This window comes from Cuculus canorus, chromosome 1 (genome assembly GCF_017976375.1).
Source record: "Cuculus canorus isolate bCucCan1 chromosome 1, bCucCan1.pri, whole genome shotgun sequence".
Taxonomy (NCBI): Eukaryota; Metazoa; Chordata; class Aves; order Cuculiformes; family Cuculidae; genus Cuculus; species Cuculus canorus.
Window position 1 is genome coordinate 32,161,976 of NC_071401.1, and position 72,089 is coordinate 32,234,064.

The 72,089-nt window shown below is 41.0% G+C and overlaps 1 protein-coding gene across 1 annotated transcript; it reads right to left on the minus strand.

Annotated features, from left to right (window-relative positions):
• Nucleotides 1–17,503: 17,503 nt before the first annotated feature.
• On the minus strand, nucleotides 17,504–43,458 carry TNFSF11 (TNF superfamily member 11). Its single transcript, XM_054055991.1, has 5 exons — nucleotides 43,180–43,458; nucleotides 34,023–34,190; nucleotides 27,577–27,622; nucleotides 27,396–27,494; nucleotides 17,504–19,850 (listed from the first exon to the last, which is right to left on the minus strand). The coding sequence occupies exons 1-5, from the start codon at nucleotides 43,435–43,437 to the stop codon at nucleotides 19,429–19,431; spliced, it is 993 nt and encodes a 330-aa protein (XP_053911966.1). The 5' UTR covers nucleotides 43,438–43,458; the 3' UTR covers nucleotides 17,504–19,428.
• Between the last annotated feature and the right edge of the window lie 28,631 nt (nucleotides 43,459–72,089).

Here is a 72,089-nt window from a genome sequence, read left to right on the forward strand (position 1 = left end):
TTTTCCATTAAAATATTGCACATTAAAGGTTACAGGAAAGGCCACACTGCAGCAATAGTTTGATTTGTACTGCTTTTCTCTATAGAGCATGTAAGTCCTGTCTTAATTTTGTCAGATGATATGCCAGACAAGAAGAAGGTAAGAAATTAAGAATGAAAACAGCACAAATAAACAGTGCCATCTTTTGGGCACCGCTTACACTCCACATTTATTAAATTCCAGATACATGTCATGTACAAATGTTATACAGGAATGCACATACACACTTATGCGTGTGGCAGGTGACCAGGGTATTAGCTTTCTTGTCTCTTGCGAGGTAGTGATAGGGAATAAAATCCTGAAAGCCTGCATCACAATCTCCTCAGCTGACCACTTTTCTGCTGTGGCATCCCAGACTCCTGCAGCCTGGGATGCAGAGTGATGCCTGTTTCTAAGGCTGTCTGTGGAACCTCCCAGGTGAAGGTAAGTCCTGTCAAGAAGTAGATGGATAACTGAGTATCCCTTGAGAATCTTTCATACAAGGCGTATGAAAGTAAGTTGGAAATATAGTATTTTCATTTCTGTATGGGGGAAGAACAATTTTTTACTAATGTGAAGTCCAAATGGATTACACATAATATCAGATTATTAACCTGCGGGATATGTTTGCCAGCTGAAGTTGTGTGAGTACTTGTCCCCTAGACTGATACAGGCTTTCCTGCTGTTATCCACACTTCCACTACTACCAGGCTTTACTATTACAACACATTGCAACCGTGAATAGAAGTAGAGACTTAAACCAGCTCCAGACCCATCAAAATGAGTCTTTAAAACCATAAACACCACCATGCTCCAGGCATCGCCTTAACACTTCTGAATGCCACAAAAAATTCCACTGGTTAGGAACAGCCTGTACAAATATATTTAAGAGCAAACACAAGTTTTCAGGTGTATTTACTTACCCAATGCTCATTTGAATAGGTGCTGGGTACTCGAAAATCCTCTGAGAATCTGATCCTGCCTTGAAATGAGGGTGAATGTTCACCACACTCCACTGAAAAGGTACCCATAGAAAGAGTTTATAAAATATTAAGGGCTAATTACAGGATGCTAGGGAAGTGTTCTACTCACCAGAGACACGTGCATTGGAGGAGTCATCACCGTTGTGGTGGATAGCATCATGGCTGGTAGTAAGCAAGTTATCAATACCCTGAACCATAACAAAGGATAAAGCAGTTCTTAAAACATCCAGGAGCCCTCTGGCCAAGAGGAGACTGAATGAAGAGATATGACACCAGTCAATCTCATCCCAGGTAAATGCGAAATAATAATTTGTACTTGACTTTGGTAGAGTGTACATCTTTCACAAAATCAGTCACAGTATTGTTCAAGTTGGAGAAGACCTTTCAGATCATAAACTCCAACTGTAAACTGAAGACTGCCAAGTCCAATACTGAACCATGTCCCTAAGTGACACATCTACATGTCTTTTAAATAACTCCAGGGACAGTGACTCAACAACCTCTCTGAGCAGCCTGTTCCAATTATTGACAAGCCTTTCAGTGAAGAAATTTTTGCTAATATCCAGTGTAAACCTCCCCTGGCACAGCTTGAGGCCATTTCCTCTTCTCCTATCATTTGTTACTTGGAAGCAGAGACAAAAACCTGCCTCGCTACATGTCTTTCTTGTAGTGACGAGCCCAAAAATGAACACAGTGCAGCCTCACCAGCACCGTGTACAGAGGGACAACCACTTCCCTAGTCCTGTTGGCCATGTTATTTCTGATATGAGCCAGGCTGCTATTGGCCTTCTTGGATCAAGGTTGTGTTTAGTCCTGAGTAACATAACCTCTCAAAGACTTAAAATTCAGTGATTCTGCACAAATTGAGTACACTTTACCTTCTTTACACTAAGAAGGTAAAGCTGTGGCAGCTCCTTCCTTGACCTCACTCCTTGAAAATACAACACTAAATCCCACAGTGTTGTGCAGGCACTGTAATGCACAAGATTCCTGCCCCCAGCTCCACCAGAATAAGTGCAGAGAGTAAGGCAGAATATTCAGAGGCAGAAGAAGTCCTGACCCTTGAAAAAGTAAATGTTGCAGGTAGGAACTGCAGAAATATAGACAGGAAGACAAAGCCTGAGCTCAAGATGCAGAGAAAAAAAAGTTCTTCCATGGCACAGATTTTTAAAGATGTTTAAGCTTCTAAATCTTGAGAAATCAGTGGGCTTGGCTGCCTCTGAGGTTTGTAACATCTAGGTTTCTTGGACAGACATGTTTCTGTGCATTTCCTGTCTCTGTGCTTCTGCTCCTTCCTTTGTCCTGCATGGATCCGTGATGGAAAGGCGGTTGTAGTCCATTACATTTTCAGACAAAGATACAATTCCTTAACAGGAAGACCTGCACAGAAAGTGGTATTTTGTGAAAAGAACAAGTATAGTATAAAGCATTATGACTTGGACAGGGGTACAAAGCCAACCCGTTGAATTTTGACCTCTTCAGATTCCCACTGCAGTTCTTTACCTGAGCTGTGATCTGAATGATGCTTCTCTCTTCAGATTAGCTTTCTCCAGCTAACACCGCTCTGCTCTGCATTTTTCATTTTACTTTCCCCAGATGCTGAATTGGTTAATATTTTCTCAAGAATATAGAGAAGTTTGAAGTCTGATGTGCACTCTTTATTTCTGTAAATTGATATGCTCCATACGTTTACTCAGAGGAGTTTGGCAGCAGTAGCCGCAGCCCAGTTGTGCATCTCAGAGAGATCAGCATACAGATATGTCTAGTCTGCTTACCAAGCATATCATTTGCCGCTTTGCAAACAGTGAAAGGCTTGATTAAATTCAGGTTTTGTGTGTTTGCCAACCTGGCTTGAGGTCATAGTCAGTGGAATCAAAATCTCATTAGAACTGAAGTGTACACTCAAGAATAAATCATTGTATTTTTCATCTGCAGGCCCTTCACTGTCTTACATGTATAGTTCCGGTGAGCAGCCTTTTATTCTAATAGGTCCTCAAGAAGACATGTTGTATCCAGTTACTTTCTGGTGACAAGAAGCTGTTGTTTGATACTGTATGGCTTGGATACCTTTTCAGGTTGATCTTGTCTATACTACTGTTACATTGAAGTTACAGGATCAACAAGAGGGAAGTAACAATAGGCATCTGCTACAGACTGCATGATCAAGAAGGAGTGAGTGATATATTCTTTAAACAACTGGATGAAGTCTCCAGATCTCAGACCCTGGTTCTCAAGATGGGTGTTTACCTACTCCAGCATCTGCTAGAAGTGCGGCATGTGGGGCTCAGGCAAAGCCAGGTCATTTCCAGAATGTGTTGAGGGCAATGTTTTACACAGGTGCTCATCAGGACAATTAGGGAGGTGCTCTGCCAATTCAGCTGCTCACAGATAACGAAAAACTAGTCAAGGATCTAACAGCTGATAGCAGCCTTGGCTGTGGGAACTATGGAATAGTAAAGCCTAAGATCTTGACTGAAGTGAGGAAGCCAATTAGTGCAAAAATTATTCTGAATTTCAGGAGAGTGGACTTGATTTTCTCAGGGCAGTGATAGGTAGAATCCCATGGGACGTTGTCCAAAAAGCCCAGGAGAGCTGGCTGAGCACATGAAGAGTCCACCCTGATAGGCAAGACAGAGGACATGGCATTGGTGCAGCAGGAGGCCAGCCTGATCAAACAGGGAAATCCCAAGTGAACTCAAATGCCAAAAGGTTATATACAGAAAAGAAAGCAGACACAGGTTATCAGGGAAGAATATAAAAACATTGCCAGAGTCTGCTGGCAGGAAGTATGCTTGAAACTGATGGGGATGTTAAAGGCAAAATGGAGCAAAACAGCTTGGATAGTCGCGACTTTCTGGACTTCTACATCCTTGAGAAATCCATCCCACATAGAGCTGTTTCTTCACAGTTCGTTATGTCAGCCTTGCACCAATAACACAGAGATAACTGGAATTATTTTAGTGGGAAAACAATATTGTCCTCACAGAAAGGCAATTTTCCATGAGAAAATTTTCAATTTTGCTCAAAAATGTTTTTATTTTCTGTCAAGCAAATTGAGCAGAGAGTAGCCCAGCTGCTGACTGGGAAAGTTCTTTCAGCTGTGTTTCATAGTGGCAAAAGTCAAACTGACCAAAGCCTGCCCGGGGGGAAGCTAAAGGCCACATTCATCCTCTTTGGTCTTCAGTCTGCTCATCTCCCTCATTTACAGGTGTCCAGAAGGGAAAGGTTTGTTCCTCAGCCCTCTCCGTCACTGGCTTCTGCTCAGCACATTTCCAACAAGAAGGGCAGGAGAGCAAGGTGGGCAGCCCCAGCTGTGGCTGCTGGAGCTGTGGGGACCAAGTCCTTACTCCTACACCCAAGTCCTGTGGAAACCACCAGGTCATTTCACCTGGCACCCACTACCAAAAGCCAGAGCAGCCAGAAGCAGCCAGAAGCCCTCCCGCCTCAGGTGGCTTTGGCTCTTGACATCACTTTTACAATTTTCACCTCTACTTAGCATGGCATTTTTTTGGGGTTTTGTTTTGTTTTGGGTGAGGTTTTTTAAATGCAATGGCTTTCCTTCTAAGGAACCACCAGTCTCCAGGCCAGAATGATCACAAGCTGATTCTGCTGAGTCTTTTAGGTCACATATACATTGCTTCAGAAAACAGGCCCATGGACAAGCCCGCAGATGGGCTCACAGCCATTCTACAGAGCAGGACTGTTTGCTGGGAGGTAGTAGCTGCAGCAGCACAAAACAGAGCCACAGCTGATCCTGTCCTCAAACTTCCTCCCTTCTCTTTTATTTAGCAGCACAGCCATACCCTTTGGCACAGTCCAGGCAAACCACTCCAAGACACGTGCTATCACCTGACGCTGTGTGTGTGTGTATGTGTGTCTACCTTGCAGCATCTTATGAGCTCTCCCTGCTCTTTTTCCCACTGACAGGGGTGATGAGAGCTTCTGGTGATGAGAGCTTCTGGGGACCTCAGCAGTAGCCTGTTTTGCCCTACTGTCAGCTACTTGTCCCCTGCTCAGAGAACAGTTTGGCTGTACAGGAAGTCTTCTATGCGGTGGCCACAGAAATCTGGGATTGCCAGTGATATCAAAAGCTGTACTCACCAGGAACAAACAGATCCATCTGGATAGCTTCAATGGGGTAATGAAGTCTCATGGGAGTGTCTAAAAATTTAGTTAAACATTTAATACCAAACTAAGCATGGAGACTCCATAAGCCATTAAGACAGACACCTGCACAAGGAGCATTCTGCCTCCTTTCCGATCTCCTCTTTTACAGCAGATTTGATCCCTATCTAGGGCATCTGCCCTCTTCACTGACTGTTTGGAGAGCTTGGATACAGGCCTCATTTAGATGACTGAAACTGAAGCGCCTTCACTCGGCATCTTTACTCTGATCTGTGTTAAAATTCACCTCCTTTTAGAGGGACGGCACAAGGCCTTTTTACCTCTTCAGTCTCACCAACACCTCTTCGCACATCTTCTCATCTTGTTTATACCTTTACATGGGATTTAAGAAATGGCTCAGAAACCTAATCCTCTTATGACTGGCACTTGAAAGGCCAAAGACTATTGCACCGTACTGATGACAGTACCTTTTATCTAAGATTCTCTGACATCTATAACAGTTAAATGTGTATTAAGCGATGTGTCTTATTACACAGCACAAGAACTTTCTTGGACCCATTGTACTACTGTGATCCCAGGGAAGAAAAATGAACAGTTAGTTTAGAAGTGAAAATTTTCATTTGTGAGCACATATCTATAAATTATATAAGGAGGTACATGTATATATGTGTATTTCATCATAGCCCTACTGCCTAATTTACATTGACACCTGTGAATTTCAGCTCAAAGCTGAAAGCTGAAAGTGGCATTTTGGAGAAATAACCCACAGACAATACAATCATAGAATCGTAGAATGGTTTGAGTTGGAGGGGACCTTAAAGATCACCCAGTTCCAACCCCCTGCCATGGGCAGGGACACCTCCCACCAGACCAGGCTGCCCAAGGCCCCATCCAACCTGGCCACCTCCAGGGATGGGGCAGCCACAGCTCCCCTGGGGAACCTGTGCCAGTGCCTCACCACTCTCATCGTGAAGACATTCCTCCTTATGTCTAGTCTAAATCTGCCTCTCTGCAATTTAAAGCCATTGCCCCTAGTCCTATCACTACATGCCTTTGTAAGAAGTCCCTCCCCAGCTTTCTTGTAGCCCCTTTCAGGTTCTGGAAGGTCGCTATAAGGTCTCCTTAGAGCCTGTCCTCTTATGGAAGGTGCTCCAGCCCTCCAATCACCTTTGTAGCCCTCCCCTGGAGCCTTTCCAACAGTTCCATATCCTTCTTATGTTGAAGGTTCCAGAACTGGACACAGTACTCCAGGTGAGTTCTCACAAGAGAGGAATAGAGGGGCAGGATCACTTCTCTTGACCTGCTGGCCACGCTTCTTTTGATGCAGCCCAGGATATGGTTGGCCTTCTGGGCTGCGAGTGCACATTGCTGGCTCATGTTGAGCTTCTCATTAACCAGCAATCCCAAGTCCTTCTCTGCAGGGCAGCTCTCAATCACATTATTCTCCATCCTGTACAGAACCCAAGGATTGCCTCTACCCAGGTGTAGGACCTTGCAGTACAGTGTTCATGTCTGCACTTTTACTAGGAGAATTTAAATGGGTAACAGATCATCACAGATGACCTGATTTCAATGACTGGAAGGCAGATGACGAATTCTAACGTGCTGAGGTTATACCAGATAACAGCATCATTCAAAATTTTACCAGATACCTGGTTTCCTGCTTCAGATTTTTACTATGTATTTCAAATGAAGGGGAAATTCTAGGTAGTGCAGCTTCCTTGCTGTGTTTATATGAGTGCAGCCTGCCAGTGGTTGATTTCTGGTGCAGTTTTAGTGCTGTGGATGCGGGCTCAGAGTGCAATAAGCAGCACAGGTCCTGGTTAATGCAGATACTTCCTTTTGTTCTGTAACTGAGGCCAAATCAGATAATACAGATGTCTGATTATCTATTGCTTGCTAAGAAGCAGCTGCCAACACACCACACAAAAGAAAGTCACTAAATCTGTGCCTTTTCTGGCACACTGTGTTTGGGGAACTTTGCTTTCTTGTGTGTGGGCAGCCCTTTGTTAATTCTTAGGCATCATCATAATAATTGCAATTAAAGCTAAAACATGTTTTACACAGAGCTGAAGTAACTTGCCTCAGTGGGTAGATTAGACAAGTGAGGGGTTTTTGACTCCTGTATCTATGCACTGGAAAGTTTTCTCTTCTTGCAGCACAGACAGGACAGCACATATCCCTCTAAGGGAGGTGGAGGGTACTCATCCTCTCCTCTTCTTCCCCAGCACTGCTGCCGTGGCTTAGATAACTAAGAAAGAGTATGTGTCCTCCCAGGGTTCCTCCATCTCCCACGGTCAGGGAGCTGTTAGCCTCACTTCTCCAGTGACTGTTCCTGGGAAGACCTTGCCTCCTTCTGTCCAAAATCTAAATACATCCCAGATCCAAGCAGGTTCCTGTTCCCTATCAATCTCTCTTCTTACCATAAAATACACAATCTCTATCCTTAAAGCAAGTACCCAAAATGAGGGCTTTTCGGGGCAGTTTGGATGGCAGATGTGGAACAAGTCATCATGGCAAAAACTATGTCAGTGCCAAATGTACACAGGGCTTCTGCAGGAAGGGGAAGAGGTTGCTGTGAGACAGGGAAGCTAAGAAGAACTGAGGGAGAGTGATAGGGTATGGAGGAGAGGAGGACCTGAGCTGATCAGAGGTGAAGCAATGAGGTGGCAGAGACACTGCAAGGAGCAGGATGTGAGCAAACAGACTGTCCGCGCAGGGGAAGAAAATGCAGCAAAAGTCCCTGGCAAGTTTTTCTCAAACCTGTTGGCCACAGGGTTTCCCCAGAACCCTGAGAAGAGGCAAGATGTATATTACCATCCAAGTCAGAGAGGATTCAAGAGAAGTCTCCACAACGCCAGTCTGGGGCAGGGCGGAAGGCACAATTTGAGAAAGAATGTGCCCCCGTTTTCTCTCTCCCCAACAGCCATCCCAGCATTGCTCATCCTTCCTTACAGACATTAGTCTGGACAATTCTCTTTCCACCCAGCACACAGAAGGATTCACAGGTGAAAAGCTTAGCCTGTCTTTTTCCGAGCCACTGAAGGAATTTCAGAGCTCAGCTATCAGCAAATTTAGTAGCTAAACCCCTGAGCTTCAAAAGTCTCAGTTTATTCATTGCTGTTGTTATTCTGTATTCAGATACTTTTAGCCAGGCATATCATTTATCATCCTAACATATCATATGTTAGGATTTACCATCCTAACAATGGCCCAGATATTGTTTGCTATGACACTGAGTTAGGACACAACGGGAATGTTAAGAACCCTTTCTTCAACAGCAATCAATATTTGCAGGAATCACCACAAAGATGTGAAATTGTCAGAAGAGTTAGTTTCGGTCAAGTGATTCCACAGACTTGGTAGGCATCTGAGGCTGGTTTTTTCCCATTAGGGGATCCAAAGAACCCATTGAGTATTTTAGTTAGCGATGTATAATTTCAAAGAGCAACCTACTTTGCATGGTATTGTGAGCATTATTAATGTTAAAATTATTTTTGATGATTTTTGAAAGTGAAGGTCTAAACTTCCTCTCTGAATCCTGCAAACCCCAGTGATTTTCAAGCTTGGTAGAGTAAACCTCTCTCTTACTTATGCAGTTTATAGGAATGGACCCAGAATAATATGTGTTGAATGTTCCTGCTCACAAAAATTTAAATGACTCAGTAGCAGCTGAAACCACAGCCAGCATCAATGTTTGCACTACCAATTATTTGAAAGGGAAATACATTTCCATTTTCATGAAGCGGAGGAAGATAAAGTGATGTTTTATGAACTTCCTCTTATGTGTCAAGATGGCTTGGTTGATTTTTTGGATAGCATTTAATCATGTTGGGTCTTTCCCAGGAAATGATAATTTACAAGCTTTTGAAACACATACTCCCCCTCTTCACTAGTCAGAAAGTATGACCTAGTTAAAGTTACAGCTTGAAGATTTGACCTAGTTTTACAGGTAGTTTGCAGCCATTATGCTCAGCTCAGCACTGTAAAATTTGGAAAATTCTTCATGAAAAGTCAGCTAGCTAGACTATCACCTTGAATCATAGGTCCTTTTTATATAGTTCGTGAAAAGTTAAGAGAATCATAAAATCATAGAATCACAGAATCATAGAATGGTTTGCATTGGAAGGGACCTTAAAGATCATCTAGTTCTAACTCCCCTGCCATGGGTAGGGACACCTTCCACTAGATCAGGTTGCTCAAAGCTTCAACCATCCTGGCCTTGTACACCTCCAGGGATGGGGCACCCATGACTTCTCTGGGCAACATGTGCCAATGCCTCATCACACTCACAGTAGAAAATTTCTTCCTAATATCCAATCTAAATCTCCCTCTTTCAGCTTAAAACTGTTACCCCTCGTCCTGTCACTGTAGTCCCAGACAAAGAGCTCCTCCACAGCTTTACTGTAGGCCTCCTTTCTCTTCTCTAGGCTAAGCAAGCCCAACTCTCTCAGCCTTTTCTTGTATGGGAGATGCTCCAGCCCTCTGATGATCTTTGTGGCCCTCCTTTGGACTCTAAGAGATCCATGTACTTCCTGTGTTGAGGACTCCAGAATTGAACACAGTACTCCAGGTGAGGTCTCACAAGAGTAGGGTATAAGGGCAGAATCACCTCCCTCGACCTGCTGCTCGCACCTCTTTTGATGCAGCCCAGGATACAGTTGGCTTTCTGGGCTGCAAGCGCACATTGTTAGCCCATGCTGAGCTTCTCATCCACCAGTACTCCCAAGTACTTCTCTTCAGGGCTACTCTCAATCGATTTTCTGCCCAATCTACATCTGTGTTTGGGATTACACCAACCCAGGCGCAGGAATTTACTTTTGGCTTTGTTGTTATTGCCTAATTTAGAAACCTCAGGACAAAAAAATATAGAGGTACTTGATCTCCTAGATTCAGGCCTGCAGAAATACTTCACTGCCCAGTCTCAATGATCAAAAAAGGCCTGGGGGCTCTTCTGTAAATGCCTGCAAAGGATGGTCATCTGAGCGCCACAGTGTAAGACCACATCACCATTGAAGTCATGGCTAGCTTGCCCAGTGGTTGAGGAGCTCAGGCAAAATGAATGGCTGTCCCTGCTGACAAGGGAACAACCTGGGAGAAACATAGAGGGATATAGGAAGAGCACAGCTGCTGGTTTTTTCTTACTCACACAAACAGCATGTAACTATGGAGGACAATATTCCTTGCTTGTCTAGTCTCCCTGTCTCATATCTGAGTCTATAAGCTCCTATAAACATTGAGCAAATGCAATGTTTTATAAAGGGCTTGGACTTATTCATGGCTTTGATGTTATCTTACTACAGCAGTGGACTTACTTCCTCTGGGGTAGAGAGCACCAGCTTGCTTTCTCTCTACATATGTACCTGGATTAGGCAGGAGTTGGTCAGATTGGGGCAGTTCCAACCATGTGCAAAATCAGAAGAATGTGCACCCTTAAAACTAAACACGGTGGTGGTGGATCTTTCTACACAGGAATGTCTGGCAGGTTTTCTGGAAGCAGTCTTCCTCCTAAATGCTTTTATTCTTAGGAGAGCATATCACAGCTCTAGCAAAGGCATCCAAACATTAATGAGTGTGTCCCAACTGCTAACTACCATTTGCAGAGATCTCCATGTGGTCTGCTACTACTTTTCCAAACTTTTCACTGCATTGAATAAGTTTCTGCCTCAAACACTGGAAATAACATTGTTACATCCAAAGAGATGACAAAGAGGAATAATATTAGAGAGAAAAGTTTGTATTGAACAACAAAGGAAGTGCTGCTGTAATTTGAAAAGTTCCTCTATATGGAAAGATACACGTGATCCCATCCATCACATCAGCGGCTTTGCAGCAAGGAGCCAGGTGTCTAACAAACAGCTCACTTCCATAGCAGAAGAAATAACAAAACTGAAATTTGGGAGTGATGCAGAACTTGAGCCTTCAGATGCACATACTTAGTTAATTTTCCTCTTAAAAAATAATTGCTTTACAAACACAAATACAGGGAAGTCATAATGATTATGTGCCATTTCCTTTGCACATAAATGGAAAGGGTAAAGTGAACATGGTATTGCAAGGGTTATTTGCATCACCTAAATCTAGGTCACATGAAGAAATTCAAAGAAATCTTCTGAGTTTACCGATACATTTTTAGTAAGTACCACATTTCCGAGTACACAGGAGTTGGTAATATGAGAAATACCAGTATTTCGTTTAGCCTGGCCTTTTCTCACTTTAAAATTGTGAGAACTTTTGGTGAAAAACTGTGGTGAACTTTTGGGTAATGGTTATACAATGTGAAATAAACATGTAAGACAGGCTTTGGTCTAGCCCAAACCTAGCTGCCTGTTTTCATGGCTGAAGCAGCACAACACTCACTGTCACCTTCAGTCCTATTTTACTCTCTGTGAGAAGCTGACTAGCATGTTCTGGTCTTGATGTTCAACCCAAACTACTGACTCCAAACAAAAGACCACGATGAAAGACAGTTCATCGGTAACCATTGGGCAACATCAGCTATAATTACTCCAAGAGGAGGAGCTGGTATTAAACCCATGGTACATTCTTGGTGTTGGTCCTTATTTCAGTGGCTCTTATAGTCTGTTATTTTTTCCTCCCTCTAATGGCCAAGAGGGAGAGGAGATCCTGCCCTGGCAGCAGGAACTTGCTCCAGCAGACTCTTTGGTAACCAGCCCATTCCCATTGTTGATTCAGACTGTCTCGTGTTGGGAACAAACCCACATTCATACACTTCTCTTTTTTTTTTTTCTGTAAGAACTTAAATTACTTTTCATTGAATGTGTCTCCAGCCCATAATGGTTGTAAAGGCCATCTGTGCTCCCAGGCGTTTGGCTCACAAGTGGAAGATGCTGACTGGAGCCTCCTCTGCTGTCCACCGTTCAGTTTCATGAGCATCATTGATACCTGGGCAAACCCAACAAAATTAAAACAAAAAAAGCCTCCCTACCATTAAGGCAGAATTTCTGCTCAGGTCATATTTTACACACATTGCACAAGCGCATTGTTAAGGCATTGTAAAAGTTTCTGGCAAGTTGTGTCATATCTCTTCTCCCTCATAAAACGATGGCCGCAATAGTTAGGACGGAGTAACTATGAGCCCTTGTTCCTGTTCCTGGCTGGGATACCGACAATAAATGGGTAATTCTAAACATTTGGTGAACAAAGACAGCACTTCCACCACCTATTCATTTGTCATTGGTACTGCCAAAGTGATTCCATACAATCCTTCTAATATAGGCATAGAAATGCTGAAATAAGTTACAATCTTCCTTCACGGCAGACTCACAAGTGATGCAAATATATATCACCAATAAGCAAATATTATTTCCAGGGCTACATTATTCTCAGCAACATGTAGACTGTATACGCTATATTTGAAATTGATACAACTAATGATCTTCTGTTGCTATGTTTTAAAGCAGTTTATACTGCATAGAGTGATAAATACCAGCATACATTAAAATAGCCACCTCCTAAGAAAGGCTAAAAAAGAAACTGCCGCATATAAAACTATTTATAATACTGATCTTATTGATGCCAGCAGGAAAACATCCACTGATTTCAAAGCGAGAAGCTAATCCCTTTCTTACTGGTACAATATTAACCAAGATTAATAAAACTGAATGAATTGTAACAAGCAATTTATGTATTTGTGGGGAATTTTTCGCATTCAGCAAGTCTCACAGCACAGCTGGGCCAATGGAATTCTCAATTATCTTTTTTATGTGAGCTGCTTTGTTTCACAATCTTACACATCAGCAAAATTCTGCAAGTGTACAGATGCCATATACCAGACAACAGGAGTGAACTTGAGGAAATCTGTTTGGATGTTTTCAAATAAATCATGTGAACATTTCTATCTGGCTCATATTTCTGGGGGAAAAAAAGAAAACAAAAAAGAGCTTCTTAAATGAAATGTTCAGCCAGATAAAGCAGAACTAGAACAAAGTGCTACCAATCTACAGGGAGCAGAATGCTGGACATTTTATACTAATTTAGAGTATTACTTTTTATATTTACAATAAGGCTAATGAGGCTTAAATAAAACTGCCTCATCTTATTCATAGTGGTATAATAGGACTGTTAGATTTAGGAGAAAATGTACATTCATATAAGTTGTAATTCAGCTTCAGCTATACATTTACAGGTGACAATAGATTGTAAAACAAGCATCTGCTTCAGGAAATAGTAAACAAATTCAAAATATTGTGTGCTGCCAGGTTATTCTCTAATTTATTACTCTCTATTAACAGTGATAAATCAAAGAATAAAATGGGAGAAGTTCAGACCTGGACCTTTGCTGCCCACATGGGTTTATTTTAGCTTTCTTGCTGATTCTGCTTTGACCTGCTTGGAAGAGCCCCCTCTGTTGAGCCCCAGGGTGTGCAGCACATACACACAGCTTCATGCAATAAAAACAACTTAGTGGGCTGCAACTTGGTAGCATCTTCTGCTTAAGAGGGAGCCTGGCTTACGCTGCAATGCTGCATGCCACTCACTGCCTCGTAACTCCAGCCCTCTTCCAGTTAGCAGGACAGAAATAACCTAACTATCCATTTCCAGAACTGCAGTTGTTTTTCCAGAGCAAAGATCTGGAGTCATGATGAGTGATAAACCCTTAAACCAGATGGACCTTGTTTTGTTTAAGCTGTGTTACTGCGTGTGATATTGTACTGCAGAAAAAATAACTAGTGAAGCTCAGACTGGAAAATGCTGCAGGTAACTGGGGAGCTGGTCAAACTCCTGTGTAATAGAGAAAGCATTATATTGGGGAGAGGTTTATACAAAAAAGAATAGACATCTGCACATGGTTGCTAACTAAAGCAGTGTCATTAGTTACTAGTTCCCAGAGGGCAAAATGTGTCTGTACAGGTTATAACGTTTGCCATACATCGGTTCCCCAGGGATGTCATCAGGGTGGGGAACCCATGTGAAACTGTACCAGGACTACAATAAACTACGGACCAGCAATGAAGATCTGTTCCACTCTGTGCATTCATAGCCAATATCTGTGGTGAACCAATTTTATCCGAGTCAATGGAAGGCTGCAATTCTGGCATCTGGTGGTTGGTTTTTTTATGAGACAGTAAAGAAAAAAATATTCCAAGCATTTAACTCAGTTAGTATAATTAATAGTGAAGGGTAGGTTAAAAGCCTTTGAACTGGTGGAACATGAGATAAAAACACTGTGTACAAGAGAGTATCTGAACTTCCCAAAGAGTTATCGTCCATGTGGTCATGTTTCAGTGCTCCAAAACTTGTGATCTGCTAGAAAGGAACAGAGGGAGGACATTCTGCTTGTGAATCCTCCCCTTATGGAGTCAGGATCTCCAAAGCTGACTGAGAGGCAGTCTTACTCACATCTGGTAGTACAGACTTAGGGACTGAGGGAGTTTGGGACCTATAGGATGAGGCAACAGCTACATGATGGTTATGAAGAGACGATAGCACCTAAAACGTGATCTCAGTGCTCAAAGAAAGATTCTAGCATCCTCTACTAAAAAAGCAACCAGTGATTTCTCATGCAGCGAATGAATCAAGAAGAAGGAGTTTGGAAAAATGAATCTATCATCTTGTGATGCAGCACGTAAGGAGCTGAAAGCAATTGGAGTTGTCTTCTGTCACTGGTAAATATAAATTAATTGGAGTTTGGTGATGTGCAGTCCAAGGAAAAGCAATGAGTTTCACACAAGAGGGCAAGCAGTAGAGAGCACATGGTTTAAACACTGAATAAATGGCAGGAAAATATGGCCTCCCCAAACTTCATAATATGGATTGTGAACAGATAGCAGTAAATCAAAGATACCCAGCCCTCACCTCCACCCTGGCACAAATGCTTCCTTGGAAACCTAACTAGAAATCACAGTACATTCAGATTTCAGGCTAAAAAAAAAGCAGGAAAAAAATAATAATCCAAAGTTGCCTAGAAATATGTGAAATTTGGTTTAAACAAGCTCAAGCTGACACAGGTTTCTCAATTTTTCATGACAGAGCTCTACTTTGGAGCTAGTCACAAATGATGATATCAGGAAAACATATGGGATCTACAGGGTCAGACTCCAGTGTAACGAAAAAAAAACCACAACTGTTGGCAAAGTCCCCAACTTACAATCCCAAATACCAGCAACCAGGAAAAGCAGGACAAGAAACCAACACAGAGAAGGACAAAGAAGAAATTCCCTGCATATATACGTAAGAACACTTTCTGCTTTAGATGCGAGTTTTCTCAAATCACCACAGGAAAATGCTGCATACAGTCATGTTTGTGAAGTTTTGCTGGAAGCTAATTTTGTAACAGCAAAAGTGTAAGTACCAGATAATTGTTTGGAGCCCTCTGAAGCTGTTTACATCAAACCAAAGGGCAGCACGGACTGTTCTATGTGTCCAACCTGCTGATTCCTTATTCCTCAACAACTTTTCTTTGTTCCTATCCAGCTCAGCCCTTGAATCAGTTTCAAAAATCTTTTTTACAAACTTAATTCTTATTTTCCACCCAAAGCCATAGCAAAGCCACCTGAATTTGAGCCAAGTAAGGAGAAGTATAACTAGATCTGACCCAAGGCTGTTGCTCCCACCAGTAAAAAGAGCTCTAAGTCAGTGTGACTGGGGTGAGCAGGAGACACTGGCAGCTGGAAGGAGCCAGAGAAAAGGAAGTGGGATAGACAGAAAAAGAAACACTCACTGGCTGGAAAGAGCTTGGGAAGGCGGGGGGGAGGAGTAGCCAGGTGCCAAAATATGCAACCGTAACCTCATGTATGAAAATTTATTTTTTTAGCCAAGGACACAGTAAGAATATGGATGTTTACATGCACACATATACACTGAATTCCAAATAAACTATTTCCAAGTAAGATTTTTAACTTCAGATTTCAGCAAATGATCATCCTCTATCCACAGACCTAAACTATCTTTTAAAGATTATAAAATAAGAGTCACATGTACCCTTCTTAGCCAAGAAAGCACTACCTCCTTCTCAAGGTAACTCTCTTCATTAATTGATTAGTGTGCTGTTTTCATTAATTGTGTCCTGATGAAGCAATCAAATAAATGAAGCATACAGAAAAGAACAGACGCTTCTAGGGGAAGACATAGGTTTAGAAGGTCAGTGCTAGAGGAGGTGGTTTTATTGCTATCATCTTGGCACACATGCCCAGGATGCCTCAATGACACTACTGAAGCTTTTCAACCTGTGTCTGCTCTGATATGAAGAGCAAAATCAAACTCTACCAAAACAACTCTATGTGGAGTTTCCTGCTTCCTTTAAAACACATGCAAGGGTGAGAAGGGGCAAGGGCCAAGGCAAGACAGGCAGAATAGGACCTCCTATTTACTTTCTATTTGTATTCTGTAGAGAAAATAGCCAGAGCATGGTTCCCAATTACATACACAAACACACACACACCAGGGTAACCTATATAACCACATAAGGACTATCTTATCACATCACTCCCACGTAGTTCATCACCTAATGTCCTCTGGATGCAACTTGTCCCGTGTAAAAAAAAACTTAATCATCATTTAGGCCCCAAAGTCAACATACAAGGGAAATGTAAAGCCCTACATAACATTGTGAAAATCAGGTGCCTACAGCACTCCTAATGAGCACAGATGTTCTACTAAGCTGAGCCTCAGAAGCTCTCTTCTAACATCTGGTAGCTTGGGAGGCAAAGGTAATCAACAAGTGTCTTCACAGAGGCCCAGCGCGCACACACTGCAGGGGCTGTGACCTTCTCTAACACACACTCTTAGTCCACAGCCCCTGTCGCTTCAAATGACATCTAGTGCTGGCAATTCCCCATCTTCACATAATACCATACATAGGGAGAGCATTTGCTAAGGTCGACTACTGTGTGCTAAGTCTAACTTGGTTTTTAAATCCTTCAGACCCCCACGTCCACCTCCCCAAAGGGTGACTTAACCCCACAACAGACACAAACAATAGACATTTTTCTCCCAGCCTGTCAATGGACTCTACAGTGGAAAAAATAAATTCCTTGAGTGTGACCTGGAGCTCTCGAAATCTTGAAAGAGAAGATCCAGATCCTTCAGTCATTTCTGGTTTTGAACAGACAACGATTTGGTGTAAAACAAATAGAAGCCCCCATTTCCAGTTTAATCTCCAATGTAACCCTACTTGAAAGTGGTGGATTAATATTTGGAACCAAATTAAAACTCCATAAAATTCATTTCCTCAAAATAGTCTATTTGACTCAGTTTTCTTGAGTGAGTTACATCGTATCCAACCTGCTCATTCTGAAATTAGAATAAAATTATCAAAGCTGCACAAGAAATACAAGGACACAGGAAAATAAAACAATCACAGAGTTGATTTTTTTTTAGAAATATATTTTGTAAGAAAACAATATTAACATTAAAAAGAAATGTTTGTTATACAGTATAAAATAACTGCTTGAATTCAACTCAGTTCCTTATTAAAAAAAAGCCTGAGGATTTTATGAAGCCTTAATTCCTACAGATCTGTCTTCGACTCCTGTGATTCCTATCGCATTAGAAAGCGAGTTTTCCCCACATCATCCTCAGAGCACCTAGTCAAACACTCCTAAAATCTCCCTCATCCCTTCCGCAACAAGATGGTGTTCCCTCTCCAGATGTGCTCTTAACATCAACCACAGTACAGACAGCTCTCTCCTGTACCAGCCTTCAGATTCCATCCACCCACTTCTTTTGGCCAAGCAACTATACAAGCGACAACCCGTGTTGCAGATAGCCAGGAGTCTCCCCATGCTATTTTGTTGGCTAATACGAACAGTGGCCAGCCACTGACAAATAATGTATAATGGCTGAGTTGTTCTCAGCTGTCTGTTCTCATAAAACCAGTGAGAATATCTCTTAACACTGCCATTCATCTGCCAAATCTGGCAGAAGCATGCAGAGTTTTAAAAGCTAGAAGGGGAGGCAAGGACAGGCAATGCAATGACATAAGCTTCACTTTTTCAGGAAACTAAGCTAAAAAAGTCATTACTCAATTGCAGAATTTACAACTTGCAGATTGTGTTGTAGGAACACATGCCTGTTCAGTAACTATAAATACCCCTAATACATTTCTGTGGCTTATTATGTATTAAGTTGGGGTTTGGGTTTCTTTTTTTTTGTAATGCCAGCTTTGTAATGTCAATTACCCTCCAGGTTTGAAATGCACTCAGTGACCAGCATTCTGGTGTAATTATTAATGGCATTGGTGTGCTTTCCCTCCTCCCAATAATACTGACAAGTTTAAAAGAAATCTATTAAGTTAAAAAGAACAAAGATATATATTACATTTGCTAATTGCAAACAACCTCTTTTAGCTGCAGTTTTTCCCATTGGGATTAAAAAGTGCACCAGTTTAACATGTCTGTACATTAAAAACCATTTAAAACATTAAATATACAAACAGCAAGAGACCTTAAATATTTTGTATCAAATACTATAGGACAATATAATTTACATATTTTTTTTTTTTACACAAAACATTACACCTGAAATATAACTTTAGATATTACAGAATATAAAAATACATACTTTTTGTCTAAAAAAATGTCTGCAGGTTCTGGCACAATGTAATTCTTCAAAGGCACACTGTATTTTGGCAGTCTATATTTGCAATTAACTGTGCAACAATAACAAAAATTACCTGTATTTAACCTTTCAGAACTGCAAAACCAGATCATGTCCCTCCTTCCTGGAATAGCCCTTATCATCAGGTAAAAAACTTAAGTTGAACTGTTTAGGTGTTCTGCAACTCATTTCTGCCAGAGCCTGAACTCTCCAAAACTAATCCGGCAAAGCAAGAACACGCTTAACTAAGCATGTGAGAAGCCACATCAAATGCAACGAGTTTAGTCATACTTTCTCAAATCTTTGCTACTTCAGGGTCAGAATGCTCAACCCCAAACAAAACTGAGCCCTAAATGCAAGTTGGGAGCCGCGTTCTGCCCTGTTTGCATCAAAACTAGTAAGAGCAGCACAGGTTAAAAAGGCACGGCAGAACTTGGAAACAGAAATTCAATAGTATTAACTGCTCTGATTTCAACTAGGCCAATGTAAAAATCATAATGACTCTACTGAAGTCAGTGGAGACATATGAAGTAAAAACCACTATGAGACTGAATCAGGAGAACTATGCAATTTTACCCCTCTGTGCATTTGTGTGACTCCTGCTGGAGTCAGTACAGGGCAAAAACATGTCTTTGGAGAAATGTGTCTTATACACAGATGCAATTGGGTTCCAAATGATTTTCTGTTCTGTCTTCAAGTTGTTTCTGGACCAAACCTAAATGATTTTCAGCACACTAAACATTCAGTCTAAATCCCTTACTTTAAATGCCCCAAAATAAGTTGCTTCTTGTGATGAATCCAGTAGCAGTGGATTTGATACCTGGATACTTATCATTTCACCAGATTTTAATTTAAAAAACCCTCCTACATTTACAGAATAAAAATGAAATTCTGAGTTCCCTGACCAGTATTTGGTGCTTCCTCCCTTCATCAACACATCAGAGCGCCTTATTTTAAGGTTTGTCTTAGTCATATACACCATCAGCTGAAGCCCTCTTTTAGTCAGGTTTCCCGAAGTTTCATGATGTCTAAAACAAATGTTGGCATAAAGGTAGTAGAAACCATCTTGATTAACAACTAGTTTTCCATCACTGAATGTCATATTTGATAAGTTGGCCTGGCCTTTGTCATGATGCCAAGATGTGAGGTTCACTTTCCGAGTTCCTGAAGAGGAGAGGGGAAAAAAAAATAAAATAAATCTATAAACATTTGATAAACCCCAACATTTAGAAAGCAAATTCCAGGTTTTTAGAATTGATAGCAACTACAGTTCTATAGGCTAAAGTGAATATTAGACAATTATGATAAAAATTTGTAAGGGACATCCTTTTTTTATCATGTACTGCCATATTTGGCTTGCTATTTATAACTATGTGCCCTCCCACCAGAACATCTGCTGGACCACAATATAAGACACTTGCTTGGCAAATAGTCTGATTATGGTAAGCAATCACACAACAAGCTCTGTATAGAAATGGCACTCCACCTAGATCTTTATTCAGGTACTAAATACCCAAGAGAAGTCTGAAAACAGAACTTACTAATAAAAAAAAAAGCATATCTTGTTATTAGTCTGCAACCTGTAAGCGTTTGCAGGGAATAACTAAACAAAATCTGAAAACAAGTTAAACTGATAATTCCTCAACCAGAAAGCTCATGTTTTATGTTCTTGTGACTGTAGTAGTATAAAGGTAAACATATTTTCATTTCAGAATATTAAAAAATGGGGAAAAAATCAGTACAAGTGTGCATCTTTAGTACTACACAATAAGCTGCCTAGACTTTAGAGAGCACAAGTATTTATGACATAATAAATGTTTTTATGCAAAACCAGTGTTTAGACTTAACCCAGTACTCGCATATACCAGGAAAAGGGTCAACAATCTCATTTAGTCATATCCTAGATGCTCCGTATTGTGGCTTACAGCACAATCCTAATTCTTTGATAATTGTACAAACACTCGTAGCTGAGCAATTATAGGAGGTAAGCTCAGATTCTCTGTCTAATATTTAGAAGGTCTTGGCAAAAAGAGCTTTAGGAAGATGTGATTCTGGATGCATTGCTCTTTTTTCTTTTCTTCCTCCCCTCCCCCATCTTATTTTTATTTATTTATTTTAAAGTATCTTTGAGTTTTGATCTTGAGACAATAAGCTGATATTCCATGCTGAGAGGAGAACAGACTTTTTCAAGTTGTCTTAAACTGGAGACCCACAAATTAGCAAAACAAAAGATGATGATATTCTGCCTCTCCATAGAACATCATGCATGTGGGAATCAAAATACACATATAAGAGGTACCAAATCCGACTACCAAAAAGGACAGATTATTATATGTAAACAGGCAGCACTGAATTCCTTCTAACAGGTACACTTAAGCCTTTTCAGCTCTGTCTGCACAACACTGACCTAGTAAACAGGAAGCTGTCCCTTATCTTTTAAGATAACTGAATGCTCTCTGAAGAGAACAAAAAGGAGCTGAGAAACTACAGATGTTCTGATTAGTTTGTCAGCTCAGCACTGTCACTGAAGATAACTTCATATATACAAGTTCAAATGTTCTCCAAGAAACTGACTGAAAGGCAGCTCCTGGGTGTGATCATCAAGTAGCTACACCATATGATCTCTTGGAGGTTTCAAGCTGCTAAAGTCTTAGATGACACTTCATTTATATCCTGCTGTTGAAGCTGTGCTAAGATATGGCCTGGCAGGAAGTCAGAAAGGCACGAAGAAAGAGCATTTGAGTCTACCTTTCAAACCTGTTCACATTTGACACTTCAGCTTGGTTTTGGTGGCACAGTCTTAAGAAGCAGCCTGTAACACCAGCCCAAATAGCACTGCTACTACAGCACGTGCATTTTGTAGAGATTTACCACAGTATTTTCTGTTGAGGAGCATGCTTGCAGCATACATCACCACCTCTACAGCCTTACCACCATCCCACTGCAGCACCCACCTCACCTCACAGACTTTCCTGCAAAAAGACGAATGGGCAACAGTGGGAGAAGAAGATCCAGCCAAGACCCGTGGGCATGGCCACATGGAGGAAACAACATTGTCCCAAGAAAGCCACACAGGCCCTGACTCTTCCTGATACGCACAAGCCACTAACTCTGCCGTTTATTCAGTGTAATAATACACAGGGCACAGCACCACAGATGAGCTGTGGTTGACCTGTCCTCCTAACCACTAGTAACTTCCAGTGCACAAGACTTAAGTCCATTTGCACCCTATGAGACACGCACAGCAGTGGGTCCACACAGACACCAAACGACTTTAGACCTTATGCTCCCGGTGTATCTAAATGCCTGTTTGGAATATTCAGTACCTTACTCTCCCAACATCAAGCCAAAACAATCTATTCTCATCAAAATTTCCATGGCACATGGCAGAGCCCACTGCCCTCTCCTCCAAGTATGTTTCAAGGCATGATTCAGAACCACCAGAGCTCACAAGCACGCTGGGGAAGAGCCCCAGCTATATTTGATTAGTTAAAATGATTCCTCTTGGATTTATTTGTGCAGAAAGACATGAGGGGAAGTAGAGACATGGGAATTTGAGAGCTATGAGACTTCCCTACCTGCCAACGGCAAGCAACTTCTGCATGTAAGAGTAATTCTTCAATAGCAGTCTGGAACTAAAAGCTTCTGGTATTCTTCCACAAAGACTTGACCAAAGCACAGGCTGTCAAAGATGGATTATAAATAGTTGCTCCCTTATGGCTCCAGGAGAGCCAGGCAGAAATTATATAAGCAAAAGCTTATGTGCAGTACTTCTGTGCAGTACCTCTAAAAACACTTCGGAAAACCATCAACTAATTGGAAGCAACAACAAGATCTCAAGTATCTTAGCCCAGAATTATTCTCCTACCAGAGATGCTGAGATAGGAGTACCAGAGCATACCCCTGAAGTATTAAGGATGGCTGAGGAAGCTATAGAACTTCTTGTGCGCAGTGTTCAGTCTGACAGAAATACTGCCTCAAGGAGGTTGGACTGCCTTCAAGATGAGGAGGATAGGCAGTTTTTATTTACCTGGCAAATAACTTTAATTGCCAGTCTTAAGTAAGAATTTTGGAGAAATCCATGGTGGGAAGGCATGACTCTCTGCTGAAGGAGGGGGAAGAGAGAAAAATGGGTGGCACAATCACTTGTAACTGAGACGCTGAGGACAGCTCTGAGAAGTTTGTTAACAATGGTTTAGTGCTGAAGGGAATATGTATCATCCTTCCATGGTCAGGTGGAAGGATAGGCCACCAGATGATGGAAATCTATCTGCTTAGAGCAGAGAATTAGCCTAGATAACTTCTGGAAGTCATTCCCAACATAGATTATAATGCTATGATTGTATTAACTGAGGCAGAAAGGTGTTTTGCCGCTGTTCAGAGCTTCAGAAGCAGAATGCCAGAGTAAGCAGAACAGCACAAAGGCACGTTGTTGAAGTTATGCCATGTAACCTTTAATGGAAGGAGTGAGCAGGCTCTCAGCACTTCTGGTGGTGATACATCCGAATTTGGAGACATCAAAACAATCAATACCCCAAAAACACTGGCAGAGGAAATAACCGGAACATGCAAGTGCCAAATCAGCTGTCCATATATCAGGAACTCTGAAACACTAGATAAGCCATGGAAAAGTCAGAAATGCTGCTGTATAGTATCTTCTGTGATAAAATTTATCATGGAGCCATGAAAAAAATAGCACAATGTAAGTCATTTTGACAGAGAAGGAATAGCTCGGAGATTATGAGCAAGATAGCTAGACATGATAAAAAGCATTAAAAAAAAAAAGTCAAGATAGCACAGTTTTTCTGTTAACTGAAGACAAAACCAAAACAATGTCTTGGATATTTGTGAGCATGAACTAAGACTAATAGAACTGAATTTCAATAAAATTAATTAATGAGAAAGCAGTTGATAGGATGGAAAGGAGAAAGCAGCTGCCCAGGGAGGTGGTCGAGTCACCTTCCCTGGAGGTGTTTAAGGAACGGGTAGATGAATTGCTTAGGGGCATGGTTTAGAGAGTGTTAGGAATGGTTGGACTTGATGATTCGGTGGGTCCTTTCCAAGCTGGTGATTCTATGGGAATAGAATATTGGTAATCTGTTTGCATCCTAGTAGCTTTCAGCTATAAATAAAGCCTGAGGGGTGGACCAAAGCACTGTTTGCTCTGAAAAACTGTTTTGGAGGCAAAGGGCAGCTAAACCTAACCTGTAGCTGTAAATAGCTCTGAATACTACAGCATTTCCTTAGGCAGCTAAAGGCATCAATTCACATACCACGCGATATATTTATATTTATTTCTGTTTGTGATTTTCTCCTTTAAACTGTGACTAATTTCTGTAATGAATTTAAAACCTAAGTAGCATTTGTAGTGGGCTCTGGTAAAAAGCAACCAACAAGCATCCAGCTCTAACCTAAGGTAGTAAACCTAAAAAATACACACCAAGCCAAACCACTACAGCTTCTGCAGTCAAATGATGGGTGGGGACACCAAGATTTGTGAAGGGTTATTTCCCCCCCTCTCTCACACTGCCCCCAGCCGCAAAAGTCCGTTTGAGGCTTCATATGTTTGTGACTGGGTAAAAGGAAAATGTTTCCTCACAGACATTGCTAACTGCCTCTTCACAAAAGGCGTTCAGTGGCAAACTACTTAAAATTCTGTTCGACAGTGATGAAGACTGATTTTTTTTTTTTTCCTAACATTGTTTATTTTGAGTCAGAGTGATGACAATAGAGAACCTTAAAATACTAAGATCTGTCCGGACTTATGGATGGCAGAAAACAATTTAGAAGGATTTCAGACATGTAGGGTAAGGAATTAGGGGAAGAAAATAGAAATTGCCATTTGTAGTCAGAGGAAACAGAATGGAAGTGAAAAACTTCTGGTGACCAGCAGGCAAATTCATCATCCTTCATGTCTGTCATAAAGCTCTGTGCCACCCAGCCAAGTGGGTACTACCTCATGCCAGTGAGTGTGATACTGAAGTGCCTCACAACCTGTAGGTTCAGGTTTCCAGCTATCCATAAGGACACAGCCCCTCACTGCTGCAATGCCCACAAGGACTGCAGAAGCTGTGCTCACGATTAAAGTCCTGGCAATGCTCTTCCAAAAGAGGCAGAAGCTGTATGTGCCAGATCAGGAAGGAGCATGACCAACTCAGCACACTGGTAAGTGGTTGATCTGCTCCAAGGAGAAACAAAGAAGCTTGCTGTCACAGCCACCGTATTTCTAAGAGTTCCTACAGCCTGTGCTATTAAAGAAAAAAAAGTGAAGAGAGCAAGCAAGAGCAACAGCTTCCTTGCAGTTATACAAAGATAATCTACAACACTCCCTAGAAGGTTAATGCAGTGATGCACAACATTAAAAATCATCAGCTGCTAGCCTGGATAAAAATACAGTTTACAGCAACATCCAGGTAGACAGCAATTCCCCACAGGAAAAGGTAGATTTCAAAGTATGACACTGACACACTCCACTGCTGTAGATACAAGTGATCTGTCTCGATGATTAGCAAATTAATTGAATCTTTCCAAAGACAGAATTCTAAGACAAGTTTACAGATACTGCATCCTCTATTACTGACCTATGTCAAAAGCCAAAAACTGAAACAGAAGCTTGTCAGGAGGCACATGAGCCAATAACAAAGCTTACAGAAGTTCTGACTGCTTACAAAGCTCTGGATTTTGGCAATGCCAATGAACTTTAAGGGATAAAGAAATCCTATTCTCCCATGCAAGAAGCTAACCCCTTGTGTACAGAAGTCTGTTGTCTTTAAATAGAGCAAAAGCAAGCTATTACTATGCAGGCTGCTGAAATCTCAGATTTCAAGCCTCAGCACCGCATTCCCCTTTGGTTTGGTTATATAAAACAGAAAAGCAATGCACATAGTTTAACTAACAAGGAGTTCAGCACAGCAGAATGTCTACATCTTCATAAGGAAGCAGACAGTGGTGATCAATGCCTCCAACCCCCATCTTGAGAACCTCTGTCTGATAGATTCAGAATAAACTCTGGTTTACTCCTATGACACCAATGATGACTGTTGTGTTGAGAATACAGAGAGAAAAATCTCGACTCACAGTGCCCCAGGGCAAAAAATGAAACAGTACTAAGACATCTTAAAATCATAGAAATGAATCTTTTCCTCTAGAGAGCCTTCCAAGGCAGACTCATATCTTGTTCCCTCATATTGTACTAGCAAGGATATTCCCAAACCCATCCAAAGATACTTGTGGGTAGAAAATAAGAGCTCTGGCAAGATAAAAGAATGCCACTCTCTTACCATAGGGGCAGATAAAATCCACAGGAATATTTTTTTCCCCTACTCAATAGCTCAGAAACATACTGCATGCAAGTTAGCACACTGACCTGCAATGCTATTATCTCTGCTCTTCCTGCTACGGAACTAGATGGATTCAGACAGACCTTTGCGAAACTGGTGCATGTCCGAATGTCAGGAAGGCCCTGAGAGTCCTGACGTGAAAGAGTCTATAACAGCCCCACAACATAATAAGGAATGGAATGTAGCAAAACCTTTTCAACAAGCCATTAACAGAAGGGAATGGTTATATAAATTCAGCCCTATGCTACGAGAGTGCAATGTATGCAGAGAGAGCAGGGAACTAGCAGGCACGTTATAATAATGGCATTGGGACTTGTAGTTCCAGGTTTTCAACACATCCAAATTAAAGACGTGCTTCCTTTATAGCAAGTTCTTACACTCACGGGCATTTGACAAACGTGTGTTGTGTATACAAATAAGATTTGCAGCTTCCAAATCCACCCTGAATACAAATGCTGTGTCCAGACCCAACTATACTTCAAGACACAAAAGGAGGGTTGATGTGAACAGTGACAGGGGACAGGACAAGAGGGAATGGCCTGAAGCTCCGTCAGGGGAGGTTCAGGTTGGATATCAGAAAAAAATTCTTCACAGTAAGAGTCATTAGGCACTGGAACAGGCTGCCCAGGGAGGTGGTCGAGTCGCCTTCCCTGGAGATGTTTAAGGAACGGGTGGATGAAGTGCTTAGGGACATGGTTTAGGGAGTGTTAGGAATGGTTGGACTCGATGATCCAATGGGTCCTTTCCAACCTTGTGATTCTGTGATTCTGTGAAGGGCTGAATAGATGGACATAAGACATTCTTGAATTTAACAGTAGAAAACACATTTCTTCATCTTAGAAAAAAAGTTCTTAGGCTCAGTGGAAGGCAAACATCTTCCAGACAGCAAGACCTGGATCCTGGCCAATCTTTGTGCTGGTATATGCTTGTATGTATGTGTGTATGTATACATATGTCTGTTTGTGTACGGTGTTGAGCATGAGTGAAGAACTCCAGATGGACCCTATGAGCCAAAGCAAATAAGAATTTTCAGAGGAGAGCATTCAATGCATATCTTCATTCCTCACCTGAAGACAGAATGAAGAGGCAGGCCAAGCCCTCGGAGCTTGATCATGAAAACTGGTCATTTGAAATGAAGGCCATTCAGCACAGACTGAAGTAAGATACCTGAGGCAAAGGGGAGCTACCCTCTTGTTAGTATTACCCCTGCTGTCTCTGAAATCCTTAAACGCTCCCAATTTATTCTCATTATCAAAAGCCATTTCCGCAACCCCAGTTTGTTGCTGGTATTGCTGAACTATTTTCATATACTTCACCATTTAATACATTTATAGTAGCATTGGAAGTATTCACTTAAAACTGAACTTACCAGATGGAATATTCTTATCATCAATAATGAGATGGGCAAATGGCTGCTTCCCAGGTTTTTTCCTCTGGTACAGATCCATTCCTAATGCCTCCATTGCAGCTAGAGATAAAATAATTACATTACCTCAGAAAGACAAGTTTAATAGAACTAAAACATATATTATTCATAAATCAGCACCTACCTTTTTCTGGTCTTGGTGGTGCTCTTCCCATAACACGCTGGACTTCCTAAAATGAGAAAGAGACTTTGCTTTGATGTTGTCTTGGTTTTGTAATACTGTGTATTGCAGGTAGTTTGCAGAGTTACAACACATTGTGTGTATGTGTAATGGGAGTTGTTCTATAATATCCACAGTATATTCAGATGCCCGGGATATATAGTCTCATATTTACATGATGTATAGTATGAACACACAGTTTATCTGTCACAATCAAAATGCTTCCTCTGTTCAATACATCTGATAAAGGTGGATAGGAATGATGGTGTGAATGATCACTGCACTATTTACTGAAGTAGAGGTGACAGGACATTTACGACCTTTTCGGCCTATTACATGTGGAGTGTTTCTCTAAGTATAACAGAATAATGATTGCCAAGAATGCATCACATAAAACAAAATAGTTTATGTACTGATTTAATTACTTGGGGTCAAAAGGTAACAAAATAGGCAGTTCTGTTATACATAGGGGCTAGTATGTAATTACACTAACACCTAAGGAAAGCCAGGTTCTGAATTTCATTTGTGATAAGGTAAATTATGAGGTAAATTAAAACCTCCAGACCTCACACTTGACCACTGACAGAGAAGGTTGCAAGACTACAAAGCTTTATAATCAAGGCTCATTTCTAACAAGGTAGGCAGGAACTGAAAGATTAAGCATCTTCCATATCTGTGCTGGGCCAAATTGACTGGAAGTACACATTCTTCAAAACTGCAGGTGAATTTTAACATGAATGAAACCCATGTTACCAAAAAACAAGAACAGCACAAGTAAAAGACATCAGGCAGCACAAAAGGCCTTGCTTTAAATAATCCATGGTTGGTTTTCTCTTGAGAAAACATACAAACAGTAGTTCTCAAAAATTTAAGCAGCCTGTTCTTGTTACAAGCCTAGAATGAGTCTTGGTAATATTAAGTTCTGTACCCTGATGCACAATACTCTCTTCATCTGTTTTCTAAAAAACAGGGATAATATTCTATTTGCTATTCAGAATACCTCATACCACAGAGCCATTAGGATGATGATTACTAAAATGAAACATTTTGCTGAAGACAGCAAATCATCTCATCTTTGAAGCCTAAGAGTGGTCCTTTCTTTTGTCTTTATGGCACACATGACTGTTTGTCTGATTTGATACCACTTATATGCAATATGCCTCAGATTAGGCCAGATCAGCAATTTTCCACTGTGCTCTCAATCACTGCAGTGTATTAGAAATTGAAATCGGGCTTTGAAAACACCTGAAGTCCTTCTTTTATGTAATTTTGCAGCCACAGTAAAATCAGTTATGCCTTAGCCTGTGCATTTATTACTCTCACTTTCCCCTTTCAGTAGGTGTTTAAATGTTAAACCAAAATGAAAAGCCACAGCACTACAGAAGTTCTAGTATGACTATCAAAGCGTAATACTTCAGCAGAGATATGCTGATTTTGTAGATAAGAATCATTAAGATACTTTCTGCTGTAGAGACGAGAAAAGCAGAAGAAGCGCAACTTCAAAAGAAGCAAAACTCATGTCCACCTCCCCCATTCACATTCACTTCCCCCCTATCTGATCTTCTTACTTCAATGTCAGTTCTAGGAGTTTTGAAAACAAAGCTCAATTCTAGGAGCTGCACACCAGCATGAGTTCTAGCCACACTTGAGGTCTTCAGCTTCATCAGAAGCAGGAAGACAACAAAAACTTGCAAGTATTAGATACTGCAAAAAGTGGCAAAAGCCTCTGAAAAGGACACAAGGTAAAAGAGACATGGAGATGAGCCACACTTAGAATACTGCACCACACCTACTACTAACTCTTTCCCTAGACAGGGAAGACTTTTTTTTCTTGCTTTCTTAATGGGTACATCTCAGATGTTGAGTCTGCTTTAACACTCTTTCCTTCTAGGGGATGTGACACTGTAATTGCCACGAGAGCCAACTGGGAAGATCCAAAAGAGCTATGTATATTTTAATCTCCTATTATTTAATGTGGTTCCTAACTGCACGGTCCTTGAAGTCCATGAAATGCAGTCTGAGCTGCTTTCTTTCTAACTGTTGGTGGTGCTGTTCTTCTGCAACATCACCACTTGGTAAATGGAACAGCCAGCCACCCAGGAAGACTTGGGTAGATAACTCTCCTTGTCCTGATGGTCTGGAGCCTACTTTCGTGTTTCCTAGGTGCATGTCTCTGACAGAAACACTCTCCTGTACTCCTCTTGAAGCTATGCTACTAGGAACACAAGTGTCATTACAACAAAAGGGAGAAGCGTGAGCCCAACACTAACGCACTGAGAAGAGCTGGAAAATGGCTTACGTTCATGTTTCTTCTGTGTATTTGTCATTAGATTAGAAGTGGCTAGCCTGTAGCCAGAAACAAATCCTCCATCAGCAGAGTTCTCCAAATACTGGAGCAGTGTCAAGTTCTTTACTTGACTTTGACCAGCCTCACAAAATTTTAACATTCCTTTCTCTTAGATTGCCCAGGCTTCCAAAATCAAGCTGAAATACATGAACTAGTCCCTCAATAACAGAGATGGAGCTGTGGGGTTCCTCCTGAAGAACAAGTAGTTCAACACTGCTCTTGTTTTTATACTTCATGTTTCTACAGTTCCAAGGTGCTGATATACAATCTACCTTAGAAAAGCATTTTAGCATGTACTTCCTTCTGACCCCGAAGGATCACATTTCTCAGTGGATATCTGAAGATTTCCAGATGTCTAGGGGCAGCATCTCAGTGTGATTATTCAAATCCCCGGTATCCTTACTGCAAGGAATTACATGCTAGGATTTTCCAAATCTTTAAAATATAATCTGCATTCTTTAGCACCTAAATTTCATTAAGCATTTCTTATCTAATCACAATGTACACTGCCACTGAGAAAACAGAAGCAGACCAACACAACCTGTCACTAAGACACTGCTATAATGGCATGAGAACTGCTTACAAAATATTACCAGTGACTTTTCCTCTGACTTCTAACCGCAGAACCATGTGCACTACCAAGCTGTTGGGCTATTTTTAGAAAAAGCGTACCCAACGATCATATGCTGGTTTTATGCTAAGTTCTACACCTTTGTGTCACTTGATTACTGCCCACCAAGTCAACACTGCTGGCCTGCTTCCCTCGCTCCAAGCTCCTTCCAACAGTCACTGTTTAAACAGCAGACAAGTAGCCAGTCACAAAAGTGAAAAATGTGTCTTCCTTTGTCCAAAACATTTAATGGGAGATTGGGAAGATGCAAAATTTAGATTTTAAAATGTAAAATGATGCTTTAAGTGTCTGGAAAGTTGGGAACTGGTCTTTCCTCATCCACAGTAGGATGCTGGTTTTAATCCTTAGCATCTCAGCATCTTCGAAACAAAACCAACTCTTGCTCTTCAAGTTACATCCAACATTGAGGATGTAGAGACAAGGCTACATTTGAACACATAATATTTGTGAATGGTTTTTCCTCTCCTGTGGCTCTTGCAATATCTCAGTACTTAAATTAAGCCTTTTGAGAACAAACAGAAGAGAACCCCTCTGGACATTCATGTACTGCTTCAGCTGTGATCTTAAAGCTCTTTTATGCTGTTGTCTCTTCTACTACCTGATCTCTTTAAGTCCAGCTAACACCAGGAAGAAGTATGTGATTATCTTACGGGAAATTCAACAATTTCAAGAACACTAATCTGGAAGGAAGTGAAATAGAAAGTATGTGAACCAATATTTATCAGAAGTTAGTTCAGAGATTGGCACTACAACTTCTACCTAAATGAGTAGTCTATTGCCTGCAGGAAAAAAAAGGCATGTAAGGTTGTAGGATGGAAACTAAAATTTTATCAACTTACAGCAATCACCCATGAAATCTTGACTTTGTCCATAATGACATGCACTTCAAATGTCTGCTATGTATACAGATCTCTTTCTAAGTGCTGCCGTGTAGATCTAGCAAAGCACTCTGTTGCCATGTGGGAGACTAGTTTATTCCTGAACTCCTCAAGCTGCTAGAAGCTGGGAGTATTGCCAAGAAAAGTTACTTATGAATTGACCAAATTTATATTTGTAGTCCTTTCTGCTTCAGGCTCATAAGACTTCCTAAGAACTGTGGTTAGTACACCTGGACAGCCAAAAGGTTTTTAGAGTTACATGCAAAAAAAAAAAATAAGCAAACAAGCAGGCTAGGAAAGCATATTATTTGCCTGCTTGGAAGTTTATATGCAATAATATAAAAAAACATGCTTTCTACTGAGTAAGCTGCATTTTAATCCTGGAATGTATTAATCCTAAGCAGTATTTTAATCCTGGAATGTATTAAGCAATTCACCACCAGATTTTGATTAAAAGAAAATCTTGAATCATTATTTTTTTTCAGGAGAGAAATGTTTCTAGACCTGACCATGCAGCTTTACTAGAATGGTTTTCATAAGAGCACTTTCATTTTCAATGTCAATCCCTGCTTCAGATTTCAACACTACAGGCGTGCGAAGAAAATATATGAAAGCCAGTGCAGTAAGCTAAAAGCTGTAACCAGACCATAAACCTGAGAAAAAGAAAGTTGTCTATTTTCATTTCCTGAACAGTTTGAATTGCAAAAGGTAAAATATTGAAAAATCACAAAACTTAAATGGCGTTTTAAAGTCTTCCATTTCAGTCACTTGGAATGCTGCCAGTTCAAATAAGGATTCTGGTTCTTAAAACACACATAGGTTAGATTTTCCTTCAGGAGCGTGAAAAAAGTACAGAAGATAGCAAACCTCCTTTGAATCACATTAGCTGCATTCCCACACTTACAGGAATAGTACAAGTGGAAGCAAGATTCAGCTACATCTCTGCCCTTCCTTACAGCACAGCCAACAAAAGGCAGAGCTTAGCTTACAGAAGATGATTAAGTATGATTTTGCCTTAACACTGTTTCTTTGCTTCTCTGACACATTGAAGAGATGCAAATGTAGGCCCAGGCAAGCATTTTCCTATTTTTCTTTTTGTCATCAATATATGATGACAAAGCATCCAGAAGACTGAGCCAGCAGGTTAATACATTCTGTTGCATTCATGGAAAATTCAGACTCTGATTACTTTGGCAAGAGAAATTTTATTGTTCTCAAACTAACGGTCATCAGTAAAAAGAAGTTATCCCTACTCACTACTTATCCTGGCCACGGACATTGCAGCATGGAACCTCCACGCAGCCTCAACTAAAGCCAATGCCTTTGTTGAGTAATCAGCAGTGAATGACTAGAATAGAGTCCCATTCCCTTACTGTAACAAGTTCCTTACTTTGTCACAGGAATTGCATGTCTAGTACCAGCTCACAGAACACTGAATTAGACATAGTGTAAGACAGTCTATAAAAGAGTGGAAGACAGAACTAATCCTACAGTTAATTTTTTTTCCTTAAGCTTTTCAAGGAGGTGGCTAGCAAATGGAACGAGACATTAACTCCTAGGTTTTTCTAAGTTTTGTCCACAAAAACATCTTTCAGGGTACTCAGTTAAAAGCACACAGCAACAGAATCAAAGTACCAAATAATTAACTCGAGTACAATTCACCCTGTAAAGCGTAGATGAATTCAGTTCAAATCTAAGCTAGTATCCTTCATGAAAAATGGTCAGTCTTATGCAGATGCGAAGAAGTAGTAATGGACATAGTAAGCCAGGAAAATCAAATACCCTAGCAGACATTCACCTTTTAAATTGCCCATAATTAGCACTAAACACTATAATCATCACACAAAGAGCTCAAAGGCAGTAACTGCAGTAAGAGGTGATTGACTTATATCCAGCTTGCCTAGATTTCATCAGGGCTGATTTCTTTAGCTGACTTATTTGTGTTTGGGAAAAAGCTGTCATTCTCAGCTGCTGGACAAAGACTGCCCAACTATTGTGCTATGGTAAAGTAGCTGTTCTGCCAGTGTGGAAATGGTCTGCACAGAACAGAAAACTGCCAAAGCAAAAAAAAAAAAAAAAAAAAAAAAGAGGTACTATCCCTCACTCCACATTGCACAAAGAGTAAGAAATGTGTGAATGTTCTCTCCTCTGTCTTTCAGGCAATATTTTGCTTGCTACTGATCTTGACTTAGGAAAATCTTGGCAGAAACAGAATCAGGAAGATTGCTTTGGCAAAAATATGGAACTGTTCTTTCTTATGAAGAGTCTCAATGTTGGCAAATCTATACAAATGTTAGGATAAATGACTACCATTCAGGCACACTCAAATGTCAGAATGGCCGTCAACTAACTGCAATCTTAGTTTTCTCAGGATTGGTTAGCCACAACCAGGTTCATGAGCAAGCACAATAGGATCTTGGATGCAACCACAGGTATTATGCAAACCCCAGAAAATACCTTCTAGAACTTACCTCTGAATACAGATGTCAGAAAAAATGTTGTAAGTTCAACAGGAATACAAAATAAAGAAACACACAGTCTGTCTGCCACTTACCTTCTGTACAGCTCTTTGGAGAGCCTGTTTCATGCTTCTACATGATTCTGGCATTAACTTTGCTTCTTGATTTTCAAAGGATGCATCATGGAAATCTGTATTTTCTTGATGTCCAAAAAGTGTTCTGACACAGTGTGCATGTTCTTTTGAAATTCTAGTAGGGTCCATCTGAAACAAAAATAACCCCAACCATAGTTTAAGTATCTGTCCAAGAGACATTAAGAGCATTTAAGTGAGGGAGAATTTTCAACCATCTAAAAATTTGGCACCTAGCTAAGTTTATTATCTACATTTTTGTTGTAAACAGTGAAGAGAGAAAAAGTTCCCCACATGGAGGTTTATTTCAACCAACAAGCATGAGACAGGAGAATGAATTATCTTCTAGAGCTGCCTAGTTCATTAAGTTAGGCTGGATAACTGATTTTCAAAAGTTAAAAGATAAACTCTACTTTTACAGCAAAATCAGTAATCCTCAATTCCATTTTTCAACCACCTGGAGCAATCAGAATCGTTTGGTTGGAAAAGACATTTGAGATCAAGTCCAACTGTACCTGTCCACTACTAAAGCATATTCCTGAGCACCTCATCTACCTCCCTTAATTACTTCCAGGGATGGTGACTCAACCACCACCTTGGGCAGCCTGTTCCAATTTAGCAGGCAACATAAATAGCCTTCCTATCTGCAAAAACTAGTTTACAAGACTACACGCAAATCCCAAGTACAGGAACCTGGGGAAAGTATGTACAACATCTAGCGCATCACTTTCAAGAGCAGACACAGAACAGAAGACAATTAACATTGGAAATGTTTTGTGGGAAAGATATATTGCTGTGTGAAACAGTCACAAAGTAAAATAGTACAAATTCAGAAAGACCAAAAGTTTATAAAACTGTACTACAAAAAATGTCTGCTTCATGGAACAAAGACTGGTAAATCTAGAGTATCTAGAAGATATTTTCAGCAATCAGTCTTTGTGATTGAATCATATATTTTTAAAATGCAAGTTTAGAATACTCCCAAATTCTTTCAGTTAGATAAATTGGGAGGATATTGCAAAGGTTAGTATTACGCCGTGGTAGACTTTAATTGCATAAACATTATTTAAACCATTTCACCCACACTCGACATACTTTACACTCAAGAGAGATTAACCACTTTCTTTCAGAGATGGCTTAAGACTCTCAGCAATTGTCCTCAACTTGTATTTATTCTACTTTTATTTCAGACTTAAAGGTTTTGTGCACTCAGAAAAACTTGTCTAAGTTCTCTGACTGTATGAGACGGTCTAATAAAGAACGTTTCCTTCTATCTTTACCATAAGGTGAAAGAAACAATTTTATCTGAGAATTACAAAAGTTAATACATCTTTTTAATCATAATGAGGGAATGCTGAGACGTTATGGATAGTGCCTGACCAGTGTTCGGCTTCCTTTAACACAGCACTGAACAAAACAGATCATCAAAAGGAAGTTTTGCAGAATACAAAAAGCTAGAGTGAATCAAAACTTCTATCATTTCTTCACACAAACATAAATTTGACTCCTTAACCCCCAAAGAAGAATCAAGTTAACTTAAAAGTATGAGGTTAGGATTACTGAGGTGAATTTAAGTCTACACCATCCAGACAGCCATCCAACAGGCACATCCAACAGTACAGAAACATTTATTGCACAGATGGCAACACCAAATGCTGCCTCCTTTGTCAACAGCCTGCTGCTGAGGTCTCCAGATGAGGGCTGTTTGCCTGATTCATTCAAACCAACATCAGCCCCTGTGGCCTCGTTTAGCTGTCTCAGTTATCCCTGCAGATCTGGAACAAAACAGGTCAAGAAAGGTTCACCCAGAGATCAGAAGATGCCACAGCTTTGAGCAGAGGGGCAGATGTGTTACAGAATGGCTTGGAGGCAGTAACACCTTCCTTGGGTAGCCTCACACAGCTGAATCCGAAAGAAAATCTGTCTACAGTCATTACAGCTCTATGAATTAAGCACTAAAAACTACACTAATGACTTCAGAAGATAGTTAGTGCACTGCAGCCCCATTAAGTGGTTAAGCTGATCTAAACAGCACCTCAGTGCTCTTTTCTTCACCACAAAATTTCATTCTGGTTCTCAATTTCCTCTTCTAAATCAAATGGGAGGAATTTTTGCTGATCTAATTTCCTGAAAGATTAGCATCCTGAAACCAACTCACTCCAGGTATCAAACAAGCATCACAGCCAGTACAGGGACAGGCATAGGAATGACAGCAGGAAGGCAGCACTAGCTGTAACCACTGTAAAACTGCATCCTGAAAGCATCTCTCCTGGTTTGTTACACTACTATCCAGAGCTTGAAATCAGCTGCGAGCTGAAAGAAAAAAAATGAAGCACAAAATGTTTGCCAACAGCTGCAAAAAGGCATTTAACACAGAACAACCCAGGTTCAAAGGTACCTCTGGAGGTCTCTAGTCCAACCCACCACTTGAAGCACAGCCAGCCTGTAACTCAGGTCAGGTTGCTCAAGGTCTTGCAGAGACAAACTTTGTGGAATCTCCCATCAATGGAGATTTTCAGCCTCTCTAGGCAAACTGTTCTACAATTTAATCACTTTCATTGTGAAAAAACGCTGGTGTTGACGTCCAGCTACAGTTCTTCTTGCTGCTATTTATGACTGTACCTCTTGTTTTTGCTGTGTACTTCTGAAGAGCCTGTCTCCATCTTTAGGTAGCTAAAAACAGTCATTAGGTTCCTTCACCTTAGTCTGTTCTTCAGGTTCAAAGAATCCAGTTCTTCATTTTTTATACACTATGGCACAGTTGACTTCTGCTGGACTCTCTTCAGTTTGTTGATATGCCTGTTACTGAGGCACCCAAAACAGGACCCATTATTCCAGATGCAGCCTTGCATGCTGAAATTGTTAGAGACTAGAGGGAATTACAGCCTTCAACAGGAATTTGATGTCTCTTACCTCCTCCACACACACACCACAGGATGTAAGTTAGAAGCCACAGCAAGTAACTGCCACTCAATACTCATTTTTATCAGCAATTCTACTTGTGAGAGACTACTACCCCAGTTTTGGATTATTTCAACACATCTTCTGCAAAGTAAACTGGAAAGCTAGGTTCTATTAGATGAAGATTATGAAATCTGTGAGGGCCAGTGTCCAGCATGACAAATCAAGCATCGCATATACTTACTGCTATCACCCATCAGCAATCAGTCAAATGTGTCACACAACATACCAGAACAGTAACAGCAGACTGCAAATAAGCACTTAGACTATAGTTTATCAGCTGAAGGTTTAAGACAGAAAACCAACATCTCTGCACCTACAGTTAGGACACTGAAGGTTTAATGGAAACACTAACTGATAGCTTTATTTAAAGCTGTGCAACCCATCCTGACAAACTAAGTTTCTAGAGATTTTGTGTCTGATAATGTGAAGCTCTGATCTTGAGATTAGCTAACCTACCTACCTAATTGCCCTTACCTTTTTCAAAGAATACCCAGTATTCACCACATTTCAATCATGGAAATGAGCTCGCTTGTCTTAAAAGGCATCTTATATTTTTTTAAGTAAGATGTACTGAACTGGTTGTAAACTGTGGGCAAGAAAGAATGCACAGAAAAACTTTCAAGTTTAAGTGTTTTGAGAAGAACTTCTACAGACCCAGACAAAATACCAGAATGGTCTACAGGAGTCAGCTTGCTGACTTGCAAGGTACAGAAGGTGAGCCTTTGAATAAACAGAGACCTTCGGCATGAAGTCCTAAAGAGTTAATCCCTGCAAGAAACATCAAAATGCCACCAAAAATTCTGGAGAAAGCTATACAACACATTAAGAAAGCTAAATAACCTAGAGGAATTCACCTATTTAAAGGGACGATTGCCTAGCTTATTTTTCTTATGTCACTGTTATGCATAGATCCACTGCATCTGACCGTGGAACTGGATCAGATATTTCAGTGCCCCTTGATTTTCAGTATCTTGAACCATCTTCATTGTATCTCTGGACTCCTTTCACCTAAACTAGGGGACCCAAAATGAACTCTAGCGTTGTGAGTGAGACCAGATGAATTTACAGAATTAAAAAACATTTTTTCAACGTTGAAAGGAACATTTAACATGATTTTAAAAGCTACAGTACACTCCATCCAACTTTACCTATTAAATGTTGCCTCAGCCATGCAGTGTTACTGTATTACATTCTGTATTTACTCCTTACAATAAACGTTTACAATTTATACTTGTACTTATTTTAAAACTTAAAATCAACTTCCAGATTATCACATAGCACTGCCCGCATCACCAAGAAGGAGTTCTTTCAGGCTTCCAAAAAGTGCTAATGACCCCCAGCAAGCTGTCTTCTTTTAGCCACTGCTCTAGCACGCTCACAGTATTTTAGATGAAGTCTGAAAGGCGATTGTTTAAAAACATTCTAATGAACATTAGAGTTCCACAGATGTATGTAATGACAATAAAAATCTGTCTTCCAGGTCCTCATTTATCCAAGTGTGAATTCTTCAATGTGGTAGACTGCATTAACATTTGAACAGACTTTTTTTAATCAGAAAAACAAATAACTTAAGAGTTCAGGTTGAACTATGGGAGTTAGACATACAGGCCCCACATTTGGAATTGAGCACTTCCAGTCTGAGCACTTCCAGTTTGTTCCGCTGTTCTCCAGTTCAGTCAGTGTTAGACTAAATTCCTACTCTTTTATGATCTAAGTACATTAAGGAAATGGGCCAGAAAGAAAAGTTTAAAAGCAAAGCATTTGAGACTATATTTTAGCATTTGCCAGTGATAGTTAAAATACTTCATTCTCTCACCTCATGCTGTGCATGAATCTCTCTCACGTGATGATCTTCAGCTGCTTTAGGTATCTAACTAAATGTTCATGGCATTTCCATTGATCGTGAAGTGATATTCATTGTGAAGTGTTAGCAAAATAAACTCTTAAGAGCAATACATTTTCTTAGTGTTTAATTTCTTGGATTCAGTACATTGCACAAGATGGTCCAAAAAGAAAAGTCAGAGCTTCTTACCGTTTCTACGTTTCAGAACATTATTACCAGAATATGGGCAAAACTCAGTTCCTAGTTTTTTTCTTTCTTTTTATGTCTGTCAGCTCATTGTCTCATTTGCACTGCACTGCACTATTTCTTGGCCACAAACATATGTTTATTCATGAAAATCTAGTGTCAGTCTTCGTTATATGTCTTGTGAAATTCAAAATGCTCAAGCCACAGAATAAACAAAAGTAAGGAAAAACCGAAACCTCAACTATTGTCTCAGCTTATATTGTGTCATGATCCAGCTCAAATGATTTTATGCAAATACAGACGAAATGTGTACGGTAAAACTGAGTCAGAGTTTACTCAGCCTCTTAGGTAGACGTCTAAAGAGCTTGTAAAAGACATAATTTCTTAATATCAGCCCATACAGTCAAATTTTGCTAATTAATTTTTGTTTAATTCACCAATCAATTAAAATCTTTTGATGCCCATTTTCTACTATTGACTTCTCATTATTAAAACAAAACATACCACATTACTTAATTTCTGTTATGAAAGTACAAATGTAGATATCTGAAATTGGTTCTGAAAAGTACAAATTCAAATAGCTTAACATAACTAAATTTGACCACAATCTTCTCAAAAGAAAGGGGTCGGATCACATCCCATATAAATAAAACAATCTGCAAGGCAGTTAAATAAGACTTAACAGAACTGCAGGATCTATTGTATTTTTTCCATCTATTGTATTTCACAATAAGAAATTGGTGAATAAATACAGATTACCATACCCTATTATTATGAATTATGCACTTCAAAAGTATATTTATGTGAGATTTTTCTCCATTAGAAACTTTTCCCTCAAGCCTACATCTAGCTACAATGTCTCTTTCAGATGTTTTAGAAGTTCAAGTATAAAAATGACTGCATCCAGCAGCAACACTCCAAATCTACAGGAAAAAAACTGGCAAGAAAATTAAGCTGCCAAACACAGAATAGCATCCAGACTATGTAATTTTTTAAATCAAGGAAGCAGAAGAAAAATAGTCATTATGGTAAGAAAGCTCTTTTTACCCTTTGGTAGGCATGTGTTAAGCACCGACATGAACATATCAGAACGTCCTTAATAAATGGGGGAAGTAAATGGAAATATAGGGTTTTCAAAAAAGTATACTTTGAGTTGTTTTGATTGCAATGGCTCTCTAGCTTACTAATCAGTGTATAGATGTGCATTTCTATGAGCTGTGTTTTGAAAAAGGTGTCTTTTCAAGTTCCTGCAGATCTGCACTGAAAAACATTTCTCCACCACAAGCTTAAGTAGGCATTAATTTATTTCACTGTAAAGCAAACAAGTAGCTTTAAGCTACTTTACAATGAATCCTAGAAATTAAATGTCACTCCTTTGAAGCATACAGGATATGATTAACTAAGTACTGTATTGCTGTTTGATTTTATTTTTGTAAAAATGGCGAACACAAAGGTATTGGTGGTAAGAAAACATGCACTGGTCTGCATAATAAATGATCAGCAGTGTTGCTGTATATTTGATAGCTATTCACCTGTTTAAAGTGGGTATACATTTGTGCAACATCTGTTTTCAGAGTGCACTTTGTTAAGAAATCCAGTCTGCTACACCAAGATCAAGTGCATCTACCTAGAAAGCAAACCAAAAGAAACAAGTTTCCACTCCTCTCTGACTTCAAATGAAAAGTACACACAACAGAAGTACCGCTTCCATGAAGTGAGACTCATATTAACAGAACTAATTAGCATCCAACAGTAAAGCCAAGCAGAGAGTTAACACCTAACCCCAACAAGCAGCCAGCCAGCAACCCCCCCACTTCCTCTGACAAGGCTCATCCACGTGGGGCAAGAGACCTAGCAGAGAGCAAATCCAGCCAGCCAAGCTGTTTCCAAGAAGTAGACTCCTCTTCTCTCTGAAAGTCTAACCGCTTATCACCTCATTTCCCCCACAGCAATACCTCTCTGTGCTCCTTTCTGCACACACCATTGCCTGTTCTGCAGCATCCCTATTCCCTGGCAAGCACAGGGCAGCTCTCCCTCAGGAAGGAGCTCCTGGGCAACGGTGGGCACCTCCAGATGATGCCCATTAATGCACAGATCCCACTCCTCAGTGCCCCAGCAGAGTCTGAAGGGCAAACAATTCCAAGTGGTGTTTTGTGGTGGCTTTATTTTATTTAGAGATATTTCTCCTGCTGATGAAACATCTATGGCAGCCAAAGACCTCAGCCATGTCAAACCCCTCTCCAGTGGGGTTCCATAAGAGCTACTCTTGAGGTTCTCCCAGACCATCTGCTTTCATAGCAAAAGGACTCAGCAATTGCTAGGGACAGAGCCCAAAATTCAGGGCCTCTCCAAAACTCAGCTGCTCCTATCCTTACCCTTCATCCTCTCCTCCCTTCTAAACTCAGACACAATTCTCATCACTGCCTAGCAAGTGCTGGTGAGTGGTGAAAAGCTGCTAGCAAAGAAGATATCCTCCCCTTTTATGTTACACAAGTTGCCATCTCGGACAAGGTCCCACAAGACTGCAGCCCTCCACTGGCCAAGCCTTGCTCGTAGCAGGAAATCCAACTTAACAGTGAGCAACCCACAACTTGCCATCCCCCAGAGCATATAAGTATTCTGAAATTGTTCACCAGTGATCATCTACATGAGGAAATTGCTGCTAGCCTCCTTCTTGTTGCCTGGCATCTTCTCCTCATCCCTCCTTTCCTCCGCCAGCAGTTATTTCCATGGCATATTGCCTCAGGACCCCTCATGTCCAATCTTTCTGAGAAACCCTGCATCCCAAAACACACCATGAGGCCACAGTGTTACCTGCAAAGCCTCAGGCTGAGCAGCTCCAGGAAACAGTGGACAGCACAGGCTGGGCAGGGAACTGGGAGCCTCCAGCCCCACCTCCTCTCAAAGCTGGGCCAACTTCAGGGACAGATAAAGGTGTTCTCTGCTTTTTTTTAATTAATTTCTTCAACACTGATGCAATCACCTCCCCCTCTCCCAAAAGGGGTGGGAGGTGTGAGGCAGGCACCCAACAGGACCAGGGAAGTGATTCTGTCCCTATACTCAGCAATGCTGAGACCACACCTCAAATATTGTGTTAAGTTTTGGGCCCCTCACTACAGGAATGACATTGAAGTCGTGGAGCGTCTCCAGAGAAGGGCAACGAAGCTGGTGAAGGGGCTGGAGAACAAGCCTTATGAGGAGCAGTTGAGAGAACTGGGGTTGTTTAGCCTGGAGGAGGCTGAGGGAAGACGTTATCTCTGCCTACAGCTACTGGAAAGGAGGTTGTAGTGAGGTGGGTATCACTTGGTCTCTTCTCCCAGGAAGAGACAAGACATCTAGGATGAGAGTGGATGGCTTCAAGCTGTGCCAGTGGAGGTTCAGATTAGACATTACAAAAAATTTCTTCACCGAAAGGGTTATCGGGCACCTACATAGGCTGCCCAAGGAGGGGGTTGATTCATCATCCCTGGAGGTATTTAAAACACAGGTAGATTAAGTGCTTAGAGATATGAATCACAGAATCATAGAATCATAGAACAGTTTGGGTTGGAAGGGACCTTAAAAATCATCCAGTTCCAATCCCCTGCCATGGACAGGGACACCTCCCACCAGACCAGGCTGCTCAAGGCTCTATCCAACCTGGCCTTGAACACCTCCAGGGATGGGGCAGCCACAGCTCCCCTGGGCAACCTGTGCCAGAGCCTCACCACCTTCATCATCAAGAAATTCTTCCTAATGCCTAGGCTAAACCTGTCCCTCTCCCGTTTATACCCATTCCCCCTTGTCCTTTCTCTACAAGCCTCTGTGAACATTTCCTCCCCAGCTTTCCTGTAGCCCCTTCAGATACCGGAAGATCACTATAAGATCTCCTCTGAGCCTTCTCTTCTCCAGGCTGAATAAGCCCAACTCTCTCAGCCTGTCCTCATAGCAGAAGTGCTCCAGCATCCTTATAGCCCTCCTCCGGACCCGTTCCAAGAGCTCCGCATCCTTCTTACGTTGAGGATTCCAGAAACTGTGGTTTAGCAGTGGACAGGTACGCCTGGACTCGATGATCCCAAAGGTCCTTTCCAACCCGGCGATGCTCTAACGCTACGTCCCTCCCCGCGGTGCAGCCGGGGCGCCGCTTACCTGCGCTCTGAAGTAGAGGAAGAGGGCGAGGCTGCAGACCACCTGCCCGAGCGCCAGCAGGACGAGGGCGGCGAGCAGGGTCCGGGACGGGGCCGGGGGAGCGGCGGGGGGCGGCGGGGCCGGGGCGCTCTCGTGGGCTGCGCCGCCGCCCATCTCCTCGGAGCCGCGCAGGTACTTGGTGTAGTCTCTGCTGGCCCGGCGCATCTTCGCTCGGGCGGCTCCGCAGGCCCCCAGCGGCTCCGCCGAGCTCCCCGGCATCGGCTGACACGACCCCGCCGCCCCAGCGCGGGCACCTCTTATAACCTGCGCGGCCAATCAGCCCCCGGCCCCCGCCTCCCCGGGCCGGGCGGGACCGCGGCGGAGGGTCCGCCCTGCCCCGGGCACCGACCCGCGGGCAGCGCTGTAGGTCCTGCGGGAGTGATCTGAGCGCGGGCAGCGCTGCCTCGGCCGGGGCGGCCGCTGCCGGTCCCTTCGCCCCTCGCCTTATGTCCCGTTCTTCCTTACCCCTTGCCCATTTCTTACTCATCCTGGCCCCCTTCTCGCCCTTCATCCCCATCTTCCTTTCCCTGTGCCACTGTCCACCTTATGCCACCATATTCCTCACGCCACCAGCTTCCTCACCCTTGCCCACTTCTTCCAAACCTCTGCCCACTTCTTCCTCGCCCTTTGCCCCTTCTCACCCTTACCCCCGTCTTCCTCACCTTATGCCCCCGTCTTCTTCGCCCTTTCCCCCATCTTCTTCACCCTTCACCCCGTCTTTCTCACCTTTCACCCCATCTTCCTTGCTCTTAGCCCCATCTTCCTCACCTTATGCCACTGTATTCCTCACCTTATGCCAGTCTTCCTTGCCTTATGCCACCACCTTCCTCACCCTTGCCCCCTTCTTCCTTGCCCTTGCCCCTGTATTCCTCGCCCTTGCCCCCGTATTCCTTGCCCTTTGCCCCCTTCTTCCTCGCCCTTTTCCCCCTTCTTCCTCGCCCTTTTCCCCCTTCTTCCTCGCCCTTTGCCCTCTTCTTCCTCGCCCTTCGCCCCCTTCTTCCTCGCCCTTTGCCCCCTTCTTGCCCTGGCTCCCATCTTCCTCACCCTGGCCCCCGTCTTCCTCCCCCTGGCCCCCTGCTCACCCTTGACCAATTCTTCCTCAGCTTGCTCTGCTCCTCGCTCTTTGCCCACTTCTTCTTCGCCCTGGCCCCCGTCTTCCTCAGCCCAGGCCCCCTCCTCAACCTTGACCCATTCTTCTTCAGCCTGGTCCGCTCCTCGCACTTGCCCCCTTCTTCCTCACCCTTTGCCTCCTTCTTCCTCCTCCTTGCCTCCTTTCTCATAAAGTCATGACATAGTTTGTAGGCACTTTCTTTGTCATTGTCCTCTGTGGGTCTCATTCAGGTCAAGTCTCCTCTTCATATACTTGCTTATTTAGAGTTTGTCTATCCGTAGTCTTTCCTGCCTCCATGTAGTCTTTCCTCTCTCTGGACTTCCCGCTCATCTGTTTATCTACACTTTTGGAAATCTATACTAGGTGGAAATCATTCTTCTAAATCCTGTGAAAGTGCTTTATGCGGAGGCAATACAGGCATATTAAGTATGCAGCCCTGTAAAATTCAGTGGAGAATTAGTCTAGACATAAAAACAAGTGAATTGAAGTCTGGCCAAGGCTTTGAAGAGCATAGGAGAATGACACAGATCCCTGTAGGTTATTTTGACTGTAGAACAAGTCTAATTTTTGACTTGATACATGACAGAATATCTTTTTTAGATCTGCCTAAGCTAAGAAGCCAGGAAAATTTACCCCCCCAAGGAGGTTGTCTGAACCAGACATGATTATGTGCTCCAACAAATAAGGAAACTGTCTGAAATGCACCAAACCACTATGCAACAGATTACTGTCAAAATAAGCTGGTATCATTTAACACTGGACCCAAATATTGCAATAACAATTACTTCACCAACAGTGAGACACATCTGAGAAATGATGGTGAGCGCACCTGCTTCCCAACATCACCCACCAGGAAGTCATGGAGCAATACCGCAGCCTTCAATGGCTACCCCTATTTCTTCTTTCCAAATGCTTACATTTATGCTCGGAAACATTGGTAGCATTGTGGTCTGTAGAGAATTTGAGGAATTATTTCTCTATGTGTGTCTCAACTTTTCTGAAAACAAACTGAAGGTAAAATAGTCACTGTCCCCTGCAAAATAACCACGAAAATAATCTCACATTATACTGAACTGGACACTGCTGAATAAATTTTACATTGGTATACAATAGAAATTTTTCAGGAAAGGAATAACTAAAATAAATTTTTGAAAGATACAACTGGTTTTTTTAAGTCTATGTAGTTTTTTAAAATCTATTCACCAGCTAGTTAGTAAATAGTTGATAAAGAAGTTAGTGATCATCAGTGATGCTAGCAGATGATTTTTGATGCTCTCACATAAGAAGGAACTCAAGAAAGACTTTTTTTTTTTTTTTTTTACCTTGGACCTCAAATTTCTTCCTAATGAAGAGTGAAAAAATTGTGTAAACTCTCCTTTTGCCACCTTAAGACTTTAATGTGCTCTTCTAGATTCTTGCGAAAGGAAACCCAAGGAGACTTTTGCTGAAGAGCTATGAGGATCTGCAGACACCATCTTTTGAAACTTAGTTATATATTAAAGCACCGTTCTCCAGAAAAACATGCTTCCTCCAGTATCACTGCTTCATAAATTATCTTCCTACTGGCACCATCTTTAGCTTTATCATCCCTATGCTACACCAGCGAAACATTACACCTGACCTGCATGCCTAATTGATACCAGTCTTCTAACTGGCTTCTTATATATATATCTATATCAACCCCAACTATTTCGTCTTCATCCACAATTTCATCCTCAACAAATTACAGATGCAACTCCAAGCACTCAGGTACTTGCATTCAGGCACCCAGGATATCAAACCCTTCAGGCGTCACCTCAAGAAAAAGTCTTTAACCTTCCCACCAAACCAGTGTGCGTTTGTAGGACACACTAGGATACATAGATGACATCTGGACTGAAAACTTGGATTCTATCACTGATTTCTACCACAAATTCAGCAACCAGAATTGTCCATCAAACTATCTCTGGAAAACTTACATCAGCATCAACTTTCTAGACACCAAGGTCAACATAAAAAATAGCAACCTTCAAACTACCATATGCAGAAAATCCACAGACCAACACACCTCCTTCCACAAACCATCAGCTATCCAAAACATGCTAGAAAAACTGATAGACAACGAGCCCACAGACATCACCTCATTTGCTCTGAGGAGAACATTCATGACACGCCCTCACAAAGCTACAGATGATGTTCATCCAACAGTGACACTCCTCTAGGATCACATATTTGAAGAAGCCACCTAAACCTTGTACAAACTTACTACAATACAGAGAGAAAATCCCCCACTGGGTATCCCATACCACAATATGAAAGAATCATAAACTGGAAAATGTTAACAACTTGCGACTTACACTGGAAGAGTATCTTGGAATGTTTTTCCCTAGAAACATCCCTCCTTCCCTTCAAATGACACTCATCATCATTAACTCCACCATTGAAAGCAAATTTCCAACAGACCAGCATATGCTGGCTAGAACCAGACAGCTTGAAAAAATCAGATCCAAATCTTGCCACAACCCTCATGATAAATACCTGCTACACCAGAACCACCAAAATCTGCAGATTCAACACATGCACCAGCTGAAATGTCATAGGCATCACACAATGCATTCACTGCTCTTTGGGAACTCTGTGGGTGAAACCAAACAACCACTATGTGCTACCTAATTATGAAAGGACAGCAACACCCAGTTACCAGTTGGAAAATTATATTTCCAAACAACTACTCTATCTCTAACCTTGCAAGCCTGACACTGCAAGACAAAAGATGTACCAGAAAACTAAAACATATAACTTCAACAGGTACCAGACACCATATCAGATGGATTCAAGACTGACCTGAGCTTCCCCATATTTCAAGTCCTGCAGATCCTTGATGGGAATTAATGTTTCCTTTGATCATTTATCTTCTAACACCTCTTGTACTCCTAGCAGGGTTAGGAATGCCCTCTACTCCCAAATAAGCAAACATTTTTCTCTCAATTATCTGACTGATTAAACAATAAAGTATAATTCAGAGCAAATTATCTACAACTACTTTAATATTCTCTCTCTGTTTTGGACCCAAAGTGTAGTTCATCTGCCTGAAAACGAATTGGCTTTGTCTAACATCTGCTTTACCCAGTTGTGTCTGCTGGCTTAATAAAATCCTAAAAAACGTGGCTGTCTTCCTGTGGAGAAAGACATGGCTCTATAGGGTGAACTCTTGGCCTCTGGGTAGAATACAGCTCTTTGCTATTGACTGCAAAATACTTGTCTTACAGGAGACAATGATGAATACACTACCTGTTGTGATAAGACTGCATAACTGCTAGGAGTTTTTCATCATTTTGCTTTGAAGCAAAACAGGAAACATAGTGTTTACATAAAAGGCTGTGTTGAAAGTAAGTTCTCATTGCAAAGTTGAAAGTCTTGAGAAATCTGAAAATGTCAAACAGCAGCAAGCCTGCAGGTCAAAGTAAAACATTAGAAAAAAGAAGCTCTTTTTTTTATTATTTTAGTTTATTCTGCTTCAAATTAGGGAGAATTACTAAAAGTTATCCTGGCCTACACTTCAAAGAAAACAGCATTTATTAACTGGAGAGGTTATGCAGATGAAATAAAGCAGTAAAGCAGTAAGTGCACTCCATGACTGCATCGGTTTTTTAACAAGCATTGTAAAACAAGTGTTTTGTTCTTTCACCTTTGAGATTTTATTCTGTGGAGAGATATTCATAACTAACCTCTAATGTTACTATTGGTTGGAGTATTGTTCAGAAAATTATTTCTTCAGCAAAAGGTTGTTTTGGATCTGGGAAGAATATTTGAGATGTATATGTTTTGAACATGTTTTGGACAGTAAGTTTTCCATTGAACAGAACAGACCTTAGTGGATGTAAAGAGGATCGTGTACTGAAACCCTTATCTACTGAGTGTGAATAGGGACATTTTGATGCAAGTAGTGAAAATATGCAGGAAAGTCTTTTCCATGCATGTTAAAAGAAAATGAAATTCTACAACCTCTGAAATTGTCATGGAATGTAATTAACCATTAATTTTTCACTTCTTCACATTCTATACAGTGATTAATGTAAGTGAATGTGTAAGAGCAAAAAGAAGGGTGGCAAAACATGGCCAGTAACACAGAATGCCTCATGGAAAAGTTATGCTTTTATTTAAAATAATATTCTAGAAAAGGCTGGGAAACAGCAACTGATATACCAGTAAATAATGGCTGTATTTGAAAACAGTGGAAAAATGCATTAAAATGACATTTAAATTTCCCAGCAAACTGCATTTCTGCCTTTTTTTACTCTAGTGGGTATGACAAAGGTCAAAACAATGAAACAGATTTTGAAATCTTGACAGAAATAAATGGCATATTAAAGTCTTTTATGATTATGTAAAAACTCTTAAATTAAGGTAGTAAAAATAGCTTTTTTCCCTGTTCAGGAAACAATTACTTGAAATGAAGTTGTACAAATGTTCTTACATTATTTTGGAAGGGAAGTCAGCAACAAGGTGCTGGGGAAAATACTAGGCAATAAGTTAAGAGAACAGTTCATGCCTGTCTATGTTTTGTAAAAGCCAAAAAAAACCCCAATTGCTCATCAATAGTAATAGTCCTCAGAGCCTGTTAAAAAGTTCAAAGAAATTGATGAATATATTTTGGGAGATTTTAATAGGTTTTAGATCAGGTTTCTCCAGTCAGAAGGTTCATAGTCACCTCATATGAATTTGCACAATTTATTTCTCCACTGTACAGGCTTCAGATATTGAGCTTACATCACCTCAAGGCTTTGTTTGCAGAAGAGGGACCTTCTGGATATTTCCTTAAGCCAGATAAGCTGAAACATTTCTAAATAGAAAAGTTTCCTTTAGCACCACTTGACTGTCATAGCATATCTCTTTACAGTGCCAAAGTTTCAAGTATCTTCAGCTATATAAGGTCAATGACTGAGTTACAGGTGACATGCAGAACTATGAGAGTCCTGTGATGCCTCGTGAGATGGAGTTAAAAGACAGATGGGCATTCATCCCAATGATTAAAATGCATCTCAGGAGCACAGGCAGAGAACTACTTTGGTTAGAGGAGTTTGATACTGGATAGAGTCACTTTGATGAAATTATGAATTCAAAGTGTTTAAGCTTTATTTTTCCAAATTAAACAAAACAAAACACCATAAAATACAATAAACTGGTTAAATCAAGACATTGCAGAAATAGTATTTTTCACGGTGTTGTCAGAATTAGTTGAACATTTCCTAATTTCACTGAGCAGCCTTTCCTTCTCCATGACTCTTTGATAAAATACATGCAGCCCTAAGTTTTAATTAAGACCATCTGCCTAAAATTTAAGATTCCTGTCTACAGTGCAATTCAGAGCTGTATAACTTTACCTCCTTGTGGCCATCTTCCCAGCTGCTAGTATGTATCTGCTGCTTTCAGCATTGCCTAGAGATAGTGGAATTGCTCTGATGCCAAGAAAGAACCTGTTGCTGCTATTACTAATCAGATACATACAATTAAAAAAAAACATTTGTTGATAACATTACTGAAGGATAGTTTTCTCTCACAGGAGGATAAGAAAAGCAGTACTGAGTCAGACGGAGATCCATCTAGCTCACATTCGCCTGTGTGGGTGGCGGCTGCTGCAGAATAGGAGTAGCCATGTCCAGCTGTGGAAAGCAGTGTGGCTAGCCTAAGCCCTGCTCTTTGGAAAACCACACTGCAGTTCCCTGTCTGTCCTTCACAGGAATGGCTTTGTTAACCAAGTGTAGTCTGGAGCTCCAGCCACCATGCTGAAATTTCTGGGTCTGAGACTCTTGAACTGGCTGGAACAGTGGTTCAAGCCAAAAAAAGCCCCAAATCCAGGATCGTGCACTAGCACCTACAGTTCACCATGCACAGTGACAGAGAGAGGACAGTTTCGTGCTCATTCAAAATCTAGGCTCCCTTGCTGCCCAAGAAACCAGTAGCCGCAAAATCAGTAGTGAGTAAACCCAACTAAGACAAGAGATAACGTTCTGATTTCAGAAGCAGCAGTGGCCAATAGTCTATGCCTAGGAAAAAAAAAACAGCAGGGCTAGCATATAATTAGACTTCCCAGTACACTCCAGCAACTTGTGGCTGAGAGCTATCCTAAGCCAGCAGTGGTATTTTTTTGTGTTAAAGACTGTGCCTGAAGATGCCTGAGGATTCTGGTGGTGTACACACATGTGATGGAGCCTCAATGGGAGCTAAGTCTTGGACAGGGCACAGAGAAGTGGATGTGACATAAAAGGGAAAGACGCAACATAGCAACAATTACAACAGAGAATGTGAATCAGAAGCTGTCAGACATACCCAGCAGTGCTTTCGTCTCACAAGAGGGGACACAGTGTGCCAGATAATGTAGTAAAGAACCCTTAGAGAAGATAATGAACGGGGAAGATGTAGAAGCATTAGGTAAGGGTTGAAGACCCATGGGAACAGAGCAAGAGTGAAACACTGGAAGTCAACGCAGTAGAGAAGCTGCTTCTTGAAAAATAATGTCCCTAAATATGACTGCCATTGTTAGAACTAAGTATAAAGTGATGTTTGAAAGAAAGGTGATTGACATAAATTACCTGTCCACTTGATGTAGACAAATATTTATCTTAAAAAGGGGACATGGAATTCCCAGGGCATATTGGACAAGAAAAGATCTTCTTTTGAAGAGTGTCATAGTTTAGCCCCAGCAGGAAATGAAGTACCATGCAGCCACTCGCTCACTTCTTCCCTACAGGTGGGACTGGGAGGATAAACAGAAAGAAAAAGGTAAACTTATGGGTTGGGGTAAAGACAGTTTGATAGAACAGCGAAGGAAGATAAAAATAATAACCAAAATAATAAAAAAATGCACAAATCAAGTAATGCACAGTGCAATTGCTCACCACCTGGAAACTGATGCCCAGCCCAAATAATATTTGATACCATAATATCAAATATACCATATGACTGCGTCTTGTTGGCAGACCAGTATGAGAAGCTGAAGAAAATTAACTCTATTTGAGCTGAACCCAGGACAAAGAGAAAAGGCTGTATGATTCTACTATTCTCATTTAAGTTTTGACAGTGTCCTCAACTAATCCCATCAAACCTCACAACGTGCTTTCCTTCCATTCATCTCACTGGCACCAGTCATGCTAGTAGGTGCCTTAAGGGCATGGGACTGGGCTTAGCACAGAACAGTCCTAGGGGAAAAGATGTTGGGCTCTCCCACAGGCACACAGTTTTATCTACTAGGTCATGGATTAAAGCATTCCACAGGATGTGGGAGACTTGCCTTCACATTCCTCTTTTGCCAGCAGGATTCAAGCCCACACATATTCCAGGATCCCCCCAAAGAAATCCTAACCACATATTTGTGTGCTGGCTGCAGGATGGGCTCTCCCAGTTTGCACGGCAGTTTTAGATATTTGGAAGAGGAAGGAAACAAGAAGAAGGAGAATATGTGTGTGTGTATGGGTGTGTTCCCATGAAAAGCACAATGATCTTTAGAGATAATATCTATCTAGAATATCTGTCTTCATCTCTAACTTCCTTTTTTCCCCACATACTCCAGTGGTTAAAGCATAGTACAAGAGCATCTGGATTCAATTCTGCCTCCATGAAGGAAGGCAGAGCAGCATGTCCCACTTCCTTGGAAGGTGGTACAATCAGCTGCCTTTCTGACGTGGGAGCAAAGGCATTTGCGTAAGCCCACCTGTCAGAGATGTTCCACATTGCTTGGGATAATTAGAAGGAAAGCAAATTGGGGTTTTCTAACTTAATAGGATGCTCAAGGGAAAAAAGGGCACAGCATGACTTGGAGAAGGGTTTAACGTAAGTTATGCTACGATGTTGAATGTGCATCCTGAAAGAAGGGATGTAGAGCTGAGGAGTCTCTCTTTACAGATGCCTGCCTAATTATCAACCTTTTTATTTTTCTCTTTTCCCCCTGCAGCACAAAGGAACTCATTGCTCAGCAGCAGTACCTGGGAGTTGAGTTCAAAGTACCTGCTATGGAAAACATAGAGTATGGACCCAGTTCAGGACAGTGTCTGACAGTGCTTTGGCAAGGATCAACATGAAGTCTGGTGTCACAGCGCTCAACATGGCAGCCCTAACACATCGCAGATGAACAAAGCCTACACAGTAGCCACAGTAACATATCAAAACACACAGTTTTTTCCTTCTTAATCACCTCATTTGATCCTGCAGCCAGTCCCAATTAATAGTTTAAATAAAGACCTAAAACTGTAGCATAGCCATTAGCAAAGGAAGACCTTTGTACTTGTTACCTTTTATTTGTAATTATCAGTTATCAGTAAGTCAGTAGTGCTAAAACTTTTATAACCTCTTCAACAGTATCAGCAATGGTTTCAGGCACTGTGGAAGTAGAAACTCACTCCCTCAGCATCCTTAAGCGTGGGGCCTCAAGAAAATAGGATCATAGGATCATCTCTTCACCAGTAACTACTTGTAGATGATTACACCCTGTTGTGCTTCTACACTCTATTGTGCTTCATCAACCTTCCAATACCTGAAGAGGGCCTACAAGAAAGCTGGAGAGGGGCTATTCGTAAAGGTTTGTGGGGATACGACCAGGGGAATGGGTATAAACTGGAGAGGGGCAGATTTAGACTGGACATTAGGAAGAATTTCTTCACTATGAGAGTGACGAGACACTGGCACAGATTGCCAAGGGAGGTTGTGGCTGCCCCATCCCTGGAGGTGTTCAAGGCCACGTTGATGGGGCCTCGGGCAGCCTGATCTGGTGGGATGCCCCTGCCCACGGCAGGAGGGTTGGAACTAGATGATCATTAAGGTCCCTTCCAACCCAAACTAAACTAACTATACTATCATACCAAAGCACAATAAAACAATGAACTGAAAGAGGAAATATAGCTGTTTATTCTGCCACATTTTTTAAGATCTGGATCCTAATTACACATCATAAAATACTTTGAGGCTTCGTATAAAGGCAAAATGTGAAAATAATACTTTGCTAGTTGGAAACTTTCTGCTAATCATAGTTTGAGATGTTTGCATTTGGTTTATTTATTTAAAGGCAATTATCAACAAGATGGTGAAGTTAAGTGAGACTCCAAATACAATGCTTTTGTTCCACTTCTGTTTCCACAGGGGGCAGGGTTAAAGACCCACTGCAGTCTCACAATCTGTCCCAAATTGGTACCCACATTCAAGAAAGATTTCAGACTGGAAACAGAAGAGGGAAATGCTACTAAAATATCAGAAGAGCTTTCAAAGTCAAGGCTAAAGGGGTATAATTGCTGGCCATAAATACAGTAGAGATATAAGATGGAAAAAATCTTATTTAAGCTAAGCATCTGTAGACAAACAGATTGATATAAACTGACAAGAATACATTTAAGCAGAAATCACAAAAGGCTTTCATAGAATGATTTCGGTCGGAAAAGACCTTTAAGATCATAGAGTCCAACCAGAAACCTAACACTGCCAAGTCCACCACTAAGCCATGTCACATCTACATGTCTTTTAAATGCTTCCATGGTGTATTTAAAATGGTGATGATAACTCAACCACTTCCCTGAGCAGCCTGTTCCAGTGCTTGACACCTCTTTCAGTGAATAATTTTTTTCCTAATATCCAATCTAAACTTCCCCTGGCACAAATTGAGACCATTTCCTCTCATGGAAAATGAGTTTGTATTGGACAAAGGCTCAACATCTATGCATTGTTATCAACGGGAATGGATAGTTTTAGAGGCTGAAATGGCAATACAAGATTGCAACTTTAAGCTCTATGCAGCTTTCTTCCCACAAAGAACTATCCCCTTTCTGCCTATAAATGGCTCAGAACTGAATCCCACAAATAAATGTGGAAGTTGCAAACTCTTGCAGTAAAATAGACATCACTGGTGGAAAGACCTCCAGGTAATCATTTTGCAAACAGGGAAGTGAATCTGGAAAGAAGCACAGGGCAAATTCTGCTCTGTGTATATGCTCTGACATTGGAGCCAACATGCACTGCAGGTCTTGGACTGTATATGCAGCTGATGGTTTTATCTCCCTCTTTTACAGTCTTTCCAATTTTCCTCTTTTTACAGAGTCTCTCTGGCAAAAAGGCAACAGTTTAGCCAGCTTAGCACTTTTACTTATTTTTGCTCTCCAGACATCTTTTAATGAAAAAACTCCACTTGGTCCGAGGTTCATTTCTAGCTACAGGACTCACCATTAATTAAATGGCAGTTTTTCAATCCCATCACCACACTTAAGGACAGCAGAGTTCAAGAAGTTCATGAACTGGTTCCCCACAGTTATCTTGAACATGAACTCACTGTTTAGTCAATGGCTTAGAAAAACAAGGCTGGACAGCTGGTCTCTGTGCTACTTACCACAGTCTCAGGGCAGGGACAGAGGAAATTTAGAGAATATTTCCAAATACATTCTGCCAGATTTTTCAGAACTACAACACATCTGCGCAGATGTTTGGTATTATTTGCTCTTGAATTTAGCGTACGCTGTAATATGCTCTCTGTTTTATGAAGTGTGAAAGCTGACATCTGAAATTAGTGCTATTTCATAGCCTGGTATCCAATTGCTACATCTGGCTGTGTCATGTAGTCTGGGGAAGTGCCCTACCACAAGGACTTGAGCCACAGAGTATGGTGAGACAGATGAAGCTAGATAATCTTTTTTATGTCCATGAGGGTCAGTCTTTCAACACGAAGAAGAACAAAGACAAATAAACAGAAAAGGGACACGCTGTAATTAATGGCTCCAGAAGATAATAAATCCAAACAGCTTCTTATTTTCAAACCATGGCTTGCTTCAGACTAATACAAAAGTTTAGAGGGAACCTAGTCATTTCTTTCATCTTAACTATTGAATTGAATCTTTCTGACAGAACCACTTTCAAACCAAATACGCATGTAGACAGAACACTCCCCACACCAAATGTCTCTGTATATACATATATATCTATGCCTGTGTGTGCCAGTATGTTATCTGAGAGGCTTCTTCCTCTCCCAATGTTCCCTCATCCTAAGAAAACATGATATCCTGCTGCTACAACTGTGTAAGAACATTTAAAAGATGTTGCCACGTGGACTTAGATATCCAATACAATTTGATCCCATTCAGGTTTTTTTTATATTTTTCTGGCAATGCAAACTGGTTTTCATTTTAAAGCCCTCAAATCTTGAGAAAGAAATGGAACAAATGGCTGCAAAGATTATTTCAGCTTAGATTATCAGATTCATGGGGCAGCTGCAGCTGTGTAATATGACAAGTTTTGCCTTATGAAAACTAAAGATTAAATCAATAGGTTGATTATCACGATTGATTAGCACTATCCCCAGCCCCCAAATGCATGTGTGCATGCACACACATATAAAAATTGCAGTCTGGACTCAGCAATCACTTTCATCTTCCTCACTGTATTATTCTGATTCTTACTTTATTGCATGCTGGTCACTTCTAAGTTTGTTGAGTAGAATGGGCCTGATTCAGAATACACTGGAGCCAATGAAATATTTCCATTTAGAATCAGAGACTGCCTCCTTGTCTTTTACATCCCACCTGCAGCACCCCAAGACATCATCCCTCCTCCTCCTGTTTGGCTTTGGCAGCAGAGAAAGAGTGGAGGAAAAGTAAGGAAGAGGGAGGAGGGATGAAATGAAATGAAATTGCCAGGGAAGGCTGCATCATTGGTGCAAGCTTTGTGTTCTGATGTCTGTTCAGATCAAGCCTGTGATTCTGCACATTAACTGCCAAATATATACTTCATGATTTGAAGAGAAGCTTCTGGATAAATATCACTCCTTGAGGCTGGGTCTTTGGTACCATGTTCTTAACAACTGATTCTGCAGTAGTTTATCTCATTTTATTATTAATGTTCAGACAGCACCACTGTGAGATGCACTAAACCCCACCATTCCCCATCGTTTGCTTTTTTCCCCCCCTTTTTTTATTTTGAAGTACTTCACTCATGTGGATTGTCAGTGTGCCAGCCACTGTTGCAAATAGCATGCTGTCCTTCTGTGCCCTGGGCCTCCTGGTTGGTCTGGGAAATGCAGTGTGCTAGGAGTTTCTGGCCTCCTTTGGGGTTAGGTATGATGGTCTCCGTTGTGCGTAAGCAAGTGGTTTCAATCCTTAATTGCAATGGGGAAGTGGTCAGACAAGATACAATCCTGGCAGGATAATGGCAAAATGTCTTGGAAGAGAACCAGAAAATAACAAATACATTACATATGAAGTGAATATGTATTTCTAACATGACCTGGAAAATGTGTAACATATAGGAAAGCAAAATACAATTTTATTTTTCTTTGATGGTGCTTATTTTAAATCAGAGCATTAGCTCATGCTGTTCCCTTACTTCCCTTTACAGAAATTAAAGAAGTGGTATAAACATTTTCTTCTTACATCACAATTACACAAATCCAAACACTTATTATGAAGAAATGGATATGAGTTTTGACTATAATTATGAATTCAGAGTGACCTGTCAGTCATCAGTAGATGAACTGACAGAATGAAGTTACAGGATTTTGCCCTGTTTTATCTAGGAGAGAGAATTACTTCATAACAGCAGAACACTAATACCTTGAACTAAAGAGCTCGCCTCTTCCAAAGAGACAGGAAATCTTTCACAACAGCATTTTGGTAACTTACTACATCCTTCTGAGATATGTTTTACTTTACTCATTTTACAGAGGATTAAACAGAGACATGGAAAACTTAGCAGCTCTAAGTGTCTCTATAATTCAACATGACAGCTGGGAATTACTTCCAGGAATCATGTTTCCAGTGCTTCCTTACAGTCACTTTAGTGATCCTCTTGAAAATTTGAAATCTTGGCCTGGATAAAATCCAGCTCATACTCCCAAGCTTGTACATGAAGCCGATTATCTGGAAAACACTGGTCATCATGCACATCCCTGAAGGGAAAAAAAAAAGACGCAAGCCAAAACCAACAGATAAGCAACAACCTCACATGTGAGATTTTCAAAGTAGGCTACTTGGTCCCACAGCTCTCACCGCTACCTTCAAATAAGGCATCACATCACTTACTTTCAAGTACACCTGGGCCTGAACCTTTTTTTAAAAGATGTGGATGCATTCTTCCTCATACTGACCTCATTTAGTGTCCATGATCACTTTGCACTACAGACATTAAGGGCCAAAGCATTATGTATATAAGGTTACAGCTAATAACAATACTAAAGATGTTGGCTCCCATTTACTCAGCTGGTGCTCTTCTCTCCCCATGAATCTCCAAGTACATTTCTAAACACACCAGTATCATTGTACTCATCTAACAGTCAGGGAAATTGAGGCATGGTCACTTGGGGCATGGCTGGAAGGCAGTCTCAACTCTACCAAGAAGCTAGGACATGAAATGAAATGAGGTTTCCACTGCCAAATCCCATAGACATTGCATTTGGCAGTGCCATCTGCTCTCAGCACATGTAAATGTTTGAGAGCCAACCAATCAAGTGTCAAGTCAATATAACACATCAAGAATATACATACAAATATTAATAAAGCATCGGGCCATTAATTCACTCTCTGAAGTGGTACACAAGAGCTTTGTCCTCATGCCACTCCTATCACACCTGCTTTTCTGCCCTTTAGAGAATGGAACTCATAAACCCATATGAAAAATTGTACATCTATGAGCAGCACTGCTGGTTTTAGATTGCAGGCTTTCCTGGCTATGTAATAAATCCTCTGACTTGTTCAGTAAAGTTGAAGCCTATCTCTGAATTTATGTGAGAAAAGCACAAATAATAGTAACTCCTACTTGATCCCAATGCAAAATAAAATGTCACTTGGAAGATAATCCTTTAAGACTCTTTTTGACAGTAGAAACGATGCATTTATTGTCTTAGAATATATGCATAGAAAAGGGCACAAGGGCTGTATTTTAATTCAGCAAGAAATGTATTAGCTTACATCACCTCAGAAGCAGTGACAATAATTCTTACACAGCCGGTTGAGGTCTTATCCTAAATCATTTCTCTCTTCAGAAATAAAGGAGTTGGCATCTGATGCCAGTGGGACTGAGGAGTCATCTTGCTCTACCAGGAGTAGTGGTTATATCCCTCCAGCTTCTCCAGGAAATGTTTTACTCTAAATTCACCTTGATTCTAGGAGACAAGTGTGGTTCTTTGTAGTCTGAAAAATATTTGTAGCATCTTGTGTCACTACCTGTTGCCTGTTTAGCTATAACAACATGAACAGCATATCTTGATATATCCAGCATTTCTCCATCTACTTCAGGAGAAGCCAAAACCTGAGAAGTAGTTTTCCCTAGTCAGTCTGGCACTGAATAAAAAATTCTTCCAAGCTTCCCACACGGCAACAGCCCTAAGATATTATAAAACCAGGCATATATGGAAACTGCTACTCTTTTGGATCTGTTTCCCAGTTTCTATATGCACCTAAAGTTTATAATTTGCCTGAAGTGCACTGGCTTATTTGCATCTCAGTCACCATCATGTGAGGAGAGAGGAAATATCCGTTTAAAAGTCATTAGAGCCTTCACCCGCCAGTCCAAATGCTTTTGCTGATATTGAAGAGCTTGTACTTCGAGGCTTTGCTCAGCCCGACCAGAGAATGGCAATTGAATGGATTATGACTGCAGTTGATGATTTTTCTCTATTTTATAAGAAAAACAGAGGAGAGGAAAGGAGAGAAGATTACTTTTATTACTTCAGAGTTATATTTCTGAATTAAAAATACAGCCTTTTTATAAAAATGAAGATCCTTCTAGAAAAAAATACCTATACATGGAGGAGGAAAAAAAGGAGAGAATGACTGTTTCAGTTGTTTATAATCAGAGCCCTTTTTCTCTCCTCACTTAGCATTGACCAAGTATTGCACATAAAAATATCTTGGGGAAATGTCACTGCCATTTTTCAATATATTAGAATGGTTTCAGATGGCTAGAGAAAACTGCTAAGACATTTTCCACCCGAGATGACATTCAGAGCTTTGAAGCATAAGTGAAAACAGCAAATTGGTTTGTGCATTTTCCATTTGCTGTTTTCACTTGCTCGCAATATACCATTTTCAGTATTACACCTCAATACCTGGGGAGTTATCATGAAACAAGTGTAGCTCTCCATTCTGGTAAGAGTTTCCCAAAGGTCGAGTGTTGTTCACTCTAAAACTGTGTTAAAATTAAACTTTCAGGTATAGGGTTTAGAAGTTGCATTATATGATCCCTATGTGTGTCATTGGTTGATTTGGGAGACTTTTGGGAGAAAGAGGTGGATTAAGACTAAAATTAACCTGCAAGTAGTTTTGCAAGGTACAGTCAATGTATTTTTAAAAAAAACAACCAAACAAACAAACAGAAACACCCCCCCAAAGGAGTCGGCAATTCAAATTCTTCGATGCATTTTTAATCACGAGGATACAAATAATTGGTAATCCCCAGCAGACATTTTAGAACTCAAGTCAGCCAAGTCTGAAATCTAAAAAGAAAAACACTTTCGTTGCAGGATTTGCCTTCTGATATTTGTAACCTTGTATGTATAGCTAGTTTACAGTGGCAAGTGAATGTGTGCTCTCCACCCTTTTGTTACTCTTAAAGACAATATTTATACAGGCAAAGGTCCAATTCAGTTCTAATCAAAAAAAATCCCAAATCTAGCCAAGAATACATAGGCTTAGACACCAAATGTCTGCTTTTAAAAATCTTTATTTTTACATATTAAAAATAATGACATTTTTCATAGAAGTTATAGAAGTTTTTCATAGAAGTTATAGAAGTTTTTTATAGAAGTTAACCCAACTTTTTTACTAGTATCAAATATCTATCTGTCAATATGGGGAATTGTTACTTAAATCACAGGAAAGATTACTTCCTGAAGCCCAAATGGTAACCAAGTTTGAAATGCTAAAAGAAAAACCTGAAGGAACCAACCAAAATAAGGACATTAGATGTTTGTTTTAGTTCTTTGTAACTAGATTTCCTGTTCTGTAATCAATTGCTTAACCTTTTACTGGATTAACCTTTTTTCATCATTAACCTTGTCCAGTAAAAGTGAAAGCAACGTAGCAGATGCAGGTTAGTCTGCTCCCACAGTAACAGGTAATCTACTTACAGGGTAAATTTGCATAGTATCTATGAGCCTACAACCCCGCATGTCTCACAGTACAGCTGCAGGAGTCAGTTTAAAGATAGCAGACAGTAGGGGGAATTGTGTGGAGGAAAGCTCCAATTTTCCAAGCACAATCCAGAGGGCAAAGAGGGGGTAGTGGGAAGACAGCTGATTAATATGCTCATACACAGCTTTTCTTCCAGATCTCACCTTGAGCTTGCTAGTTTACAAGGCAGGCAAGAGAAATCACCATTGCCTGTTGAGCATGCAAGCACAAAGATTCGAAGAGTAATACATGAAATCTAGGCTACAGTTTTCTGGCTCTCAATGTGAATTCATTGCTAATTGGGATCTGTGCAGCAGTAACACCTTCTTCTTGTTTCTTGAATATGAAGTCATAGTTTGGCTCTCTTAGTTAACAGGTAGACTGAATCAAATCTCATTCTCTAGCACTCATAAACTATGTAGCTGCAACACCAAAGTAAGGCAGCTATACCAAGAGATCTGAATGTGATTCAGCCTCTCCAGCACCATCTTTAGAAACCAGTTTTAGATCTGTTGCAATTAATATCATAGAACTCAAGAGAACAAAAATGAGGAAGGTCAAGACAGGAAAAATTAACCGTCTCATTGACATCTTGCTCTAAACAAAATCCTTGTGACTTAATCCTCAGTTTGGAATTTTATTTGGATTTGTTTTCTCACCTGGGTGCATGTTGAAGGTTGTTCTACCTCTCTTCTAGTCTTGCTAAACATGTTTTAACATTCTGACTTACCTTCCCATTGGTCCGTAGATGTTTCATCCTCCAGTTAAAATTGTTGATGTTGGATGACTCAACTTAAGAGTAACTTAAAAAAAAAAAATCTGTTCGAAACAATTTGTTTTGGATACAGCTAGTGAGATAGCAGCAGCTGGCAGACAAGAAGTCTTTTTGCTTTACAGATGTTTCAGTATCTGGCTTTAAAGGGATTTTCCCTGCAATTATGTTACATTACCCACAAACTCAGTTTCTCCCTTAGTTCAAATGGCAGAAGCCCATGTACTGGATCAAAATGTTCCAGTCCCTCAAATTCATGTTGCACAATGCTCCTGAGCACTGGGACTTCTTTCCGTTTCCTTTTTTTAAGAATCTAGGAGGGAGATACAGAAATCTGTTAACAAAATACAAAAGATTACAAAGGAAGTTAAGAAACATGCAACATGTATACATATTATAGTACTTTCTGTATGTATCAGAATCACATGCTATTTTCATTGGTAGAATATTTTTTAATTGTTTATTTTCTAGCAAGTCTTATTTGGAGATTTAAATGTTTTGGGGAAGGCAATAAAAATTAGACCATTGTGCAGAACTCTATCTCTAAAGCCTCAAGCAATTCAAGGACGGCTCCCACAATGAAAATACATTGTTTGACCCTCATGGAAGTAGGCATAAATTTGCCTCCACACATTTTTTTAGCCACAAACCAAGGGGGTCCTTTGGGACTCACCTGTGCACCCAGTCCAATTCATAGTGAGATGGGAGATCCCTGAATATCTCCTGGTTGTGACCTCCTAGATGTCCTGTTGTATCTGTCACTCCAAGGTCTCTGGTAAAACTCCTGTGGCTATCAGTCTGATGAAGTTTTTACTGTGCGGCTTTGCAGAGTCAGGATCATTAGCAATCCCCACTGTGTCTACAGCGGAAGAACTGTCAAGCACAACCTGCTGCCACAATTTTCCACGTCTGGTTACAGTGGAAGCTTTCACAGTTTTATGCTGTTGACCCAGTGTCTGCTTGTGTAGATGGCAAGCTTATTAGCTTATTATAAACAGGCCAACGTGCTTGACTTTATCTGCCATACACCAACATCTTATGTGCAACAGCCACATTGTATGAACTGTAAATGATTGCAGGAGGCAAGAGGTAAAATGACTTCCCAGCTACACCACTGGAAGATGAGTCAGGCTGGGGCTGCACCCTTGAAACAAGTGACATCAATCAATACCAGCCCCTACCTTCTTCTCCATAGGTAGGGATTTGGATTACTAGCTGCTATCACAACAGAATGTGCTGATCTAATGGCCTAAAATTCCAGCATAAGAATCATGATCCAGTCCTGATATGGATCATCAAATAGCAAGAGGTTGTTATCCAATAGATGAGAATGCTTATGTGTAAAGGACTGTAAGATGGTTTCTGGTACTAACAGCAAAGTCTTAAAGCCACTAAAAATAAGCCATTTAAAGCATTAGCTCCTGTGCCAGGGGCTGAAGATAATGACTACCTGCCGTAAAATTTTCATGAGCGGGAGTTTGGTTTTGTAATATGAATTTTCATAATTTTCAACATCACTTCCCTTCCCTTCCCTTCCCTTGAGCAGTTCAGGGTCAAATGTGAATTTGTTCGCAGATTCAGCAGGTTGCAATAATGAGTTTAAATATTATTTCTTTATCAATGTTTTACTTCTTAGTTTAAATGACTGTAAGTCTCTTATTCTTTTTATGTTTTCTACCACATTTTATTTAAAAACAAATAGAAAGATAGGTTATAGTTGAATCAGTTTTCCTAAAGTGTAATTATTGTCTCATAGAATCATAGAATCACCACGTTGGAAAGGACCCACCGGATCATCGAGTCCAACAATTCCTAACACTCCCTAAACCATGCCCCTAAGCACTTCATCCACCCCTTCCTTAAACACTGCCAGGGATGGTGATTTAACCACCTCCCTGGGCAGCCTCTGCCAGTACCCGATGACTCTTTCCATGAAAAATTTCTTTCTGATATTCAGCCTGAACCTCCCCTGGCAGAGCTTCAGCCCATTCCCCCTTGTCCTGTCCCCTGTCACTTGGGAGAAGAGGCCAGCTCCCTCCTCTCCACAACCTCCTTTCAGGCAGTTGTAGAGAGTAATAAGGTCTCCCCTCAGCCTCCTCTTCTCCAGGCTAAACAACCCCAGCTCTCTCAGCCAGTCCTCATAAGACTTGTTCTCCAGCCCCCCTCACCAGTTTTGTTGCTCTTCTCTGGACATGCTCCAGAGCCTCAACATCCTTCTTGTGGTGAGGGGTCTCAGTATATCTTGTCTCCAAATGTCACAAGGTCCCAGGAAAAGAGAGGTTAATGGCAAAGGAGACTATGTATTCTTATAGACAGAGGAATAGGGAAAAAAGATGGAGAAGGTGAAGGAAGACAAGATTGAGAATGAAAGAGAGTGATGACATCTGTTTTCCCAGATGAAAAGCTATTTTCCTTTGAGACTTTTTAACATATTTATCTTTTAAGCGAGGAAAAAGAATTCCCACTAGATAGACTGAAAATTTGACAAAGGTCTGAGAAATAGGATCTTCTCAGGCTTTGTCTGTAGGTGGGTAAAGTCATAATAGCTCTGTTTTTCTTGGTTTTCTTTACATGAGAAAATCTGAGTAAGAATGCCTTACCATGCATATTTGTAAGGATATTCATTTCTTTGAGTCTTTTTACACTGCATCTCAGTCAACTGAAAGGTCAATTTAGTTATTTTTCCTTCCCTCACATCCTATACCAAGGAAGAAAAAAAACACCAAAACTTGTATGCAGGTCTTTCAGATTTCAATGAAAATAACAGATGTTACCCATCAAAACAGCTTCCACCCAGAACAAGGATGACATAGCCACAGAGTGACTGAGATTTTCCTTCCAACAGATAGAGCTTTATCTCAGAAAGAGGCATCTTTGCTTAGCAGAAACAACTATCATGATTTCACTGTAGAACATCCTCTGCTTTGGGACTGAACGGAAACCTTTAATCTAACTGCATCTACCAAGCTACCGTATAGATGATAGAGCATATTGACTGTAAAAATTGTTAGGCTCAGCACTGGTTTGGTTGGTTACATTTTGTATTGGTCAGATGTAGGTTTTGCGTTCCCTTCATATTCTCTGCTTCATGCACTGGGAAGACCACCGATCTTTTGGGTGGGCTCTGGAGCCGACCTCTATTTAGCAATTTATTTGAATTCAGGTGATGAAGTCATTGTAACAAACCCACAAAAGCTGTGGAGTTTGCAGTCAACCCAAAGCCTTTTCTTCAGTGGCTTAGATGTAGCTGCACTACTATAGCAAGCAAGCAAATATGGTTTAAGAGGGACTCAGTCTCTCCCCTGAGGCAGGAAATAGCTGGAAAGATTGTCAATTCATGTATACCTAATTGCAGGCCAAGCACGGATGTATTACAGTAGTGAACCCAAATTCAATATGTCTTCAAACTGACTGAAATTAAGCTCCTGCTCCAAAAGCTTCAGAGCACAACATGGAAAATTTGAACTCTCTCTTCGTCTATGTGTACGGCAGTTCGGATAAGCTGGTAACAATCATGGACTTCCACGCTGATCTTAGTCCAGCAAAATGTGTATCATAGGGCAAAATGTCAAAATCATAAAACAATACAGGGCAGAGAAGCCGTCTATGGGCTCGTGCGTAGTGTGGGGCTGTGAGATAGGCAGGTCACATGGGCCTTCCGTTGTGACCCAGTCATCATGGGTTTGTGAAAGACAGGTTCTGCAAAACTTAACCCGATCTCCTTCTGTGACAAGGTTACCTGCTTAATGGATGAGGGAAAGGTTGTGGATAGAGTGGACCTGGACTTCAGTAAAGCCTTTGACACAATTTCTCACAGTATTCTGCCTGAGAAACTGTCTGCCACTGGCCTGGACATGCATACCCTCTGCTGGGTGAAAATCTGGCTGGATGGCTCAGCCCAAAGAGTCGTGGTAAATGGAGTTAAATCCAGTTGGGGGAAGTCACAAGTGTTGTCCCCCAGGGCTTAGTGCTGGGCCACTTCTGTTCAATATCTTTCTCAATGATCTGATGAGGGAACTGGATGCACCCTTAGTAAGTACACAGATGACACTAACATGGGAGGAAGTGTCCATCTGCTTAAGTGTAGGGAGGGTATACATAGGAGTATCTCCAGAGAAGGGCAACAAAGCTGGTGAAAGGACTAGAGAACAAGTTTTACTAGGAGTGACTGAACTGGGGTTGTTTAGCCTAGAAAAAAGGAGTCTCCTTGCCTTACAGCGCACCTTTGGGTCCTGGAGTCTATCACAATGTTGTTATTTCTGCTCCCAGGCTGGGCATCTCCCAACAGAACTAACATTTCAGTTCCTGAACAGCTTTTACTGATTGAGCTCTGCACATAAGCGATTGGTTTTAAGGGATAATGTTGTGGCTTTTTACATTGTATGCAAGTATGCAGAGCTGCTGTGCTTTACCAGTGCTTCTCAAGAGACTTGTTAACTGCTTTTTAATATTTCAACCTCTGACCTGCATGTTAATGTCTTGTTATAATTGGAAAAGTCACTCTCCCTTAGTCAGCAGTTTTGCTCCATGTGTGTGTTCCAAGTCTTACTTGCTGATTTTATTGACACACATAATAAGTTCATTGCTTCTTCTCTTGCCGGATACTGTTATTGCCAAGTCCCAGGCATGCAATCTTCAGTCTTAATGGGAGTGCGTAAACTAGAAAAGGACAATGTCTCATTTTTTTCATCCAGGGCTGAGGTTGCAAAGTTGTGAGGTAACAAAATGAAATATTTTTCAACAGAAGAATTGTTGGTCCAGCCCAGCAGTCCTGTCAATATAGGTTGGCAGATTGCTTTTTCTCAGTCTGTCTTTGGCCATGGGGACCATTTGTTCCCCATCAGCATAATATCTGGCCATGTTTTAGTTATTTAAAATTGGATTTGATTTTCTGGGGGTTTTTTTCTGCTTTCCAATTTTATCCACAAAAGCCTGAACCATAATTCATAGAATCACAGAATATCTCAAGTTGGAAGGGACCTATAAGGATCATGAAGTCCAACTCCCTGCTCCTTGCAGAACTACCTAAACCTAAATCATATGACTAAGAGTGTTGTCCTGACAGTCCTTGAACTCTGACAGTCTTGGTGCTGTGACCACTTCCCTGGGGAGCCTGTTGCAGTGACTGACCATCCTGTCAGTGAAGAGTTATTACTTGTCCTATAATTAGGACATATTAATTTCTGCTGAAGCATGGCCAAAGGTAGTAAACTGTTTTAGAGCACTTGATGTTAACTTTGGGTTTAGGGTGAGCAGTACTGTCTTTAATAAAATGACATTTAAAAGAAGCAAGAAGAGAAGAGTGGCTGTGAAAGGCTAGGTTCAGTGGGAAAATTGGTGATTTTCTGCCACCATACAGAGAACAATAGTTTGAAATAAGTGGGTTCAGTAAGGAGAAACTCATTTGATATAAAAAGTTAGCACATCCCTAAACAAACAACTTACTACTGTCTCACATGTCCTTGCATTCATAAAAATCCTTTTTATTTCCTTCTTTTTATGCTCCTTTTAGGATGACCACATTTTTTCTTCAATGTCAGCATAAGTCTTTCAGCAGAGTAGGGAAAATCAGGCTTGGGACATTATGAGCTGAGAGTAAGGCTAAAACTAGGACCAGGTCAGTGTCATGATAGTCTGGTTGCGCCAAGGGCAGGGAGCACTGGTAGGAAAGGGGCAGAGTTGGGCAGGGCTTGCCCAGCCATGTTTGTGGCTTGTACTACTGCCTCAGAGAAACAAGCCATAAAGTAACAAATTGCAGGGCATTCAGCAGCAGCAGATGCTGCTGCACAACACGCCTCAGCAGCATGTCTACCTTTCCAGGACTCCATCAGAGACAAAAGTCGGGAGAAAACTGACCAAGGCAGTTGTTTTTTCTGCCTACATCTAAAATCGGGCCCATCCTGCTGTACTGAAAATAACTGGAGTCACAACAGAAATAAATCAGTGTATCTTAACTGTTCTCATTGCATACACTCATGGGCAATCGCATCTCCATCTCATTTTGGGGATTACATTCTGGGACTGTCTCCAAACCAGCTTTCCCTGCTGTGTCTCAGGCTGTGATCTCTGTGATCACAGGATGTGCATGTTCATGAAACATATCTGGCTGAGACAAATAAATTTGAGTGAGGGGTTTTTCTTTTTTTGCTGTTTTTTTTGTGTGTTCGTTTGTTTATGGCTCAGATGTTAGCTATATCAGCTTCCTGAACTGACTTGCCACATGTTCACACTCACTAGCATCAGCACTGGAAATGGATGGGAACAAATATTCAGGGGCAGTGGAAGGAAAGCTGAACCACGTAGTCTTCAACTTACGTGAGCTTCAGCTATTACAAAACCACAGTGGAAGAGCTGTGGCTATGGGAGAAGGCTTAGAGCAAGGCACACACCTGCATCACTGTATCCAAGTACATTATCTGGCCGTGAATCTGATCTGATGAATGTCATGCCTAAATAGTGATTATTAGGGCAAGGTACAGTTTTTAAACAATTAATTTCATGCTACGTTTAGCTACAGTGGTAAGAACCACAAATGTAACTCTCTGGGTTTCATTTCCTCTTTGTGGTCATGGATTTTCCAGACAAGCTCAGCACCTTTGCAGCCCATTCAAGTCGTCCCAAAACCCCACATTAGTGATTGACATGGTGAGCTCCCTCAAATTCAGCTTCCATTTGTACTGACCTTGATTTGAGGTGCTCTTTGTAAACAGGGAGTACTCCAGTTTGCTTTGTCCATGCAGAAACAAGCAGCATAATCCCACAATATGAACAGACAAGTACTGCAGACTGAGTCATTGCAGCACGGCTTCTCTTGTGAAAACATTGCCAACGCAGCCGAATGGCCTGTGTTAGACTGCCACGTTACCTTCTGACTACACAGTTTTGACATGGTTAGAAGAAAATATTCTGATCTCCCGTGGGAACGTGGATGTTTTGGTCTCAGATGTGAAGGAGTGAAGTGTTAATCAGTCATTGCATTCCCTTAACGAGAAACTGCATTAACTGTGTCATTTGCTGTTATTGCTGGAAGGTTTAGGGAACTGTGTTACACTCCTTCAGCTCAGATCCTGAGCATGGTAAATTTTCTGTGCAAGTGCATACCTTACCATAAGGAATAAATCTTTTGGAAAAATGCTGTCATTTATTATGAATGGTCTTGTTAACCAGAAACATTCCCAAATGGAGACATCTGCTTCTACAAACCATGAGAAATGGAAGTACTAGCAGAAACAATAATACCAAACTCAAAGCAGCAGGTGCTGACTTTGAAACAGTTGTCTTTTCATTTTTAGAATATGTTACCATTTTGCCAATGATCTATACCTACATCAGGTAACTCAATTCCTCATTTTTATTTCTTTTTCTCTTTCTTTCACTTTTTTTTTTTTTTTGTATAATAATTCTGAATGCAGATTAGTAGAATAAGAAATATCTATATAAAACTTGAGGAAAGAATATTTAATAAAACTTAAGAACAAGTTAAATGTCTGGTTGGTTTTTAAGTAATATAGTTTTGTTATAGGAGCTATTTTTATTTTAACAAATTTAGTTAGCACAGCAAAAATAAAAAGGAAAAACAAATATTTTCCTGTTATTCCAGATGCACTATTTGTCTTACTCCAGCATAAACAAGGATTATTTTAATCACCCAAAGATGCCATGTTTTGGATCTCAATCCAGCTGCCAGGGTATCAGATGGATGTCTGTTTATTCCTCGTTCCAAATTATTGTGTAACAAAGAGAAACAGCACATCTCAAGCCCGTTTCTGCACCTGTGGAAAGCTGGGATTTGCTGCAAAGCCAGGTAGCACAGAAGCTAAATCACTTTGAGAGATCCTTCACTGGGCTGCTGGCTCAATACGTGCCCCAACTCTGCCTGGTACCCAGCAGAGGCTGCACAGACAGAGGGGCATTTCCACCCTGCAGGGATGGGGCTGAGGGCAGCGGGCTCTGCCTGCAAGGCGGTCTGGCTGCTGTGTCCTCTTGAAGGTTGAAAGTGGTGGCTTGAAGCCAGGAGGAAAAGACTGGAGAAGTTGATGGCTTTAGGGGCAGTAGCTCATTGCCAGGTGCAAAGAGCCACTAAAATGCCCTGCTGGCTGCAGCCTATTGCCAGATGGGTACTGCTGTGAGGATGATATTGAAGAAGGGCATTTTCACACTTCCCAGTACTGTGTTTCCAGTTAAGGGAAGTCTTCTTTAAGTAGCTAGACGTTTCACGTCTCTGGAAGTATCTCTGGGGCCAGGAATACCAGGAATACTCTCCTCTTCTACAAGGTGAGGATGCACACACCAACACACACCAGGACATGCTCACTCAGGGATCTGAGGCACCTTAGGAGGCCTTGTCATATGTTGTTGCTACCTTTCTTCTCCTACACCAGGCAGAAATCTTGGAATACCCTTAACCATTATACAGCATTGTTTGGTTGTTTGGGTTTTGTTTCCCAAAAAATCATAGTACCATTTTTTTCAGGAGACAGTGCTGTGGTCCCTTGATGACTTCACACTTACCCTGACAAAGGCATCGGGTGTACCATCTGCCTGACTGACCTAGTGGGTGTTCCTACAAGTAAGACACTGGCCAATCCTTCGGAGTCTTGGATGCAGCATAGGCAAGGGATAGGGCGTGGTGAAAGAAGCAGTTTTACAGGATAGCAGAGTGTCAGCAGGCAGGGGTGAGCTTGTGTCCTTTCAGCACAAAGACAGGCAGAAGAGTTATTGCCTTCCCTGCTCCTTTACTTGTCACAGAGTATAATCTAAGAAGTGGGAAACCGTGTACAAACCCAAGTGTTGATCTGGATACCTAGGTGCTTTGACTGGGTTTTGTTTTCCCAGCAGTTAGCTACATCTGTGAAATGATGCTCTAAACAAGGAGAATGCATACCATTTGTTTTTAGGTATTTAACTTGGCGTACTTCAAAAAGCTCCCAAGCTAAATAATGAAAGTATCCTAATAGAGATGTTGTGCACTCAGAGGGAAAATTCATTAAGAAAAAAACCAGTCTCTTTAAAAATACTATAATACAATGCTGCACTGCAATGATGCAGGAAATCCTACATGTAGTGTATTAGAAAACAAATGGAAACAGAAGCGTAGAGGAGGCTAAACCCATCTATTTGTAATCTTACATATTGCTTGGAAAAAGGAAAAAAAAATAAACCAAAAGCATTGCAATTTGGATATGTGTAATCTCAGAAGCTCTGAGCCTCAAGCACAGACAAGAAATATATATCTATAAATTACAAACTGGGACAACTTCAGGTGTCATTTTCACTTTCTCTCGCTGGTCTGAAGATTAGCTGGCTAAGCAAAACATTTCTCTATCTCTGGGTAACAAAGCAGAATTTGGCTGTTCTTCAGGGCTGTGGGTGTTTACTGTGGGTTTTACTGACACATTCTTGTACGCTTTAGGGGGAAACTGTCTTAGTGTGGGATGGGCAGAAAGGGTTAAGAACCCACTACTGGTATGTGTGATAATATTTTTTTCTCTGTTTCATTTTCACTGTAGAGAAAAATATTTCTTCTGCTTTACTTTGTTAATGAACTGAGCACTGCCATCTTGTGGGTTTTTTAGCAAGCACAAATATTATTTAAAATACTACAAAGGGCAAGAATAAAAGGTATCCATGAACATCTTGCCAGCAGATTACTTGCCACCTCCATTATGATGCTCTGTTTACATCTGTCATCTTTGGTGTATACACCTCAAAATGCAAAAACTAAAGCTAAATTAAAAGTGTAATATAAATTTAAAAGCTGAGCTGTATAGCTTTGATATATATTCTGTTTTGAACTTTTCTTCCTACATTTTTGGGGGGTGAAGATTTGAACTTCGCCAGCTGGGGCATCTGCATTTCTCTTCATGATTCTTAGACCACTTTCATAGACCACGAACTCACAATCTAATAATTACTTTTAAAGTTTATTGACTCATGAGTTTGATTGTAGGAGAGTGATTCTGTGAAGACATCCCAGACTCAAACTTAACAGGTCTTTCAGACAGGTATTAATTCAAGGGCTGTTATTTGGACTCTGTTTTAGCCAACTGCTATGAGACAGTATCATTAGAAACACTCCAGGGTGAAACAAGGAGCCCAAGGTACTTCACTCTCAAGAATGCTTAGCATGGTTCTCTACTACAGGGAGAGATGCTAATATAACCGCCCTTTATGAAAATCATTTCCATAAAGTATAGACTTAAGAAGAAAAACCGTTTGTTTGGCAGAGTCCTGTTATCTAATGAATTTAGAGAAACACTTAGGGAGAACTGTCATCGTATGAGGATCAAGGCACACCTACGCATCAGTGCTGTTAGAGAAGTCAAAGTACATTACTGAGCATCAAGAATACCAACTGTGCTCATGCATTAGTTTCTTTTCTCCAAGAGGCATAGAGAATGCAAATATGTCTACAGCAATGTAGGTGAAAATATGGCAAGAAAGATTATAGATGAGAACATACTTCAGCATATAATACAGGAAAGCCGGATGATTCAGCAACATATCACAGAAATGCCCTTTAAACAGAAAAAAAGTACAGATCAACTGTGAACTTAAACTGCCTTAAACGGCTTCCATTGTGAGAGTAACCCAGGTGCAATACCATGGAAGTTTAAGTCTTCTGGATAAGCCCAGTGTTATGACTGGCAAGAAGCTGAGTGTCACCCAGAACCTTGCAGCCCCCGGCCACTCCTCTCGGGTGGCTCAAGGAACAGCTTTGTCCCCAAATCACTGGAAGCCAAGAACCTCCCATACAGCCCACATTCTCATAGCAGTGAGACGTGGGCGGGGAACAATTCAAAATGGGGAGACAGAGCGATTTCTGACTGGTGCTTCAGGTGATGTCTAGACTATCACAAGACATCAAGACCATTTG

What these genes read in the sequence shown, in the direction of transcription:
- TNFSF11 (XM_054055991.1), bottom strand. Translation starts at nt 43,437, where the DNA reads ATGCCGGGGAGCTCGGCGGAGCCGCTGGGGGCCTGCGGAGCCGCCCGA. An exon ending in TCCAAAGAGCTGTACAGAAG is followed by an intron (nt 27,623 to 34,022) that starts GTAAGTGGCAGA and finishes TTCTCATTTTAG; the next exon opens with GAAGTCCAGCGTGTTATGGG. An exon ending in TGATAAGAATATTCCATCTG is followed by an intron (nt 19,851 to 27,395) that starts GTAAGTTCAGTT and finishes TCTCCTCTTCAG; the next exon opens with GAACTCGGAAAGTGAACCTC.